At 44.7% G+C, this 72,089-nt stretch overlaps 1 protein-coding gene across 2 annotated transcripts; it reads left to right on the top strand.

Moving 5' to 3' along the window:
* Positions 1-26,845: 26,845 nt before the first annotated feature.
* Positions 26,846-67,780, top strand: LOC119181466 (gamma-secretase subunit Aph-1). Of its 2 annotated transcripts, XM_075884169.1 has the most exons (7): positions 26,846-27,186; positions 28,401-28,491; positions 32,378-32,521; positions 36,877-36,962; positions 43,329-43,451; positions 52,207-52,334; positions 60,147-67,780. In XM_075884169.1, exons 2-7 carry the CDS (start codon positions 28,448-28,450, stop codon positions 60,321-60,323), a joined length of 702 nt encoding a protein of 233 aa, XP_075740284.1. In that variant the 5' UTR covers positions 26,846-27,186; positions 28,401-28,447; the 3' UTR covers positions 60,324-67,780. The 2 variants fall into 2 exon arrangements, with proteins under 2 accessions (XP_075740284.1, XP_037288617.1); XM_037432720.2 differs by lacking the exon at positions 28,401-28,491 and having other exon boundaries at positions 26,848-27,186.
* Positions 67,781-72,089: the final 4,309 nt, after the last annotated feature.

The following is a 72,089-nucleotide window of genomic DNA, read 5'->3' as shown; positions in this document are numbered from 1 at the left end:
ACAACGAGTGTGAAAACACTCTTATGCGCATGTTTGGCGTCACGTAGCACGTGAACTTATTATGAGCGGGCAGCTGATTAATTGTCCCTCTTATACAACCTAAACACACCAAGTCTGCCAGTACGAGACCCTCGTTCAATGAAATAAGGGAAAGAAGTGTATACCTAAGGGCTCGTTTTCCGTGTTTTTAACACAATAATAATGAGATATAACAGACAGTAATGCCAAGGAATGTACAGGGGAAGTTATTAACATTAATGGAATGTAAATAAGAAGAAAGAAAAGTGGATGAAAAAATTACCAACTGTAAGCAGGAATCGAACCTACGACCTTCGAATTACGCGTTCGATGCTCTAACCACTGAGCTATTACAGCGGCACTCGCTCCATCCACTTTTTTGGGTTTATCTGTGAATTTAGAAGTAGGAGCGACAGTCAGCGCCATCTATAAGCCAAACAACGAGTGTGAAAACACTCTTATGCGCATGTTTGGCGTCACGTAGCACGTGAACTTATTATGAGCGGGCAGCTGATTAATTGTCCCTCTTATACAACCTAAACACACCAAGTCTGCCAGTACGAGACCCTCGTTCAATGAAATAAGGGAAAGAAGTGTATACCTAAGGGCTCGTTTTCCGTGTTTTTAACACAATAATAATGAGATATAACAGACAGTAATGCCAAGGAATGTACAGGGGAAGTTATTAACATTAATGGAATGTAAATAAGAAGAAAGAAAAGTGGATGAAAAAATTACCAACTGTAAGCAGGAATCGAACCTACGACCTTCGAATTACGCGTTCGATGCTCTAACCACTGAGCTATTACAGCGGCACTCCCTCCATCCACTTTTTTGGGTTTATCTGTGAATTTAGAAGTAGGAGCGACAGTCAGCGCCATCTATAAGCCAAACAACGAGTGTGAAAACACTCTTATGCGCATGTTTGGCGTCCCGTAGCACGTGAACTTATTATGAGCGGGCAGCTGATTAATTGTCCCTCTTATACAACCTAAACACACCAAGTCTGCCAGTACGAGACCCTCGTTCAATGAAATAAGGGAAAGAAGTGTATACCTAAGGGCTCGTTTTCCGTGTTTTTAACACAATAATAATGAGATATAACAGACAGTAATGCCAAGGAATGTACAGGGGAAGTTATTAACATTAATGGAATGTAAATAAGAAGAAAGAAAAGTGGATGAAAAAATTACCAACTGTAAGCAGGAATCGAACCTACGACCTTCGAATTACGCGTTCGATGCTCTAACCACTGAGCTATTACAGCGGCACTCCCTCCATCCACTTTTTTGGGTTTATCTGTGAATTTAGAAGTAGGAGCGACAGTCAGCGCCATCTATAAGCCAAACAACGAGTGTGAAAACACTCTTATGCGCATGTTTGGCGTCACGTAGCACGTGAACTTATTATGAGCGGGCAGCTGATTAATTGTCCCTCTTATACAACCTAAACACACCAAGTCTGCCAGTACGAGACCCTCGTTCAATGAAATAAGGGAAAGAAGTGTATACCTAAGGGCTCGTTTTCCGTGTTTTTAACACAATAATAATGAGATATAACAGACAGTAATGCCAAGGAATGTACAGGGGAAGTTATTAACATTAATGGAATGTAAATAAGAAGAAAGAAAAGTGGATGAAAAAATTACCAACTGTAAGCAGGAATCGAACCTACGACCTTCGAATTACGCGTTCGATGCTCTAACCACTGAGCTATTACAGCGGCACTCGCTCCATCCACTTTTTTGGGTTTATCTGTGAATTTAGAAGTAGGAGCGACAGTCAGCGCCATCTATAAGCCAAACAACGAGTGTGAAAACACTCTTATGCGCATGTTTGGCGTCACGTAGCACGTGAACTTATTATGAGCGGGCAGCTGATTAATTGTCCCTCTTATACAACCTAAACACACCAAGTCTGCCAGTACGAGACCCTCGTTCAATGAAATAAGGGAAAGAAGTGTATACCTAAGGGCTCGTTTTCCGTGTTTTTAACACAATAATAATGAGATATAACAGACAGTAATGCCAAGGAATGTACAGGGGAAGTTATTAACATTAATGGAATGTAAATAAGAAGAAAGAAAAGTGGATGAAAAAATTACCAACTGTAAGCAGGAATCGAACCTACGACCTTCGAATTACGCGTTCGATGCTCTAACCACTGAGCTATTACAGCGGCACTCCCTCCATCCACTTTTTTGGGTTTATCTGTGAATTTAGAAGTAGGAGCGACAGTCAGCGCCATCTATAAGCCAAACAACGAGTGTGAAAACACTCTTATGCGCATGTTTGGCGTCCCGTAGCACGTGAACTTATTATGAGCGGGCAGCTGATTAATTGTCCCTCTTATACAACCTAAACACACCAAGTCTGCCAGTACGAGACCCTCGTTCAATGAAATAAGGGAAAGAAGTGTATACCTAAGGGCTCGTTTTCCGTGTTTTTAACACAATAATAATGAGATATAACAGACAGTAATGCCAAGGAATGTACAGGGGAAGTTATTAACATTAATGGAATGTAAATAAGAAGAAAGAAAAGTGGATGAAAAAATTACCAACTGTAAGCAGGAATCGAACCTACGACCTTCGAATTACGCGTTCGATGCTCTAACCACTGAGCTATTACAGCGGCACTCCCTCCATCCACTTTTTTGGGTTTATCTGTGAATTTAGAAGTAGGAGCGACAGTCAGCGCCATCTATAAGCCAAACAACGAGTGTGAAAACACTCTTATGCGCATGTTTGGCGTCACGTAGCACGTGAACTTATTATGAGCGGGCAGCTGATTAATTGTCCCTCTTATACAACCTAAACACACCAAGTCTGCCAGTACGAGACCCTCGTTCAATGAAATAAGGGAAAGAAGTGTATACCTAAGGGCTCGTTTTCCGTGTTTTTAACACAATAATAATGAGATATAACAGACAGTAATGCCAAGGAATGTACAGGGGGAGTTATTAACATTAATGGAATGTAAATAAGAAGAAAGAAAAGTGGATGAAAAAATTACCAACTGTAAGCAGGAATCGAACCTACGACCTTCGAATTACGCGTTCGATGCTCTAACCACTGAGCTATTACAGCGGCACTCCCTCCATCCACTTTTTTGGGTTTATCTGTGAATTTAGAAGTAGGAGCGACAGTCAGCGCCATCTATAAGCCAAACAACGAGTGTGAAAACACTCTTATGCGCATGTTTGGCGTCACGTAGCACGTGAACTTATATATATACGTGTGTGTATACGAACATGCACGCCCCGCTGTCTCAAAAACAAAAGAATGATTAAAAGGCGGATTTTTGAAGTACTAAACAATGAGGCCCCGCAGGCATTCATAATTTTTTCATTCGTGCAAACCGGCATTAAGGTTTGCTACCGAACATTCATTCGCTACTTCGCGGCATATATTGCAACTGACTGATGTGATGAATGTACGGCCATGTTCGGAAGCTTCTCGTGGAAATGTCGAGCAGTGTTCGATATATGCACCGTTCTGTATGCTGTAAAAGGTACTTTGCTTCCCTCAGGTTACTTTCTACACAAAGCGTGGTTTCGTATGTACATTCAGGAACTAAGGCGAGTTAACGCCCAAGTATCCTCCAGCTTTAGGAAGGAATATCATGAATTTGTTCTCGCCCTGACGATTGTGTCAATTAGTGCACGCCTCAAACACGCATCAGCAACAATAGTTAAATTGCCGTGTGTGACATGAAGAAGGTAAATAGAATATCTATTAGTCACTCTTAGTTGATATTTATTTATTAACATTATATCAACAAACCTAAATGTCCGCCACTCTTCAGAGCTTACTTTTTATAAAATTATATCGAATAAAAAAGTTCAGATTCAAACAGACTAGAATTTTTCGGATGAAAAACAGTCTTATTTTGTCGAAGTTAAGAAGGCTTTATTATACTTTTTTGCTCCGTGTTACAACCGAATTTTGATGAAGTGTTCCGCTGTCTTTTTTGATACAACAAAAAATTCTTGCATTTTTTTTAGTTTTCAAAGCGAAAATGTTTTATGTCACGACCCAGCACAGCTCCACTGACGTAATTTCGTCACGGATATGACGTTTTAAATATAAACTAACAGACTGCAAAGAAAAAGAGTAGAGAAAGTTGTATCGCTGGGTGTCGAATCTTTGTGAAATTCGCTCCGCAGCTGAAAAACACATGCCCACAGTGGGTACGCTCTTCAACATACTAAGGATGATCGTTGTACACCAGAAAACTTGCCCCCTCATTTACCAGCTCCTAAATTTGAAACTGAAAGTACGTTCTCAAGTTTGTCTATTTTTCAGTGGTTAGGAAAGCCTCTATTTAGTTTTTTTCAGATAAAAGAAACGTGCACTACATTAAAAAGAATCTCTCATTATTTTCATGTTGCCCAAAATAATGCTGATTTAAATATATTTTGCCAAATAAGCAAAGAAAAGTGTAGAAATTGAGCGGGCTTTCTTCTAAAGCTCTTCTAGCCCACCGATGCCATCACGGCACATTGGCAAGCGAAACCCGACGTCATCAAGGGTCTATTCATACTGCAGGCTCGTGTCACGACTTACGCTCTACAACAGCGCTGGGTAATCGGGACGGCATTTATGCTCTCCCATAGTACAGTACGATGTACTCTAAATGGTTAAACACTTTTTCTAAACACACTGCAGGCTATTCCTCTTAGGGATGGCTTTCAGCTCTCCCATGTTAGAGTACCGAGTACTCTAAATCGTTAACCACTTTTTCTAAACACACATACATCGAATAACGTTGGCGATCCCCAGAGCTCAGCGACTCCAGTGCGATTTCGTCTTCAATATAGAGAGGGCGCAAAAGGCGCAAGACGTGCGCTTTAAAGGCGTCGCCCCGCCCGTTGCGATGCGCCCGCGCCTCCACAGGGCGTGGTCACTCGTGCGCACGTGCTTTTCTTGCGATTGGGTTTCTTGGGTCTTGTGCTTCCATCGCAAGTTCGCTTTGAAGCTACAGTGGTTTAAGGGTGCACGTAAGGTCACTTCGCTCGCTGTCGCGGCTGCGTTTTAGGAAGGTGCGCGTTGCCCCCACAATAAGTAGCAGTTGCGACAGTTCATGCTCCTCCTGTGTATTCGGTCCATTCCAGTGACGCAGGCGGCGTCATGCGGTTGTGCTGCGAAGCTGTCACACGGTGATAATCTGGCGACGCAATTCGGTCGCTCAGTATAGTCATGAACCATTGAACGCGTCAATTATGTGTCAATTATGGTGTCAATTATGGCGTATGGAATTAAACGTTAGAAAATGCAAAAGTATGAGGATTTCCAGTGCTGAAGTGACTTCCCCTACTTACACACTTAATAACATCCCACTAGAATGCGTAACATCGTACAAATACTTGGGTGTCCATATTACCAATAACCTTTCATGGAAAACTCATATTGATTACATAGCCACCAAGGCCACTAGCACATTAGGATATTTTCGCCGGAAGTTTCCTCAAGCGCCATCTTCATTAAAACTACTACTGTACACAACTTTCATTCGTCCGAAGCTTGAGTATGCATCGTCAGTATGGGACACCGGATATCAGAACCACATAAAATTACTAGAAAAAATACAAAATCGCTCAGTCCGTTTCATTTTAAACAATTACCAAAGAACTGCGAGTGTTACTAACATGAAAGACATTCTACACCTTCCATTGCTATCACATCGCCGAAAACTATCTCGACTCTATCTTTTCCATAAAATCTACTACCACAATTCATATTTACATTCTATGCTTCTTCAGCCACCGCCGTACATTTCATCCCGCATCGACCATCGCCAAAAGGTAAACATTCCACACAGCAACACCGTCGGCTTTTCACACTCATTTCTCCCCACAACGACCAGAGACTGGAACAATCTGCCTGCATCACTCACAAGCATAACTAACACCAATAATTTCAAAATCGCACTTCGAAGTTTCATTTCGAGTTAACATCGTTCAGTGTTTGTTTCATACCTTTAATTTTTTTCTTTTTTTATATGTTTCCCTTTTGTTGCTATGCTTCTCGTATTCTAGTTTTGCGAGTGGCTACTTTTTGTACATTATGTTTTTTTTTTTTTTTTTTTTTTCATTATATCTCTTTTGGCAGTGCATCCAATGATAAAATCTTGTAATTCTTCCAGGACAGTCCAGTGTTTTGATTCCTGTGTTATTCATTTTGGTTCATTGGCCTTTGTTCTTGTAACTGATATTTGTTTAAAGTGTCATCGTGATAATTCATTTCTGTATTTTTAAAACTATAACCAAGTTATTATTACGTGTTAACTTTCTTTGCCCCTCCCCTCTTCAATGTACGTTTGTACCCTGAGGGTATTTGAAATAAATAAATAAATAAATAAAACGCGTCTTCACGCTCTGCGACGCTGACGAGCACGCTCGCGACATCACCGTCCCGTCGACCATTTCGACGTACCGTTGCGCCGCCTATAGTTGCTGGAATGGTCGAATGCTCGGGAGTTTGTTTTGTGCGTCCTGCTGTTTGCTCGAGCAGCGGGCTTAATGGCCAACTCTGGTGATTTTTTTACCATGCCAAGGTTATGGCGTTTCTAGGTTCCAAAGACACTCTTTTCTCGTACGAGCCCAATAGCTGAAATGCTCAGAAAATCTGAAAATAAATTTTAATCAGCAAAAATGTGCAAAACTGAAACCCAATCGAGCACCCTGCCTACGTATGACGTACTATTTGGTAGAGCTGGAGGCCGTATACTGGTTCCGCCCGCACAGAGTATGAAAACTGTGAAAGCCAGTCCAGCGGAGCACCCACCAGACACCACGGAGGAAGGAATAAAGCGTTACCGTGCTATACTCATGCCAAACACCGCCGCCGTCGCCTCGTGGAAAGCACAAATAAACGCTGTAGCGGTCAAAGTATCGATGCCATCGGCTGCGTCACTTTCGTTGACATGCCAAACATGACGTCACACAGACAGTGCTGCCAATAATTCTGGCAATTGAGGTGAGCTTTTCGAGGCAATCTTTAAAATTCATTTGCAAACGATCAGTGCATCACTCAAACCTGTGATTTGTCATTAAGGACTGAAATATGCAAAGGAACATACCTAGCGTACTTCATTGAGAATTATTGACCTCAAAAAATCGCCGGAGTTGGCCTTTAAGTGTTGTGCTATGTCACTGTCGTTGTCCTTTGTAGGCTCCCTTCGTGCGTCCGTTCTGATTCAAGTGCGCGCTGACAGTTTCGAGCTGCTTGCCATTATTCACGTCACATTACAATTCCATTCTATACCTTTAATTCATTCGCCCTTTTTGGCAAAACAATGCCCGGCAAACGCACAACCACCTCTGTGAAGACTCGTTTCTCTTTCGTGTAAAACCGATTCCAGTGACAGAAAGATCCGCCATGTTTTTTTTTTCTACTTCTGCATGAAAATTTCCACAAATTCCTTGCAAGTGTGTAGCGGATAGCACGCTTCTCCGAAGAATGACGAATAATAGCATAGTTAATTCCGACCTACTACAAAAGAAATTATGATTATTTTAACATAGTAGGCACCTTCCAAGGGTGATTTCAGCAGTTACCCAAACGGTATTACCCAAAAAAAGGAACTGAAAGGTCGCTCTTCCAACTTTTAATGTGACTCTGCTGCGCGTTCTGCGCAGGCCTGTTGGTTTTTCAGTAATTTATTACATATAATTTTAATTTTTATCCAATCACACTTATTTAGTTAAGTGCATTGGCTGAAGCTTCTTTCATGTTTGTACAGAAGTTATGATTTCTTAATAAGAGGAATAACAGTTTGGGCTGTCCGCGTAAGGACCACATTAATAAAAATTTATATGAAAAATAAGTACTAGTACTTGCGTAATGTTAACGAATAATCTGTCATCATTATCTTTTTTTTACATTTTTCACCCTACATCTGGCCTCATACCTTAAGCGAGAGTACTGAAGCTCAGTCATGAGAGAGCGTGCCTACTTTGTGCAGATAAGAGCGGCCTTGAAAAGCGTTGAATGCAACAGCCCATTACAACAACTTCGGGCATAATTCTTCATCGTCGTCGGCCACAGCGTGAACAATGTACATTTGATGCCGTAAAAGTGTGTAGCGGGTAAAACCCTTCGCTGGAAAAGGACAAAAATTGGCATTATCGATACTTCCCCACTACAGAAAAGGCTTGATCAGTTATGGTGTGGTGAGTACACTGCAAGTGTCTTATAAAAGAAATCACTCAAAGAGTGTTTGAAAATGGCTCCAGAAAGGCCGCTCTTTTGGCTTTTGTCTTGAATAGTGCTGCTCGAAATGCGATTTTTGTCGTTTCGCTTCTTTTTTTTTCGCACGTGGCTTCTCATCGCGTGACCCGTTGGCACGATCTTCGGGCACGCGGCTGGAGCTAGGGCTGGGCATTTTTCTCGTGTTAAAATCTGTCTGCGGAATCCAGCTACCAGAGCCAGCGCTCCCGTGCTTTCGAGTATTTCAAGAGGCCGTGGTCTGCTTGAAGCAATGTCACCCGCTGCTGTTTCAAAGCACCGCAGGAACGGGAAGTTCAAACAAAAGCCGCCGTTCAGTGGGACAGAGATGGTCGCGCGTTTCACGACGGATGAGAAAGAGGACAAAGACGAACGACGCTGCGACGTGGCTGAAATCCCCAGCGCTGCTTCAAAAGGTGAGCCCCTTGCGAAGCCAGTCATGCTAACAAATGTCCAATGCAAGGACGAGTCACCGTCTAATAGGAGTCGACCTGAGGCAAACACGGGTGAAATTCAGAAGGAAACTGCCTTCACCGGAGATAAAGGCGTTCTTGCCCGCGAAACGCAAACATCGGAGGTTCTCACAGAGCAGGATGCTATGATTGTTGCTATGCAGCTGCGAGCCACCCTGCAAGAAAGAGGCCCCTCACACGAGAACGACCTGCTAGAAACACTGCTCCCTTCTCAGTCTCAGCGAATTCTCGCAGCACACGGCACGCTTTTTGCGTTCTTGAATCATCAACCAGGATTTCAAGTACAGCATGCAATTCCACACTCGCTTGTTTACTACCACAATCACGACAGCAGTGATGAGTCCATTCCGGTCGGAGCCAGTCTTCATCCAACGCCATCGTCTTCTATTGACAATGAACATCGGTGTTCTGATGACCTTGAACTGAGCGATGCTGGAAATGAGCGCACCATGAGAAAAGACGATGACTGGCAAGAAAAGTGCCGAATGAAGGACCGCTCAATCCAGGTGACCTCACCACCCGGCCGCAAAACACGAGGACTGCAGAAGGCAGAGCAGATGACCAATTCTGGTGAGCAGACTCAAATATCGGACACCTGCCGGTTGGCACAGCTGCAAGCTATGCTTTGGAGTTGTGACACTGAAATCGCGGCTCTCGAGAAGAAGATAGAAACCACTCTAAAGAGCAACGCCATAGAAATTCAGCTGCTTGAAATGAAAATCGCGACTCTGCCTAAAAAGTCTTCCACAGTCCCACCAACAAGTACGGCGCAAGTTATTAACTGCCATACCAAGGAGCCCACCTGCAAAGATGAGTCAGGCGCGCAGATAAGCCCGGGTCCATCGCAGACACTGCAACCACGGCTCCGGAAATCCCTGTCTCTTCGTGCCACTCAGCCCGAAGTAGAGCCACGCTTGCCTCCCGTCGTCGCAATAGACCAGGCTGACAAGAAGTCCACAAAACGAGGAAAGCGGCGGCCAGGCCCTCTGTTCCGTGATGTTCCGGGCAGAGTGATGAAAATGGATGTTCCATTCCTTAATGCAGAGTGTAAGAAAACTCGCCAGCCGGATCAAACGAAGCAGATTGCTGGTCCAGTCCGCAACGTGGAGTCTACGCAACTTCGCCTGACGGATCGCACGAATCAGACTGCTGCTCCAGTCCGCAACGTGGAGTCTACGCAGTCTCGCCTGCTGGACCACAAGAAGCAGATTTCTGCTACATCACGTGACGTCAAGTCTGCGCAGTCTCCCGTGTCAGTCCACCAGAAGCAGAAAGCTGCTTCACGCCCCGACCATCAGCCTCTGCACTCTGACCAATTAGGTTCACGTTCTAAGTGTGACATGGAGCGCAAACTCTCAAGAATTGTAGAGATGGTGAGAAAGAAGCATCCGGAGCACACCGAGGAAGACACCAGGAGGAGCATGCACAACGTGCGCCGTTCTATTGGTGGATTCTCTCGAATGACTTTCAACGCCATTGTGGCGTTGGTTCACAGCGACCTCGAAGCTTCTCGGAAGAAAAATCGCTGAAGGCATGTGGAGGAGCCGCAAGGCCCTCTTTTCCTCCTTCAACTATTTCCACACGCTGGGAATACGCTGTTATATCGTTTACCGGCTGTGCTTTTTCTCCTTCACTTTTTTTCTTATGAAAACATGGGCGGTGAACATTGAAGGTTGCTTGCGCTTTCTTTTTTTTCCCTTTTGCCTGTATATTTGTGTGATATGTTAGTATTTTCGTAATATGTTGTATTTCCGTAAACTATGTAGCTGGTGTCTTGAAAGTAACAGAATCATTATTCATAAATCATCTCAACGAGTGATATTGCGATAATCATATGAAATCCCTGTATGAGCGGACGCTTGCACAACAAACCTCTAAGCTAGCCGTTGACCGACTGACAAGGAGAAATGACATTGACATTCCAGTAAATTCGTCCACAAGTGTCATCGTGGAAACAGGTGCATTCATGGCGCTGATGTGTGTTTGCGGTGTTTTGTGTCAGCGAAACGTAATTTCGGCTGCTGCTCATGTTCCATTCCACCCACTTAGTCAACAGGACGTATAGGTATACCGTTCGAATAGCTTCTTCGTAAAGCACTAATTCATTTGACCAGACATATGTAGCGATGCTCCCTCTGGGTTGAGGACTCGTAAATATGGGGGAACCTGCGTTAGCGCAGCCTTGATGCGCCGACACGACTTTCGTCGTCAGAAATGAACCGCGGTTTCCAGTGACGAGACATCACTGTATCGTCGCCGTGGAAGTCATTGCTCATGGGGGTTAAGTACGTCCAGTCGAGGTAAACATTATTCAGGGGCGACGTCCTCATCCCTTCGCGCAGACTCGTATTTCTTCCCCGCATGAGTGATGGAGTGGGCGGCCTAAAACATTCCTGGTGAAGTGGGCCCCACGAGCGCTACTCTAATAGCTGAAATATTGTATGGCATACTTACTGCCTTCGTGAATAATGTATGCGGTTGACCAAGACGTAATTTCACTTTCATCGCGATGACATCCACACTAAAGAAATGATCATATGAGGCCGCTCCACAGGATTGACTCCCCCGATTCATTGCAGCGCAAACCATTTGTGCCGCTTTTGTTCTGATGAACGTGATGTGGGACTTGCTGTGGATACTTCTACGTGGCAACAATAACGAGGCACGGGGGTGTGTGGGGATGTCAGGGTGTGCTGTAAGAGTAAAGTGATACAAACTTCCTGCATCACTTGTGTCATTAAACATAGAGTATCGTGATAAAGCACAGTCACGAGACGGCTCCTACTTATAGCCTCGGCCAACCATGACTGTGGTTAAGACGACGCGTAAACTCTAGGGTTGCTCAAAGCAAATGCTGCCGGCCGAATTTGAAGTCGTCGACGACGCGGCTGCATTCTAACGCGCCCTATAGCTCAGTTTTCGGCTGTATTCGCGCCGTTTAAAGTACAATGAAAACTTGTGAAAGGGAATCGCGAAGCACTTCTCGTTCTGGGCAACCAACCCATTTCAAATGTCGTTCACGGCTATTCGATCGACGCGCTCGCAGGGCGTCTGCTATTGGCTGATTAAAGAAAACGCAAGCCAATGGTGCGCGGAACATTGTTTTGTCACCGTTATGTACGCTTCAGTTAGAGTTGGGGTTGTTTGTCTGAAAGTCGATTTTAAAAGCACCATTTCCAACATCTATTACGAAAACTTCGGATGCTTAAAGTTCCCTGATGCACGTCACCGTCAAACAGTGTAGCACGTAGTACGGCAAGCCTGAAGTTCATGGGCTAAATTATATATAGCACGACATGTCACTAAACTGTTTCCAGGGATACACATACGTCATCCCAGTTCTCTTCGTAAAGCTTTTTGAGAATTACATGTGCTGCCACCGAGAGAAAACAAAAGCCAGAAAATGAGGAACTATACCAGGAAATTCCACCATTTTAGAGCCTAATGTAATCAAACCAGCGCTGGTCTAGTGGCCAATGTACTCGGCTGCTGACCCGCAGGCCGCGGGATCGAATCCCGGCTGCGGCCACTGCACTTTCGACGGAGGCGTTTATGCTGTAGGCCTGTGTGCTCAGATTTGGGTGCACGTTAAAGAACCTCTGGTGGTCGATATTTTCGGAGCCCTCCACTACGGCCATATGGTGCTTTTGGGACGTTAAACCCAATTATCAATCGATTTTATTTCTCGACTGTTGTAACGTGTTTCGCGTACTTTTGCAGTTTCTAAAGGGGCCTTACAACACTTTTGAAGCACCTATTTTTTGTGTAGTTTGCGTAGACCGATGGCCAGGGTTAATTTTAGCATAGGTCCAAGCGCCGTTATCAAATCATTTATTATTTCAATCGTACCATAAAGTCACCTCATTGCTGCCGACCGCGTCTGCGGACAGTGGCGCTCGCTAGAACTACGCGGGCGCAAATGACGACGAGCGCAGCCTATCACCGGACGCGTAAAGCCTCGCTCCGAAGCTAAAGGACCTGCTCGAGTTCTGACAAGTCGGGGAGGCTCATTTCTACCAGCCTCACCCAGCTGTTAGACCGCGTAAACAAAACGGCGTGCTCAGGCACCACGTTGCCTGTTGTGATAGTAACAGCGTCATAAACACATTTGACTGAACAGGCTACAATGGTGTACGAACTTCCTTTACGTAAGAGCTTGCAGCCCATGTCATTGGACGCCCCCTGCAGAGTGAAATGTGGTCATGTCTCCCCGGAAAATTCGAGTTTAGAGTAGGCATTTTTTCTTGTATTCTGAATTTTTTTTAATCAAATAACTTCGTTCTGCGTGCCGCTATCGCTGCCGTTCTTGCTGCACTATTTTTTCCGTTCATCAGTCTATGCAGTCCACGAGTAAAAAATGGGGGGAGGGGGGGGGGGGGTTGAAAAGTGTTAGAGGGCCTCTTTAAAAGGGTTCACCAGCTCCAAAGCAACTTGAATTTGAACTTTTTGCGTTCATACATGGCAGCACTTACACATAAAAAAAAAGCGGGAAGTTCGAGCACGCTCTAGAAGTCTAAATCTCACAAGGACACTGAAATTTCACTCCACGTGTGAAAGTAGTGCTGCTGAAAACTTGCCCGGGACTATAATGATAGCGCGGTTACCACTTTGAAAACATTCCAAGTTTTTCTGCCTGAACCGTGCCGAATGATACCGTGGGGTCAAAACTATTTACGGCCTAGCGATGCTCCAACTTCTCGACTTTGTCACACCACACCTGTAGCTTCACCAATGCTAATTATGTGCCTTGACATCCGTCTGCTGCTTATTGTGAGAGGCTGTCGCACATTTTCAGCAGCCCTTTATACAAGATGCAAGAAGGTGCCATTTGCTTCCTCGGGCTATGGGTCACAGCAGCCTTCAGTTGTGGTATGCAGAATGCATGGTGGACAAGGTCACACTGCTTGTAACACCCTCCGTTCTGCTAATTCCCCCCGTCGGGGGACTGGTACTTCTTGTTGAACAGCCAGAGCAGTATTGTAAACACAAAGCGATTTATTCTACCGGTAAAGTTTTGTTTACACTCGAATTGATGGAAGACGACCGGCGCGGCTTTCTGAAGTACGCTGAGCTAGCAGTGCGTGGTCAGAGTTCAGTGTCATGCGAAAATTAGTATCTGTACAAAGCACTAAAATAACCAGAGTTCCTTCCTGTTTTCAGCTGTGCTGGTCGATCTAGGTACTGGGTGATACACGCCTGAGAGTTTACTACAGTCCATTAGACTTCCGTTTTGTTTTTTGTTTTTGTTTTTGCACTAAAATAAGCTATATACAGTGTGGTGTGGAGCCAACTTACACATTTCAAATTTTTGACAGAATCTTGATGGCGATGGTAAATGACACAATCGGTCAAATTAATAGACACCAATGTTTTTTCTGCCTCCATATATATAATATATACCTACTTAAAATGTTACTTCAATGAAAACTAACAGGTGAAGGCAAGGAATATAGAATGGGCTCGAATTGTAGAGCTTTCTCTGTATTGTAGTCATCGCGATCCATATGTGAAAACAGTAAACTGGATGACGGAATAAATGAATAAACTTATTCGAAAATTCGTCTGGCTGTTTTCTACGAAAGGAAAACTTTTTAATGGTGTTTTCGTACATATATACTTTTTTACGTATATATTGCAATTACTACATCGCAGTTAAAACAGTATGGTTTACGTCCTCTGTATCTTCCATGGCTTATTAACCGTTGGTTTTCAATAATGTCGTATAAATGAAAGAAATCCAATATATGTTACTTGACTACGTACGTACCATCCCGTATTTAGGCTGATGCTGTTATTCTGTATCATAGAGGATGCCCCATCGGAAGGTGTGTACACAGATGTCGAGTGTCTGTTCTACGGTGACATATTTTGTCTATTTGAGCAGTGCCAATGAAAATTCACGGAGGCTAGCAGAGGCGACAAGGATGTATAGCAAATATACTTTATGGGAAACAACTCAATCCTCTCTCTTAGGATAAATGTAGCCAGTCTGATTCCCTGTCCTGTTTTCTTTTCTTTTTCTTCCTCGTCCTCAGTCCCACCAGAAACATTTCGTTATGCAAAAGTACTTTGCCACGAACAGGACGATGTCGTCTGCTAGCGTCCCAATCAAAACGCCGAAAATCAAGACGCCGAATTATTAGAAGGCCGAACGTCAGAACGACAAAAGAGTTGAAATGTCGAAAACTCAAGATGCCGAAAATTTAAAATGCCGAAAAATAAAAACACCGACACGTTAAAATGCCGAAACATGAAGATGCCATCGCCTAGCTATGGTGGAAAATAAAGTACATTTGCAACATCAAGGTACTGAGACGTCCCCTGCTACGCCACCGATTACCAAAGAGAGGGAAGACCACTCAACCCCTTGTCTATCCGGTTCCCTCTTGGCTACGTGTCTCAATCATTTCTCACATACAGGGATTCGTGCTGGGGCCGGGAAGTAAGAGACGCTACGACCTGTTTCTGTTTACTGATTCATTTAATTTAATACTAACTGCAAACATCGTATACCCGCGTACATCAACTACTACACAAAATTATAACACATGATTTAGACACTCGCGACGTTCGACACATGGCAGGCACATAAAGAAACTGCTACAATACAAGGGTATGCATATAAAAAAACACACGACGACACAAATGATAAAGTCATTAATTAATAAAAGCACGCAATGTCTCAATATGCCGCATCCCTTCCCGCAAAGCTCGTTTAAGTAAGGGAGATGAAGTTCGTCTCACAGAATGTCCATGTAGTTGGGGCCTCGGAGTTGGCTGCTCAAATCGGGGCCGAAGGTTGGTTCTTGGCGTCGAGGTCTGATCTGTCCAATTCGTCAGCGTCTTCATCGTCTTCGTCACCGTCGCCTACGTCATGCCTCTCAGTGATTTCCACATTAGCCCTCTTTCATAACGCTCCATTCACTCGCCTCCCATCCCTAACTTCCATTCCTCATCGTACCGTCCTTGCCCCAGTCATCATGTCATAGCCTCTCATTGCTATCTCTTCGCACCGTTATGTTTCTTCTCCATTCTGCCTCTCTACCCTCTCGAGCTCATCGCATCGTATCTGTGACTCTCGCATCATATCTCTGACTCTCTCGTATCGTCTCGTAGTCCCTTTTTGTAGGACCCGACTGCGCCCAACCGGGGCGCCAAACAAGTCGCCACTCCACGCGGCATATATTTTCTTCTCAGTCCGAGTGTATCACCTTCGGCGGCCACCCCCATGGCCTACACCAGTATAAAACCCTCTCCCAAACAAAGCCGAGCAAGTAAAAATGTATAAACTCAAGCCTCAGGGAGAGTGATGGGCGAGCCGTCCCAAGACACTTTAATTACGGGCGAACAATGGTCCCGATGCTTCCGGTACTTGGTGAGCCGATGTCCAGACCAAGTCTCAACGTTTCCGTGCAGCTCGGTGTCTCCCGCGAAATTCTCCGTAGCCGCCGCTTCTTCGTCGTTCACCGCCGCGGGCGGCCATCCGCGCAGAACGCAGTAATGAGCCCTGGAGCCACGGAGGCTGACGGAAAGTCATACTGGACCCGGCACAGGTGCTGCGGCAGCGTCGCATTTTCCGAACCAACAAAAGGTGTTCTGCTGCTCCCCCATGCCACAAATCTGAAGGGTGCGCGCGGATTATCTCCACCGTACACTGTCACATTGTCCGTAGACGACAAGGCGCCGCCATGTCTTCGTGTTTGCGTGGGGGAGCCCGCGAGAATAGTAGAAATAATCCTTCCGGTACTCCACTCCGGAATGCCCATTCTTTACACCGAAGGTTCTCTTTTCCTTTTTTTTCATGCGTGGGTTTGAGAAACGAGCGTACACATCTTGAAAGGAGTGGGGTTCAGTCCGTGTTTGCGGGGACGTCATAGTACCATCACCCTCTTTTCCAATAACCATATTCTCTTGGTGATTAATCTTCGCAGAAGTGACGAATCATTAGTTGTCCAAGGTCGTCTGGCAGCTGCGCCGCCCAATTGGGACATCGTGGACGTTCTAAATTTCCATTCTCAAAGCCGACAGCACAACACTGCCTCTTCACAGCTGCCTGGTCAGCACGACCAGTGTTACTAACACCGATGCTTCGGGGACAGAGCCCGACAATGTCGATCACCCTGCTCCGCACAGCACGAAGGAAGCGCCAGAGGCAGCTCCTAGACACGGCTGCGTGCTGCTAACCTGGGGGCCGTCGCATCTTCTTCACCAACCAAATCACAAATCAGGGATTCCTTGTCGATGGCGGCTTCGACATCTGCTGCTACCCACGAGACGATCTTCAAAGTCCTAGCCCGCCGACATCTTTCGGGCTCAGCGCGGCAAACCAGTCCACAATCAAGATGTACGGCTCACTGCGCCAGCACATCCAGCTCAAGAAGCTAGGCCGCGACCTTCATTGGAATGTTGTCATCACCGACTTCGCTGAACCAATCGCCGGCTCGCACTTTCTGGCACATACAACCTCCTCCCGTACTGCCACCACGACCTTCTCGTCGACGCCCCAACGGGACATTTCACACCAGGCCAGCCAAAAACCGCCCAACAGCCAAGCATTAAGGTATACACTCAGTGTTGCTAATCATTCGCCGTACCACGCCATCCTTTCCAGCCACCCTACAACGGACACTACCTAATCGTCCATCACGACGACAAGAACTTCACTTTTGCACAGGCGGGAACGTTCAGCGTCTCGATTGACCGTCTCAAGCCCGCATTCTTCGCTGCGAACGAACCGGGGCAGTGCCGCTCCTTCCACAGGAATCTATCCACAGCCGCCGACGTCGCAGCCCGCTCCTTTTTTCTTCGACATGCTCTGGACGTCTGATGCGCCTCCCATATTTCTACAGACCCTGCGAGCTCTGCAATCCGTGGAAGGTGATGTGGCGACCACTGCGCAAAAGCTTGCGCAACATCCGTCTCGTCACTATCTAGCCCAGCGTGACACAGTTACTTGCTGCAACACGCTGGATGGATGGATGGATGTGGCTGTACCCTTTAGATTGGGCGGCGTCTAGCGCCACCTAGCGGTAATACTTAGTGAACTAACCACTAGATTTATCTTTTTTTTCCCTTTAATTAGTGAAGTTGAGGACTGGTACTTTGCAGTGAAAGGTTGAATTTTCACTCGTGCCTTGACTTTAGCCACCAATCAGATAACCTTCTTCTAGTTAATTCTACCCTCTTAAAGTATATTTTGCCCTCCCTGTCGCTAAACCCTGGTTTGAAAAACTTTGCGCCATCATCCTGAACTATAGGGTGAAGCCATTTACAGAACATTATCAAGTGTGCGGCAGTTTCCTCCTCCTCTCCACATACAATGCCTACCGTACATACCCCTTCGTATTTGCCCCGATATGTCTTGGTTCGCAATACTACTGTCCTGGCCTCAAAACAGTAGAGAACTACCCCGAGTATTATCATATATTCTTTCCTTGGCAATTTCCTGCTTAAATGTTTGATAGATCTCTAGTGCGGAATTCTTAATCATGTCAATTTTCCACATGTCAGTCTCCGTTTCCTTCACTTTCTTTTACACCGATAGTTCTTTGTGGTTTGGCCACCTGCTGTGTTTTAAGGATTTACCAGTCAATTTCCTAGTTCGCTTCCTCTATTTTGTATCGACATTCTTCGTGTACAAGCAGCTGAAAACCTTCCTAGCACAACGCTCTTCCTCCATTTCTCTCAATCGCTTCTCAAATTTTATCTTGCTGCTAGCTTCCCTGCCCTCAAATGATGTCCATCCCATATAACATTGTACTCCTTGATTTGGTGTATTCCCGTGAGCTCCTAAAGCAAGCCTACCTATTCCACGTTGCTTAATTTCTAATCTTGCTTGAACTTCTGATCTCATGCACAAGACCGCATTGCCGAACGTTAGACCAGGAACCATGACCCCTTTCCGTATTCCTCTCACAACATCATACCTATTGTAATTCCACAGTGCCCTATTTTTCATCACTGCTGCATTTCTGTTACCTTTAGTGTTCACGTATATTTCGTGTTCCCTTAGGTACTCGGCCCTATTGCTTATCCGCACGCCCAGATATTTGTATTTATCTGTTACCTCTAGCGTGACTTCTTGTATCCTAAGCACACAACCTTCATTATCATTAAAAATCATGACTGCTGATTTTTCTTTACTGAATCTGAAACCTAACCCAACTCCCTCATTACCGCAGAGTTCCATCAATCTCTCCAAATCTTCCTTATTGTTGGCCGTTAGCACTATATCATCTGCGTACATTAATGCTGGTAGTGCCTTATCAATGAGTTTTCCTTGTTTGACGAAAGAGAGGTTGAAGCCAAGTCCACTTCCATTTAATTTGGTCTCTAATCCTTGTAGGTACGTCATGAATAACAAGGGTGACAAAGGACACCCCTGCCTAAGCCCCCGTTTCACATCTGTGGGCTTGGATACCTGATTTTCCCACTTTACAACTACCTTGTTACTTTTATCGATTTCCTTTAAAAGATTAGTGACTCCATCTTCCACACTTAGCGTGCCCGGTATTCCCACAAGTCCTCTTGAAGCACGCTATCGTACGCTCCCTTGATATTGAAAAACGCTAGCCACAGGGGCCTGTGTTCCTTGTCTGCTATTTCGATGCACTGCGTCAGTGAGAACAGATTGTCTTCCAACCTCCTGTGTTTCAGAAACCCATTCTGCAGTTCCCCCAGCACCCCCTCATCCTCTATCCATGCCTGCCGTCTTTCCTTTATTATCTGCATCGCCAGCCTGTAGACCACTGATGTCACTGCTATAGGACGGTAGTTGTTTATGTCAGCTTTGTCCCCTTTTCCTTTATAGATCATGCTCATCCTGCTAAGTTTCCATCCATCGGGAACTTCACCATCGATTATTAGTTTGCTCACTGCCTCTCTCAAAGCCTGCCTAGACTTCGGACCTAATGTCTTTATCAGCATAATTGGAATGCCATCTGGGCCTGTGGATGTGCTACTAGGAACCCTTTTCTCAGCCCTTTCCCACTCTCGTTGCGAAAATTGAGCCGTTGCACCACTTAATTCATCCTTGTCTATTGTGGTACATAAAGCACTTCTTCGTTGAAATTTTTCTCTCACCCTTGTTCTTATATATTCAATAGCTTCGTCCCTTCTAGCCTAGTACCTTGGGCTGTAGTTATAAACCTCTGCTCTAGGCTCGTCTCATTTCTTAGGGAGTTTAGATGGTTCCAAAATTTCGCAGCGGCCTTTCTGTCCTTTTTATGTACTTCTGCCAGCCACTGAGCACCCTTTCTTCTAATCTTTTCCTTGATCAGGATGGATGCCTCCCTTCTGGAACTTAGAAAGATGTCCCATCTTCTTTCAACATCATCTGTAAGTTCACCCCGCTGCTTAGCATGTCTGTGTTCCCTAGAGGCTTCCTGACGTTTTGCTATGGCTCTCTTAACTTCCTCATCCCACCAACTCTTGGGCTTGTGTCTTCTTTTCCGTGGTGACTTCTCACGTGCCTTAGCAAGCTCTAGCCCAAACAGTCTAATTAGATTCGTGTATGTCCACACTGTTTCATTATCCTCAGTGATTACTTTCTCAATTTGTTTAGTAGCTATTTGTATTCGCCTTTCTGAATAAAAATTTTCCTGTAGTTGCTCATCTTGTCTCCTTCCCACTTTCGCTGCTCTTCCAAAACTTAGCTTCATACGTTTGTGATCACTAGCCAGACTGCTGTAGCTACCTTCATCTATGTGCATTCTCCTGAGCTTATCATACATTCTATGAGACATCAGTGCGTAATCTATCGTCGACTGCAGCCTTCCTACCTCCCATGTTATTTGCCCTTCACACTTCTCGGTACGATTGCAAATGATCAAATCAAGCCTTTCCATGATCATTTTTATATCCATGATCATTTTGCCTGTCGGGGCGGTACACCCATCTATATCTTCTATGTGCGCATTCATATCTCCTAGTATAATTATCTCGCACTCTCTTCCTGATTCCTCAGCGTCCTTTGATATACACTCGACCATTGCCTGGTTTTACTCTTTGGCCTTTGCTCCCGTCCACAAGTACACCAAACCAAGGAGTGTCATTTGCCCTGCCACTTTCTCTTTTAGCCATAAATGTTCTTTGCACTCCTACTTGACCCTTTGCCAGTCTGTACTTTTATGAATGAATGCCCCAATACCACCACCCCCCTTCTGCTGCCTTCTGTTCTATTACAATATTCCCATACGTAGTCCGGATTGCAGGGTGGTTGCTCCATGTCCCGAAAATGTGTCTCCACAACCCCATATACCATCAGTTCCTCTTGCCTCAACTGCTCTTCTATCTCTTCCCATTTTAACCCATTCCTGCCACCCTGTATGTTGACATGACCTATGTCTGATTTAGCTCGGTCCTTGTGCTACGTCGATTTCTTCTCCCACGGACTCCGTGTGGCTTGAATATTTGTGCCCCTTTAGAACCGTCTATGGCTACACTGATGGCCTCAGAGCACTGGGGCACCATAAAAGAACTGTGGCTTTACGACTCATCCTATTACCAACCCTCCTGCCCGTAGCACCACTGTAGTGAATGCCATCTTGTGCAAAGGGGTGAGCGCCGGGCTCGTACACGTCATGGTTAACATCCATTACACTGTATCTGAGTTGCCGGCTCATACCCTTGGTCACACAGTTGGCCTCCACTACCCTCCTTTCAATCCCATGAGACTGCCCCCAGACCTCTGGGACTGTGCATATGGTCACATGCACACTCCCAGAGGCTTCTCGGAGCTTACGCATCCCATCCTATAACTGTCTTTGAAGGTTCTAATCCTTGCCCTTCAACACATCATTGAGCCCAGCAAGAATAATGAAGAGATTTTCACCCTCCATGCTGTCTTCTACCACCTCCTGAGCATTGTCTAGTGCATCCACCATGCCCTTCCCTGACTGGGCCTCCACCCTGACTCTCCCATCTTCCTTCACTGTCTTGAAGACGCCATCCCTAAAGCTGGCCACGTTAGAGTCCCCCACCACTAGGACCCTTCTACGCTCCAATCGCTGGCTTCCTGTTTGTGGTGGCGCCCCTGTTTGCTTCACCTGTTTCTCTCTCTGCCGTTTGTCCCGTGTTCCTGCCCTGCTCGAAGACTGTCGCGCCACCGAGCTGTGTGTTCTCGGGGCCTCCGTGCTGTGGCCAGGCACTGCGGCCCTCTGACCTCCCTTCTCGCCTGTTCCTTCCCGCCTGTCGCCTTCTCCGTTACCCATGCCTCCCATGTCTAACCACCTCCGATAAGGGACAGCGCCACCGCAGCGTCATCGGAGGCTTATGTCACCACTGGTGGCTATAAACCCAACCTGCCAAGCTCAGAAGTTATCAGTGTTGCTCTAACCGGTCGAGCACAGCGTCGGCATGCTAGCCACGCCGCTGCTACTACGCTAATAAACAGTTATGTTTTATCTTGGAATGCGTCCTTCTATTGACACGGCATCCCACAATCATATTTAAAACTTACTAGATTTATTATTTGCAGAAGGAATAATCTCACCATGATTAACAACTGAATATGCCCTAAAAAGCAGCTTTTCTAAAAAAAGATAACGTGCGTTTCGGGCACGGCATTGTTTATCTCTGAAACCCTGTGATCTTCTTCGTCACCGTATCGACAACTCACATAGATGGAACGGCTACATTGGGAAACTACCTTTCAATGAAAATTCGAAGATATGAGAGATACGTGCGTTGCTCTTTGCTTACGAAAAACCTAACGTTATTCGATGGCACCAAAAACGGATTCATATAGTAACACTTCCTATATATAGGCTGTCCCGCAACTTGACTCAAGATTTCGAAAATGAAGGGCACTTCAGAGGCGAATTGAACCGAACGTATACTATTCGCACTAGCCTATGTTAATACTCGAACTATTTCCTTATTTCCACCAAAGCTAAATAATTAATTGCCAAAAATTTTAATTATTCGCTGAAACCCCGAAGTATGACCTCTGAGCTGTAGAGCCCTTTCAGAAACCACCAGCTCAATTGTTTCCTGCACAGTACAGGTTACGCTGTTATTTTTCAACGTAGGGAAAAAGCCGACAAAAGCACACTCGCGGTCCGTCTGTCACAAAACGAGCGCTAAAAATGGGCGCGCCGCCAAATTCTTGCAATAACGCGCGGGAGAGACGCCGCGAGGTCAAAAGAAAAAAAAAGAAAACAAACATCCAAGGCTTTCCGGGCGCGCGCTCTCCCCTCGAAAGCGTGGCTTCGCCGACGAACCTCCTCACCCCACATCGGCGGCCGAGCAAGCACTCGAAATTTCTAGAAGGAAAGAGGCGTGGTCGTGTTGGGTTGAGTCATCCGACGCGGAAAGCATGCGAACCGTCTCGCCCTCTCCCCAGCCTTCGCTGCGTATCGCGCCGACGAAATGACGAGAACCTTCTGGAATCTCGCGCGGAAGGTATTTAATCGAGCGGCCGAGACGAGAGAGCAGGAGAAGACGGAAGTTAGCGCCAGAGCGCGTAGGGTATCCCACCGTGTAGTCGGCGAAGGTTTTGTCCGAAGGGACAAAGCAGCAGCAGACGTGAGGTTTTCTGGAAGAGAAACTTCGAAGGAGAAGACGGAAGTTAGCGCCAGAGCGCGTAGGGATTCCGCCGTGTATTTTTGTTTTGTTTCCCTGGGAGGTTGGCTCATACCCACTCAAAGGGATTGGCCAAGAAAGTGTAGTGCAGTTTTTCTGTGAATATTTTAACTATGTGTATTGAATTGGTATTATAATAAGACTAATGTAAACATAAAAACAACATAAAAAGAGCAAACGAAAAAAAAATCAAGTTGAGCAATTTTGAGATTTGAGGTGTTATGATTACCACTCAGCTGCGTTTACTTCACTCTGCCCTGGGGAGTAATAAATAATTTTTTGATTGAAGATCACAAAGGTATACGCTTGGTTGTCGGCGAAGGTTTTGTCCGTAGCGACAAAGCAGGAGAAGAAGAGGATTTCCACCTGAGGGGTGAAGGCTCGAGCTACAGGCAAGAGCGTGTGTCTACCGCTATTGAGCGAAGACGCGTGGCAACAGCTGCGTGTGTGAAGCCGACGTGTTTCCGGCGAAGAAGTTGGAAGCTTGGAGAGAGGCCAACTGAAGACGCGAGGTTTCCTGGAAGAGGAACTTCAGGGGCAGCGGAATGACAACAACGCTGGACTTTGAGTGAGTGATTCTCGGAAGAGTATCATCCAGACTTTTGTTCCAAGAACTTTGGACTGGATAGGTTTTCGATCTCTTTAGTCTTTAAGTGTCTTGGTTGTTCAATGCATGCGACTGCATTGTAGTGCGTATCGTTGTCTGTGTCCGTTGTTTCGAGTGTGGCTGATTGTACTGTGTAGTACGTTGTTTGATTGGTGACATATTGTACTCAACTATTGTGGAGTGTGCATACTTGTGTATTGTTTTCGATCTGCCACTATTGAGAATATAATTTTGTTTGTTTATCAACTTTCGGCTCTGACTTGTTCTTTGGGCCACAGCCGGCGTCCGCTGGCGCGCCAAAAAGGACCACTTCCAAGTTGTCCACGCTTTCGTGGTGCGGTTCGGGGGGCCGATACTTCGGCCTTTGGAATTAGCCCGGCGATCGCCTCCCGAATTAACGGGACCTGTGTGACACTGTCACGCGGATTTTCAGCTTTCTCGAGCCTTCTTTACAAGGCGAAAAAAAATAATAACAGTGTGGCACGTATATCGTACAGAAAACAATTGAGTATGTGGTTTCTGAAAGTGCCCTACAGCTCAGTGGGCATATTTTGGTTTTTCAGTCAATAATTTAAATAATTGGTAACTAAATTTAATTAAGTAATTAGTTTAGGTGGAACCAAAAATCATCTGAGAATCCACATGCTCGTGAGAACAGTATACGTTTATTTAGTTCAATTCGCCTCTGAAGTGCTTTTCATTAGTATCAAAATCCTGGCTCAGGTTATCTGGGGACCCATGTATAAGTTCACACACACACACATGCACGCACACGCACACGCACAAACACACACACACATGCACAAGCACAAACCCACACACACTCGCACACACACAAACGCACACACATGCACAAATACACACACATGCACACGCACAAACCCACACACACACGCACACACACACGCGCGCACGCACAAAAGGCCTGTCATGCGCAGTCAGCACGTCCATTTCTTTTCTCCGCGGCGCACGAGTACATCCGCATAGGTGGTTGGTGGTAGGGTGTAGTATCCAGCTAGAGCCAACGTTTCTAGAAACGTGGGTAGAGCCACGTCGCACTTAATGAATTTGGCGCGATTTTTTATACCCATAGAAAGCACACACAACACTTTCTGAGCCTGCAAAATGCGAACCACCGGACTGATCTGCGTTTATACTATAACACTTAGGAAAAATAAAGGAAGGAAATGTTGCGGAAATAGTTTTATCGTCTTTGGAAGACAACAAAAAAGAGCGAGACTCAGTAAGTACCGTTTTTCTGGATATTTGCCTCTGGTTTGTAAATAAATAAAAGGCTGAGTAGCAAATCTGTCCGGAACATTTCCTCCATTCACTAAAAAGGAATGCAGTGCCGAAAACCTCGTACAAATCTGACCAAATACGGACGAGCTAGAGTTTCAAAAAGTACACATGTATTCTCTGTGGACGCTCGCACCGGTGAGCCCTCTTAATGCATCTGATGACATCAGCTTTATGGAGCGCTCGTTCCTAATAATGGCTGTTTCACATGCCGCGATTGCAGCGAAAAAAAAATTCGTTCCGTTCGCTCCAATTGCCCTGTTCGCAATCATCGCTAATGACGGTTTCGTTTCACATGGCCCGCGAACGGTCCGCGATCTTCGCTCTGCGACTGGAGCGGCGAGCTCTTGCCACTGCTCAATGTGACAGACACGATTGTAATGTAATAATATGTGCATTATGATATCATGAAGTTACCGTGAACGGTAACGAAGGACCCGCTTGTTTCGTCATTTAAGAACACTTTCCAGTCTGAATTCATTTTAAAATGCTCAGCATCGGCTAGTCTTACCAAAACAAACTTGTCGAAGTGTGGCAGCTTGGGCTAGTTGGTATGGCATGACGATAGTTATAGCGCGAGAACAACACGACGACACAGAGACAAGAAGGACACGAAAGACTTGTCTCTGTGTCATCGTGTTGTTCTCGCGCTAACTATAGTCAAACTTGTCGACTCTCTTTCGACGGCTTGGCCGGACCAGCCCTATTTCGACTGGGCCCGACCAAAAATCGCTCCCGCCGCTGCGATCAGAGCGAAAATTTCCAACATGTTGGAAGCTCGCCGCGGACCACTGCAGCGGGAGCGAACTGCCCTTTATTTTCTCTACGAGCGAATTCGCAGCCCAAAAATCGCTACTTTTGGTGTCATGTGAAACGGAAGCATAAAGATGCCTTTCTTGCGTTGAGATATTGTAGGAATGAAATTGGCCTGCCCGGCCATTTCTGGAGTTTGAGTGCGCTAAGTTCCGGTGAGTTGAAAGGAATGGAATTGCGCAAGTTGAGATTCCCCAGAATGGAATTAAAATGGAATTGATTCTGGAGTTGGAGTGGGCTAAGTTCTTTCATTCCGGTGAGTTGAAAGGAATGGAATTGCGGCAAGTTGCGGTTCACCGGAATGGAATTAAAATGGAATTGATGCGCCCATTCCGCAACACTGCTATGATCTAGCCACCCTAACACTAAAGCCCCCCCCCCCCCCCCTATCCCCCCCTACTTTGGCTACTTGAATGCTTTCAAGCATTTCGGTTACGTCTTTCGTATGATTATGCCGTAATGTGTAGAGATTTCAAAAACAAACCTAAAACTCGATCGTAAAATTTTAACGAGGTCTCGCGGAATGAGTTCTTCCTTCTTTGAACCGTGACATGCTAAGAAACTACGATAGTTATAGCGCGAGAACAAAACGACGACACAGAGACAAGAAGGACACGAAAGTGTCGTCGTTTTGTTCTCGCGCTATAACTATCGTAATGCCATACCAACTAGCCCAAGCTGCCACACTTCTATGCTAAGAAACGTCGCATTCGTCGTTTTGGGTCATATTATCAAGATTTATTTGTTTGTGCAGACAGCGGCCAGGATCGCTGCAAGCGGTAGCGATGAAATTGTCAATGTATCTTGTTGTCGATGTCAATGTATCAACTGCGTTCGTTTCGTTTCCGCCTCCCATTCTGTCTTCCTGTGATGAGTGGAGGGGCCAGTTATCGTACAGATTTAATGTGTCTTTAATGTGATTTCAGTTCGCTTGTGTCACCTTCGGACTTGTTACGCTCACCGTATATTTATCGGGCCGCACCACCGTGCGGCCGTGTTCGTGTGCAGCTTTGACGCGCTCTTGCATTGCTGTCGGACTGCCAGTGGAGTCATGACGCTCATGGAGTTCATCGGTTGCGCCCTGATCGGTTTCGGACCGGCGCTATCCATGTTCGCCATCACCATCGCCAGGGACCCGATCCGCATAATCATATTAATCACCGCGTGAGTTCACCCAACTGCTGCTAGCGCTGAAGTGTATGGCTTGCCCATTCGCATGTTTACAGCCTTTTCGTTATGTGTGTGCGTGTGGTCTCCAATGCTGCGCTGTGCTTGCGCATTCTATGATTTCACCGGTCGACTGAGTGTACGTTTAACAAACGTGCTGGGTGCCTCGACCCTGCGCCTGTCTATTGACGGTCATCAATCTTTCGTGGTGTTCTTGGAAGTTTAAGATCGGTTGGGAGAAAGTGGTTCGATCTCTCGTTGATCGTTTATTTCACTCGCTCGGATAGCTGGTTACTCCGTTGACCGATCTCAGCCCCCGTACATTACAAATCTGACTGACAATTTGTGTGTGAGGTGTCTGGCTTGACGATATATGCTGTTTTCTCCTTGTGACCCTTCCTAGAGCAAGCAAGTTGAATGCGAATGCGTGTAGTACGTAAAGCTTGGTTATACCCGTTATTCACGCAACAGCACCCTGCTCCTTCTCAAGCCCCAATTTTTGTCGATGTGGCCTCATCAAGTGTGAGCCCACGGGACGGCTTTTAGCTCTCCCATAGTAGAGTACCAAGTACCCTAAATCGTTAACCACGTTTTCTAAACACACCATCTCCCTTCGCGTAGTTTGTGTCATCTTCGTAATAGCGTACAGCTGTTCCATAGTAGGGTCCATATAGTACCGTCAGTTGTTAACATTTGTCCTAAACACGGGAGTATTACCAGAGCACACCATATGTAGCATATTTTGGCCCCTAGAGGCCCACTGGATGGCTTTATGCTCTCCCATAGTAGAGTACCAAGTACTATAAATCGATGACTATGTTTTCTAAACACAGGTGTGCTTCATTGTGTCAATGCCAGGTGTATTATGCAGTATTTTTGCTTGGCTTGGAACCCTCGACGTGCGAATTTATGGCTGAATGCGTTTGAATGTCTATGTCTCACAATGTTTCATCAATAACGCTTTATTAACTAGGACCCGCTAAGCAAATGCTGACTCAGAGAAACATTCTTTTCTTGTCATTGTGGCCGTGCCTAGGAAGTAGGTGAGTTCACTGCAGTGTTATATTAGTTACGGGGCACAGCCACTGATACAAAAGTCGTGGGTGCGATCCCAGCTGCGGCTGTCACATTTTGCTGGGAAAAGGCTGGAGGTTCATGTACTTTGCTATGTCTATGCAACATGAAGAAAACCAGATTATGTGATTTTACAGAGCCATCTGCCGTGGCATGCCTCATAATTGTAATCTGAGTTTCACACATGAATTTGTCAAGATTATTAGAGCGTCTGAGAGACAGTGCTAGGTAAGTGTGTTAACAAATCCTTTTTTCATTCCTTTGCTTTTTATTCTTTGTGTTGAACACTCTGTTTGGAGGGGTTTCACTTCACCACCATAGGTTATAGACTTCTAGTGGGGCAGTGCAACACATTTTCATTCCCCCGACAATGCTTTTTCGTGCTGCAGAAAAATGTGCAAAAAAAAAAAGGAAAATGTAAATGGAGGATTCAAAATTAAAATTATCCAGGATGCGCATAGTGCTACAGGTGTTCAGCACAGGCAAAAGGTTTGTCTGTGGTAGCGTTGAGCATATATCTACATGTATTGTCTTTTTAACATTCCAAGCATGGATCGTCTCCTGTTGCCTACTTACGTTTGCCTTAATGTAACGTCTTCGCTGTATTTTCTCTTGTTGGTGTTGGCAGGCCTTAAAGGGGCCCTGCAACACTTTTTGCGCATGATCTGAAAACGGTGCAGATCGGTAGTATAGGCTCCGGACAACACACGAGCCAAATAATATAGCACAGCACGCGGCCTGAAATTCACAATAACTTGTCAAAGTCAGCTAAAGATTGCTTTCTCTCCTCTCAACAAATCACGTTTTGTGCCCGAAAAGCACACGTAAACGACCCATCTAACAGCCATTGGCTGATTTGAACATGGCATGCTCGCTCGTTACAGAGATGGCCACAGGAGGCCGCTAATTGTCCACGTGTGCGTGTGCGATCACACTGAAAAAGCCACTTATTCGAAGGAAAAAAAAAGAAAAAGTGCTCAAGGTCACAAAGCGCGCCTGTCATTTTTTTGTGGCCTTGCATTCCTCCCTGCTTAGCTTCCAGCGCTTTCGTCGGTACAAGAGATGAGAGAGTGCATCGCAGCATGCGACAAACCTTTGTAACTTCACTCGCACTGGACGGATTCTTAAAATTATTGTGGCGTTGAATTCATGAGGCAATAAGCTCTTCCAGTAAATTCATTCCAAGGTTACTTGAAGAAGTGTTTCAGGGCCCCTTTAACATTCACATTCTAGAACAACCCTTCACTCTGCTTTCCTTACTTGACTCAAGAAAGTCGATTGCAGTGTCGCTTCTCAGCAGAAGTGGTCGCTTCGTACCAGCAAAACTTGGCAAGAATTCTTCAAATGTACATTATCATTTTCACTTGAGCAGCAGCAGTGTTTTCGACTAGGTTGAATGAAAGATGACCTTCTTGAGCCAAAGCTTGTGTAATAACATGACGATCGATCCCCTATTGCTCTAGTGGAGGCATCATGGGGGTCCTTGATCAGAAGATTCCAGGTTCGAATCCTGGCAGGCTCGCCACTATTTTGTCGTGGTCTCTATAGATGTTCAACGAGACAGGAACAGCAAGGAACACGAAAAACTGTTTATGATAATGAAACTGAATGGAAAACCTAATTTACAAAATACATACTACATACAGACTAGATAGTCATATTTACAGAGTCCAAAGTGCGTAGCCTTGAATTAACTCTGGCGTCGAGTCGTATGGCTCGTCCCGTCTACGAAGCTCGTTGCATGGCTGGTCCCAGCCCTAAGCTGCACCGTCAGGTTCCTACGGCATCTGTCCCCGCAGCGTCGGGTCCCAACAGCAGCTGTACCGCTTGTTCTTGGTGCGCTGTCTACAGAGTGTCGTGGCAGGCCATCTGGCGCATCACAATAAGGCTGCGGTCACTTGGCCGAACTGTCAGCGGTGGGCCTGCGCCCCACCGCTGACAGGGCATTGCTGCGAAGGCTGGGGCACGTCCTTCCTAGGAGCTGTGCTCGTGGGGTTTTGGCAAATGCCTTGCCGCTTCGACCCCTCGTCTGCGTTCCAAGCACCCGCGCCTCCGTCTGTCTCGGCCACGTCCTCGCTCGTGCCCTTCCTTTCTTCCTCGTCTTCCTATTTTTTCTATTTTCTCTTCTACTGATATTTCTCTTTTCTCTCGTTTCTTCTTCCTCCTCTTCTCACTCTTCTATCACCAGTTGACATGTTCATGACACTGACGTTTCGAGACAAATTTTATCCCTTCCTCAAGGGTTGCATTTTGCGTTACTTCAAATTTCACTAGCATAATGCAATAACACAAGCTTATTCAGGCTATAATGAACTTCTTTGACTTGTATGGAAGAGAGAAGGCTGGGAGGCTTACTGTGGCTTCTGTAAGATACTGTTACACATTGTTAACTTTTAGCAGGAGTCGTGTTTCAAAGCTCTTGTTGCTAATTCTTCTACGTTTTTTCATTAGCAGGTCAACTGCTACACTGAACACCCTCGTAATTTATGCGCTGGAGAAAAGGGTGGTATTGTAACATAAGAAGACCTTGAACACCGGCTTCTGATTGCGTAGTGACTCAAGGCTAGTGTCCTCTATAAAGAGTCACGCTTTGCTGTTGCTGACTATAGGGCAAAGCATTGCAGGCAAGATCGAGGAAAATGTAAAAAATAGGCTTTGTAGGGACCTCAAATCTGACAGGATGCAGGTTTCCCTACAAGACAGCCACATCTTTTTTTTTGGGGGGGGGGGGGGGGGACGAGAACTACTATAGAAAACTAGCTACAACCTGATTTTAGAAAAAAATAATTCGTTACTAGTACTGATTTACATTAAATCCGATTTATTACAAGTAAAATGGGTATAAGTGGCACCGGTGTGCCTACACATTGAAACAGGAGTTCATAAGAAAATGCACATGTGGTATCCTGCTTAAAAAGACATCTCTTATAAAAGAAAAGAATTGGTCCCAACTGCATGTCTTTTACAAAGGGGTCTAACTGCAATGCATTACGTGTAACTTTGTATGTGTGTAACTATGTAAAAGAGAATCTGTACAGCCACCCAAATGTCTAACCAGCGTGTGCGAGTGGTGACTTCTGTGTGCGCCAGTGCTGTATGATGGGGCCAGGTTGCAAGCAGGGTGAGGGAAAGTGCATGCCGATGAAGCACTGTCTGCTGAGCCCGCCGCCCGCTAGGCTGTTGCTTAAGGACGTCACCACACGTTAGTGCACTTCAGATGAACAGGCAGCGTGTGAAGGGATTTTGTTTGTGTATTATGTTCCGAAAATGAATGTTGTGGCAAGTACATAAGCCAATACAGTTAAAAATATGGCACACGCCCCTACTTATGAGATAAGCCATGGGTATGGCGAGTGGAATAAGATAAGCCATGAGTGGGAGTGAAATAACTAAATAAGGTTGGGGTGCAGTACATTCATCAACCATTCTCAAATCAGAAATGGTAGTCTGCCACTAAATGCCAAGAGAAAAGTGTACTGTAGTAGCTGCATTACAGAAACCTGGGGGCTTAAAGTGAAGATGACGCGGAGAGCAATGAAAAGGAAAATGATAGGGGTAGCCTTGAGAGACAAGAGCAGAGTGGGTCAGGGAACAAACTAGGGTTAAGGATATTATAGTTGAAATCAAAAAGACATGGGCCGGGCACTTAGTACATAGGCAGGATAACCCCTGGTCATTAAGGCTGACTGGATTCCAGGAGAATACAAACCATAGTATGACAGGCCCGTCACCAGGAAATATTTTCAGGGGAAGCTCACCTGTTGAAGACCTTGAATAACGCCCATTTTCATAAATTATTCTCTGTGAAACACAGAGAATAATCCATCCAGACTTCAACAAAGGGGGGTAGGGTCCCTCTCGTGATCTCTGGCCTGTGGTTTTCAAGAAAAGACTGATTAGCTAATGATGGGCCCAGCTGAGCGTGCTCTGTTGGTGTGTGCTGACCCCGGTCATGTCCGCTACCTGGCTCTGTTGTCAGGTACTGACGCACACGTCTCCACTCGCCGGCACCCTGACTGCACTCTTGATTTTCACATCATTGCTTGGCTTTGTGCAGAGCTTTTCGACTTACTCGCCGCGTGTTGCATTAATGAAGAAACAACAAAACACGCAGGGCGTTCTTCTGGCTCCTGTCGCTGCTGCTGTCGTCTATTGTTTGGTTTGCGGTGGTGCCACTACGGAAGCAGTTGGCCTTTGGAGTCGTCTGCTCGGTGGCTTTCCAGGAAGCCGGCCGCTTTCTGTTTTACCGAGTGCTCAGGTGTGTACGGAGCCATGCGTTCATTTCATTCTCTTTCTTTCTATGGCTCTATGTCTATCAAATGTCACTTAAGGTTGCTGTCTGATAGCCCACTTCTTTCATATCTCACAAATGGTCCGTTTATGAAGGGGATTTGACATCATTTTCCGAGAAAAAAGCTGATGCCGGTACTGTTTGAAATCTGCTCACCGATTCTGAAATGTAAGAGTTTTTGTGCCACAGTGATGTTTAATCTCGTAGTGACTGCATAAGGTGCTTCATAAAAAAAGTAATGCTTGAGACCCGTGCCCACTTTGTAGCTTACCCGAACAGAGCGCTATTAATCGCAGTAGGCTACAATTCCTTGGATAGCCGTGGGGCCACCCGTGAAAGGTGCGCAGGCTGCTCGTTTCAGATCCCTAAGCTTGTGCATAATACTTGATGGTCATTGTACAAGAGGGTGTATGTTGAGAGGCAACAATAGTAGTATATTTTGGTGAATCATTGTGATACAAAATGTAAAAATAAAGAAAGAAAGAAAATTGAGCCCATTGTGAGCTGTTTGTCAGAACGCGTGGCCTGCAGTGAATTGTGAACACGGAACACCCTCTTTTTTCAGGTTGCGTGCTAGACACAAAACTATGACCTACTGTGCTCCTGACCTGCTCAAATAGTAGAGTTCCTATGGGAATGCGTGTCCCCGCTCTCGTTTAACCGCTCACTATTGGTGGCGCTACCTATAAACTGTTCGCCTGCTGCATTACAGTTGTTTTGACGGCGCTTGAAGAAGAAGCCCTGCATTCTGTGGTGAACTGCCGGCATATATGTGACTATTTCTTCGCTTAGATTGCTGGTCAAGCAAGCTGTGGAGTGTGCTTAAATATTTGTAGCACACTGGTTGACAAATGTGGGAACCCGTAGATTTACATTATGTAGGACAGCCTATGTGTTGTCATATCCATTTGATTGCAAAAAAAAAAAAAAAAACTGAATGACCTAATATATTTACTTCTGAATAATTTTAAATTGTGCATAATAAATACGCACTATGAGCGCTTTGTTAGTCGAAATTTGATGACAAACAGGGAAGGTGATGTCAGTGTACAGGTGCTGAATAGCGCCACGCCGCTCATAGGTTACGGCCCCAGCGGCAGAATGTATGAACTAGAACGTGGGCGCTGAAGAGGAGCTCTCTGGGCAGGTCAGGAGTAGAGTAGGTCGTGCACAAAACTACCTAAACTTTATTCTTGTATTCTGGTACGTCAAATCCAAGCGCTCAAGAACGGCGAACACTTCAGTGACGTTACATACCTCATGGTGAAGCATTGGTGAGCGCCTCACAGACCAATGAAAGAGCCCCACGAAAACAAATTTGTGGGCTTGTACAAATAGTGAATTTCAGATATGAAGTGATTTTGAAGCAAATAGTGATTGTGGTCGAATGATTTTGAATCGATGTTCTAATAGTATACATCTCACATCATAAAGAAAAATGGGGGCATTTTTTATGAACGAACTAACCTGCTCAATTTTTTTTTTAATTGAGACAAGGCTTGTGGGGATGCTAACTTTTGGTTGTTGTTGTTCAAAGGAAGTGTAAACAATTTGAAAAGTAACAGGACTGTTGATAGGATGCAAGTGGTAACCTCTAAGACATGTTACGTCTCGAAGTTCACTATAATTGAAGCATATGGACTGGTATAACAATCTTATCAAATAAAAAATGGTGAATCGGTGTGACAGTGATATGTTTATTTAACCTTGAAGTGGGGCTTTCCGTTAGTGTGGATTTCTTTTGAATGGGTGTTTTCACGGCTTAGCATCACTTCACAGCAGTGAAACCACCTTTATGAAAAGTTACAAGCAGGTTATTATTACTGAACTAGGTGCTTTCATGTCTTAGCACCCCTCTACTGCACTGAAACCAACGTTATAGGGGCTTAGATGTGCATTGATATACTCCTATGCATACATCTCGAATAGTTTAAAGTTCTCAATTATTTTAAATCGAATCAAAGCGAATTTGAGTGCTGTGATATTCATTCGAATATTCGCACAAACCTGCGAATTTTCGTATTGACACCGCAGTGTATTTATAGGCAACTCATGCCCACTTCGGGGTGGCCTAACACAGGGTGCCGTGACATCTGTACCTTCCTCCCACACCAACTCGCACACTTCTGAAAGCAGGCACCTATGATTGTGCAATCTCCTAAGGATACGAAACAACTGATCCTAATTTCTCTTTCAGGATAGCAGCCTCGTAAGTATGTTTGGTTGTTGTGTATTGCAAACCCAACGAAACAGCTGAAGTCACACTTTTTTTCTTTAGGATGAAGGTTGCGTAAGTACTAAAGACTGTTTTTTGTCATTGTCGCAAGGGCTGTCTTAAATTTATAAATTTTAAGCACAGATAATGCGCTCTGTGAAGCCAATTTATTTGCTACAGTTCTCGTGCTTAAGCTTGGGCGGTGCCTGGAGAATGAATCGTTCTGCCAGCATTTTGCGGTCTTGTCGCCAGCCATCTCGCTGCATATATGTATAGGCAGGATGTCTCACATAGCGAGAACCGAAGATTTTAAAAAAGAGTGGTTAACCACAGCCGATTGAAAGCAATGATCCGTGGTTTGCCCATGTCTGGTGCCTGTCAGGGTATTTTGTGTATTGCACTTGCTTAGTTAATTAACTAAGGTGACTTATGTGGAAGCTTTAATCACTTTAGAGCCAAGGGCATTTGGTTACATTGTAGGAGGTATTCTAAAATGACCAATGCAGCTTTTTATGGCAACGTACACGCTACATGGTGATTTTGTGTAGTGTTTAAATAAAGCCCACAAAATACGAAACCAAACCATGTCGTTTTGCTTATGCACTAGCAGTAATATAGTATTGTCAACCACGCTTCAAGCTAAAAAAACTGGCTTGCAGACCGTGGTGACATGAGCAGACTCAGCTCTAGACATTAGCGTCAGCATGTTTGACGGGGGCATGCGGCAGGGAAGTTTTTTCGCGCCTCATAAGCGAGACGCTCATTGTCTACATGCACGGTTGTTGCGCTCAAACATGGTTTAGAGCATTGCAATACAATTTCACTTGAGTGCAGTGACACTTTCATTTTATATTTCGCGGGCTTACTTTAAATGGTAGAAACTCTACTGAGGTTTTATTTTATTCATTTAATTTAGCCAAAAGACCCCAGCGGGGAGTGTCAATTAGGGCAAAAATTCCAGTGATAGGAACGAAAATTCCAGTGATTGGCCACAAAAAAGTCAATTCTTCGGTGAAGGCAGGTGAGGTGAGGATAAAAGCGATCTGGTAGAGAAGGGCGTTTCAGCCTTTGGCTGTGCAATGGAAAAATGGCGATGAGCAAGCGACAGTACGCACACTTGGGCAGAGAACATCGCATTAATGACCCGTGCACAGTGAAATGTGTGAGAGACGTAAAATGCAAGGTGCGTGGTGAAGTGAACTGCTATAGAACCTACGACATAATATATTAAGCTCGCAATACAATGGTGATGTGCCAGTGAGTCGAAATCGGAATCTGGTGTTTTAATGACGAGATGCTGTTGGTGTATAAAAACGACGATTGAATATACCTTATGATGCAATTTTTAATGTAATAGGGAGCATTTTAACTTATAATTCTCAGTTTTTTTTAAATTTATTCAGCTTACCTGTCTTTTTGCTGTAGTTATTGGAAAGGTTAAGATATGTTAATATTAAGTTGAGAAGTAACACTGGTATTCTCTACAGAGCATTGAAAAATATTCTACAGATCTATTTGATCATTAATTTCAAAATGAAAAGGCCTTCTATTTATGAGACCCCGAAAGGCAACATTATTTTAGTTGTATCTGTAAATCACTTTCTACTATACCTAATAAACCACCCTCCTGGGCTAAAAAACACTTTGCAAGTCAAAAGATAGGAGAAAAATAAAAGGAAACAAGCATGTCGGCTCATCATCATGACCGAAATCATGAAGTTCCAGCTGCCACCATGATGACTTTTTATCAGTAAAGACTTAATCAAATTATATGAGTGTTATGGAGTGAACGTAAAGCTTCTCGAATTTTTATGGCAGTCAATTTATTATTGAATGCATTCAGGTCCTTGATGTACTATGTCATGTTGAAACTTGGGTCTCACTGCAAAACTAAAAACCAACTCTGTAACCTTGATTCCCCTCTTTTTTTTTTGCTTCTAGTAATTGACCTATTACCCCAAATTTTTTCGGTTATAGAGTTTCAAAAGAACACATAATCAGTCATAACTGACCTTTGCCGTCTTCCTAAAGTGCACCTTTAAAATATGTGTACCGTATTCTGCGAAGTATTTTCTATGGCCGCCGCTCAGGAAAGGATGTCTTGCAGGAAAGCCGAGTTGGGTCTGAAGAAGGTGACTGAGGTTGGCGCAGATGGCGCTGTTGTGTCCAGTTCTCGCACAACGCTTTCCTACGGTGAGTGGCATAACTCTTTAACTCATTGAGGTGGTCAGTTAGCTGTATTAGATGGTCAGTTAACTTTATTAATTTTATTGCAGTTTTCGAATGCATGACATGTCGAAAGTCAAGAAAAAAATACAAAAGAAAGTGAAAAACTTTTTTTTTTTGTGTATGTGTGTCGACAATACTGAGAGCTGTAAATCGTTGCGGAGGGTTTCAGGGTGTGGTATCCTTCGAAACACGAGTCTACGCACAGGGATTTATTGCTGTCTGCACCCATAACACGTGTCTCTGTTTTCATCTTGGAGTGACGAGTTGGGCTGGCAAACACGCGGCATCGTCTCTGCATGTGGCCACCTTGGACAGAGTTAACTAGGTGATCAAAGACAATAAGAGTGTTTTGCTAATGTATTAAAAAAATAAACTTTATTAGCATAGGTGATGTTATTAGCATAGGTGACAAACAGGCTAAGAGCACTGTCAATAAATATGTCAATCAATTTTGTCAAGGGAATACTGATAAAGAACACAAAATAAAGGTTCATACACCTCTGTTGCTGCAATTATGGGGCGCAACCGAAACCGCATAGGGGCCTCGCTCATCAGCATGGCTGCACAATGCAGCGACGCTAGCAATCAGTTCTGTTTATCTCCGCATAAAGAGTAGCACCATCATTCCCATGTCTTGTAAGTTCTGAGTGGCAGCAGCACCTCCGAGTGAGCATACATTGTCTTCACTCTGCAAAACTTTAATCAGAGGATTTAAAATGCACCCATATGACAAAGACGCGGTGCGATGAAAAACTGCCGCCGTACATGTATAGCAAAAACACTCAAATGGTTAAAGGGGCTCTGCGGCGTTTTTTCAGCTCAGTTAGAAAATGCTGGTGTTCTGTAGTAAAGGCTCCCGAGAACGTGCCAGCCAATCGTCAGAGCACAGCGCGCAGCCTGGAATTTGCAGTCAATTCTCAGGGTAAGCTGGCAACCACTTGCTCTTCTTTCGACAAATGATGCTATCAACCCAAATGACTGTGTCATAAACACAAAAGTCCACAGTCACTGCTTGATTTAAGCATCACAAAAAGAGAGAAAATGCTTGAAGTACGCGGCAAAATCATGTAAGTCCGCTCGTACTTCTTAAAATCTTTGCAGTAGTTGATTATTGAGGCTTTCGACATTAATGAAAGCATTCAAAGATTACTTGGAAAAGTGTTGCAGAGCTTCTTTAAGTGTCAGAACTCGGTAGCCAATTAGTAACTGCACTTGGTAGCCGATTCTCATTAAAAAGGTGTCAATGTTGGGTTAAAAAAATCGGGAGCAACATACCCCCTGTTTCTCAAACGTGCCAATTGTTACATTCTTATTGACTTTCTTGAAACTTCCACATTCTTGAAACTTCCTTTTGTTTTAAGCATCTTGCATTTAAAGGAGTACTGACATGATTTTGAGGCACTTCATGAGGAACATGTTTCGTTTCCGCGATGTGCAATATTAACAGTCTTCGTACGCAGATGCCAGAGAAAAAGAGTAAAATGTTTTACTTTTAAGTTTAAATATTCTGTCAACGAGGAGCTTCAAGTTGGCGCCCACCATAATGGACATTATTACACTTAGTCAACACAGATGACTGGGTTTGCGAAGTCAACATCTTGCAAGCGGCCTAAATTACAGAAATTGTTGTCAATTTCACTGGACAACAATTTACTCATCGCTGTTTACGTGAAACCACGTGCGACGAGAAATGACGGAGCTGGTGCTTGTATGGCGCGAGTTGCAGTTTCCCTGTGATTCAGGCTTGTGCTGACATGTCACTGCAGAGCTCCACTTCGATACCGAAACCGAAAGTGGTTTTTCAAGGTAGCCGTATTAAAAATATCTTCCATGCATTCCCACTGTATTTAGGGTTCTAGAGAGCTGTGTTTTTATTTGAAACAACTAGCCGAAAATGTTTAAATTTTGTGTCAGTACTTCCTTGTTTGTTTGTTTTGTTAACTTTTTCTGTCTGCCGATGCTATATTGCAAATATAATGTATCGATTACTATATTCTGAAGTTACACTCAAACCTCGATATATCGAACCCAGATATAGAAAAATATCGGTTGTAACAAAGTAAATGAAGAACAGTCTTGCAATAGATATAGTGCTAGGAATATACCTTTATAACCAATTTTCAGATATAACGAACTTATCCTTCTGGACAATGCAACTTTGTTTTAATGAGGTTTGAGTGTACAGTCTGCACTCGTTATGATGCACAAGGAGCTTTCAGATACAACGAACCATTATTCAGCCTTAGTTTGGTCTGTGTATTAAATAACTGGAGCGAAGTTCGCTTTGAATGGACTGCGATACAACGGACTATCGGCTACAGTGAACTAAATTAGCAGCATTTCTTTATTCAAAATTGCATGCATATAGCAGACTTTTGCCGCGTTGACACGTTCTGATAACAGATTTGACCACGCCGCTTTCTGCGAGCTAAAGCCACGGTAATTTTTAATTGCAGCTAGCAACATTGGTGGCTTTCGGCCAAGCCAAGCTTCCAGACAAGCAAGTCTGAGAGCACGTTGGCGAGGTTATGCACGGACGTAGCTAGTTGACGCCATTTTGTCGTTGTGTTTCTGTGCTTGACTGTTCTGTCTATTTGCTCATTTCGACATAATGGCCTTCTGAAAGCGGAAGCAAATTTCGTTGAATGACAAGCTCAAGATAGTGAATGCGGTTGCGTGCGGCGAGAAACAGGCGGACATCACAAAAATGATGGGACTGTCCTAGCAGACTATGAGTTCAATTGTGAATAATAAGAGAATTGCTGGCAAGCAAGTGTCAGGGGAAATTAATCCCAAGTGCTTCAGACTCCGTGAGGCAACATACCTGGACGTTAAGTCTGCACTACACGTGTGGCTGCATGATGCCCAATCCCGCGATATTCTGGAGAATGAATTCTTACTGAGGAAACAAGCCGAACAGCTAGCTGTGGTCCTTCGACACGACGGCGTCACTTTCAGCAACGAATGGCTGGAGTGCTTTAAGGCAAGGCACGGCGTCACATTCATGCAAGTTTGTGATGAACGCAATAGCGTGAGTGTCAACGCCATCACCGAATGGCAAACCAACAAGCTACCAGAGCTTCGTGCCAGATACAGTCATAAGGACGTATTTAATGCAGATGAAAATGGTTTCTTTTATAAGGCCAAGCCGAACAGGACCTACACGGCTTCCGGCAGTCACTGTCACCGTGGTAAGCGCTCCAAGGATAGTTTGTCCGTGTTATTTTGTTGTGACATGACTGGCACCGAGAAGAGAAAACTGTGTGTAATAGGGAAAGCCAAGCAGCCTCGCGCCTTGCAGCACGTAAAGTACATGCCAGTTGAGTGGACTGCTAATCAAAGGCATAGATGACGAAGGACATCTTCAACACCTGGCTATTGCAGTTCGACCGGGAGATGATAAAGCAGAAAAGAATAGTGCTGCTCATTCTGGACAACTGGTCCAGCCACATGAAGCCACCCCAGATGGAAGCAATTGAGCTGGCCTACTTTCCGCCAAATGCGACCTCGGTACTCCAGCCAATTGACCAAAGAGTCGTGCATTCTGTGAAGGCTGCCTACCGTACTCGCCTTGTCTAACGCCTACTCGATAACATGCAGAACAATTGGGCGTCGAATATAGACGTCAGACTTCCTGTGGAAGTGTTGGTGAGTGTTTGGCAGCAAGTCAAATTGGGCGTCGAATATACACGTCAGACTTCCTGTGGAAGTGTTGGCGAGCGTTTGTAGCAAGTCAGAGGTACAGTAATTAAAAATTGCTTCAGGAAGGCTGGTTTTCAACAAAATGATGGCAGCACTGACGACAGTGCAGATGAAGAGTCGTGTGTCCCAGATGAAACATCATCCCCGTCTGTGTGGCCTCAAGTCAGGGAGGCATTCGGGGCAAACAGCTCATCTGACTTCGTCACATTTGACAACAGCATCATCGACAATGAGGTCTGACTGATGAGGAGGTGAGAGCGACGATCGAAGTCCGTTCTGAGCTGTCATTAGATGACAGCAAGCAAGAAGACGAGTCCCTTGCAGTAAAGCTGACTTCACAGCAGGTGATTGACTGCATTAATGAATTGAAGGCATACTTTCAGCTGCAGCAAGACGACTGCAGTCTTGAAGTGTTGCAGCTGAGTGAAATAGGGTGCAAAGTGATAACATTATCGCTCAAGGATGCTCGCCAATCATTGATCACTAACTTTTTTCAAAGTAGTTGTTAATAAAAAGTTTTTGTGCTTTGCATTAAATGTTTTTCGCTCATTGCAGTAACGTTGTTAGGCACTGCGACCATGATTTGAAAGCAAGATGTTCCGGTGCTTCGAGCAGGCGAGTACCGCTGTAAAATCGCTTCCGGCAATAAGCGGCCTTACTTCAGCAGATATGTCTTCGCATCTGCGCAAACGAGAAATAATTCGAAGCCGATGTACAGGAACCGATGAAAAAGCATTTTATTAGTGGACTAAGCTTTGCTGCTGTGCAGGAGCCACATGGCATTCCTGCATTGTAACGGCACTGCACTGCAATTTTGTTAATAGCCGCTGCTAGTAATTGAAGTCTTGTGTAACCATGCTGGCGAATGCAACCAGCAGACCTAGCCTGTCCCATAACGCTGATCAGAATCGTCACACAGTGCACGCACGCATGCCCCTCCCTCTCACCACGAAGTATGGATATTAGACTTCAGATAGAACGCACTTATTTCGCCAAATTATCATGGTCCATTGTATTGAGAGTAGACTATTCTAGTGGGAGGTCTTGCTTACAGTTCTGCAATTTTTAGGACCTGCTTCTGTTTTAAGATGACCACGAATAAAATAAAGCTGCTGTCAATTTGCATCCACAGTTTAACTCCTTTACAAGAGATATGCACAGAGGGGCAATTTTCTTCTTTTTTTATCTGGAGTCTTTAATAAGGAGGGTGCCACGGCTGCATTTTCCTATCAACCCCTGTTTCAGTGTAGGCCCACTGGTGTCTGTTACATCAGTGTCTCCTATAAAGGGGTTTGACTGTATTTAGCATGTGATGTGGTTGTCGTTTGTGCAACAGATTGACAGGTGAATGTACGAAGATTTTACGATATATTTTACCCTGTAATGCCCAGGAACTATTATGCCTTCATAAAAATTGTGAGAAAATGCTGACTCTTTTTACTCTTCTTGTACAGTTCATAAAAGAAATGTAAATGAAATTTGGTTTGAGGCATAACCTACTTAGTACTCATTGGAAATAATTAATTATCATATAATATATAAGTCACTGTACCTTCTTCATAACATGTCAAATCTGCAATAGCTACTTATTGTGACACCTATAGTAGCTTTTAGTAGCCTCATTGAGGTATCATAGTCAATGTATCAATTATGATACAGGGTTAAATTTGGCAGCCTTTGTGAAATTAAAGGAGGGCTCCGGTGGAGAGTGCACAAATCGATGGCAGTGTGTGTAGACAATAGCTACTTATTGTGACACCTATAGTAGCTTTTAGTAGCCTCATTGAGGTATCATATTCAATGTATTAAATATGATACAGGGTTAAATTTGGCAGCCTTTGTGAAATTAAAGGAGGGCTCCGGTGGAGAGTGCACAAATCGATGGCAGTGTGTGTAGACAAGTTTTTTACTGTCCGCAGTTGGAAAATCACACTATATTGCATTGTCTGTTTCAGTATTTTGTCTTTACTGTGTATTTTTGGTTGCTTGGCTAGCGTTTTAGTCGTGCAAGAGAGCTGTATCAAGCTGGATTTTTTTTCACAGAGGAGCTCATGTACCAAGTCTTTCATGCATGTTGAGGAGCCACTGGTTGCCGAACCTTATTCGTTATCCTCCTCTAGGGCATCTTTCACAGCCCATGCATTGTTGCCACATTATGTTAAGGCTCACGAATCGGTCGACTAATCAAAGCCATAGTTCTGGAATCGTATCATTTTTAAAACTGCATTTTGAAACCAAATGCCCATAAGTGATTCTGCGGGGACCTACAGATTTTTGCACCATCTGGGAGAAGAAATGCAAAACACCAGATAGCGGCGGCACTGCCCTGTGTGCGCTTCTTGCAAGCTGCTCAGTGTCGCATGCAGTGCTGGCGTCGTCACACGTGTTTATTAATTTGTTCTTTTTTTTTTAGTAGACGACAGGACGATCAGTAGACCCCCACAATTTAAGCCAATGGCGTGTTTGGATTTTGATATGTGAGGCCTTGGGAGGGGGAATAGGCATCTTGTATGATTGAAGAACTCTGGGTCAAAGCCGGTGTCAAATCATTACTCTGTGATGCACATCCATTGCTTTCCGACTGCCGCTGGTCATCGATGTCACTCATTTACTCCTGTGTGTCTGCAGTGTCCGGCCTTGGCTTTGGGGTGATGAGTGGCGTGTTCTCGCTGCTCAACGTGCTGGCTGATGCCATTGGTCCCGGCACAGTGGGACTGAACGGCGGGTCATCCTGTTTCTTTCTCACGTCAGGTAGCAACCTCCTTTTTTTCTCACTTCCTCTCTTTCTACAGCATTAGCCGAGACAGCTAAGAAAATGTGAAAAGTACTGAAGTCAGTGTCGAACTTCGGATGTGGATGTGGCTGTTTGACAAGGGATGAACGAATAGTAAATTTGAGGTTTCGAATCAGTGTTGAGCAAATAGTGGTTTGGTCAAATAATTTCTCATCGAGGAGTTTGGATAATGAATCGCATATAATTTTTTAAAAATGAGCATTTTTGTCATGACCCAACTAAAAAAAGAACTGGAAAAAGGCATGTGCGAAGTCACTTTTCTTGGTTTGAAGCGGAAACAAAATCAAATAATGGCAGACTCTGAATTTTTCAGAAGGTGCAAGTTATAATAAAGTAAAACTTGGTGGGCTTTAAAACTTGCAAAACTTACAACATGCTTTTCAACTTCGAAAAGTAATGAATCGAGACCCGGGATAATCTACATTTAACTTGAGTGTGGCTTCATGGCAGTGCACATATCCCCAAGATGAGTGCTTTCACAGCATAACAGCCTCGTGTGAAACCACTTTTCGACGAGGTGTGTTATCTGAAAAGACCGCCTCACTGTCGGAGGGCATGAACATGCAGACGGGGTAGAACCAAACCTAACAAATGTGTACATTCATTTAACTACATTTGCAGCGACAATATCGCCAGCCAAATCAAATACGTCACTAGTGACCAGCTAAACAAACTTGTTCAACATTCCCAATACAACCCTCAAGCAACATATCAAGCTGCTGCAAATGCAGGGTTGCCGACAGTCAACTTACCATAAGGAGTCCGCCCACAACCTGCGCAAGCACAGCGCCACCTTTCACTTGGCGGCTGTTAACCCTAAATACGGCCTGTCCACGAGACACTTGTGAGCCACGAGGTGCAAACTACGACACAGGGGGTGATAGCACCTTTACATTGGTTACATGTAGTCAGATGCATTTTTGTTCATTCATTTTATATCATTTCAGTTTGTAGTGATATCGTGATATTCGTTCGAATATTTGCCCATGCTAATGCATGACCACGTCAGATGGCTAACCGCCTACTTGTGTTCTGACGGTGAGCAAGACCTTGTCTTGTTGAAAATATGAATAAATACAGTCGCTGACCGATTTTTTGGACCTGGCGGGGACCGAAAAAGAGTTCGAAAAATCTAACAGTCAGAAAAATTTGTTTTTGTTAGAAATATGAACATTACTAAATCAGGCAGGCTTTTTAAAAAGTCCATGATTCTGCCTTGCCTCATACTACGCTTGGAAGCAATTTGGTTCGCCTGTATTTGCGCCTAGGTGGCATCTCACCGTAAGTGCTCGACAAAAGCGTCACCGCGGTGGGGATCTCCGCCGCCGACAGCTGCGGGTGGTCATCGTCATCATCATCCGAACCGTTCTCTGGCTGCGGCACAACCTGGAAAAGAATTTCGTCTGTGGGCTCCGCGCACAAAATTGTTATTGTCCACACGAGAGGAGTCTTTAAATAGGGAGCTTTAGAATACGTTTGCAGGTGCTGCGGGCGTTACTGGTATTCGCAACTGTCAGCTATGGTGACGCCGCCATACAGCAACTGGCGAAAGCTGTGATAGAATGAAAACTTCCCTAGCGACAACGCACCATCCGTACTTCGTCATCGTTCTGTCAGACAACTTCTTGTGCACGTGGGAAATGTACAATAAATTTTGTTAGTGCAAGGTTGTAGAACCTTTCAACTTCTATAATGGGCAAATAATACAACAGCAATCGCATGTGCTGCGGACTGCAATGGTCAAACTACACCGTGAAAAGCGTCATAAGTGTGTTTGGTTTTCTTTTCGGATGGGGACGGAAAAGCCGCGGGCTATCGAGCTGCACATCTTGAAACTTGTCACAATAACATTGTGGCCACTTCTGGGACGCAACACAACTGCTTAGATTTTGTTTACAAAAACTACAATATGATGAGTGATGAGATGGTGTATTAAGGACTTCGAGATTCATTTCGACCACTTGGGGTGCTTTAAAGTGCTCTTAAATTTCAGCACCTGTTCGTTCTTTTGTATTTAACCCTATCGAAATTCCACCACCGTGGCTGACAATCTAGCCCGTGCCACCGAACTCTGCAGCACTGCACTTAGCGTGCTGTGCTATACGATGGTGCGTAATCCTGACGCAATAGGCGAGTGCCTTCTTTATTTTTTATTGACGGGAAGTGGGGAGGAGAGTTACAACAACACGCTAAATACAAATATGCTTTCACGAGTGATAAACACGTAACAGCTCGCCACAACTGGCACATGCGAGCAGCTTGTGTCGGTTGCGCAGCATGTTGGGCAGACATCGCCACAGTCTGCGATCGAGCGCGAGCCTGTTTAGGGTGCTCAAATTTCATCAGGGTGATTGACATTTCTAGTCTTATGCCTGTGTCGAGACATGCAAGCACTTTTCTCCACAACATCAATATGAAGATCGCAGCAGAGAATCCGGTTGGGCGAGAGTGCCTGCACTGCCGCATGTTTACCTGCGAAATCTCCAAGCATTGTCACGGTCCCCAAGCTTGCTCGTAGCTTGTAAGCAGGCGCTCTTTCGAATAAGTGACATATTGTAGCACAAGTTTATTGGGTTAAGCATTAGTTTGTGTAATGAAACAATTGTAACCCATCTTCGCTGTCATGAAGCCGGCACCTTCGGTGAATTTGATCAGAGTGGTAAAGAAAGGACCAGTAGCACAAGTGGCCTTATGTCACCAGTCTCCTGTGTTGTTCACCATTGTTGATATATGGCCGCGCGATTGTCGGACTGAGTGGATGGCAAAAATCTGCAGAGTTTGACGCACGCTGGATGCCTGATTCGGCAATGCAGTGTGACGAAACGTCCCCGAACCGAGCTACATGAGCGCGTCGGACGTCGGATGTGATGAAAGATCACCCCGCGTGTCCCACAATTTATGCACTCTAGCATGAGCTGCTTCCTTCATGGCAATTCAAATGCCACGGAAAATTATCCTAGTCGAAAGTGGTGGCGACCACGCAGTGAGAACACCTGTGGCGAAGGCTCCGCGCAGGCAGGGGATCACCGCATCGACAGCCATTTTCGTTTTTTTGTCGCGCCCCCTATAGTCACTGAAAGTTGCGAATAGCGGACGCATTATAAGTTTTAGAATGGCGTTTGCTCCCCTTAGGGAAAAGTCTAGGGACTTTTGCTCCGACCGTAAACTCCAATCCACGGACGGTACGCACAACACTTCACGGGCCGTGATCGCCGCACGCTTTTTTGGATTTTCTGCGGGCAGGCCGCGAACGGCGACTCGCGTTGCGACGCATGCGCAGTAGCAGCGACCGCACCGCAAGGGCTCGCGGTGCGCTGTTCTGAAACTCCCTAATGTCATCGTGGCAGGCACATTCACTTCACCACAGCACAGCTCCGCCTCTTCCCTGTACGATGCGATGACGACAGTGCTGACCACTATGCGTGACCGAAGACGAAAAAAATGGTCGAGTGCTGCGTTTTTTAAAGCAGACACGGCCTCCGAAACTTGAAATATGACGTTTGCTTTCCAATCTCGGAGGCAGAAAAGCCATTTTAATGTTAAACCACTAAGCTTAGTCAAGCCAGCATCCATACGGGTTCGTGGCAGGGCTGAAAACGAGCGATTTAGTCCGAAAAATCCAACTTTCACGAGCGAATTCGTCCGAAAAATTTGTCGAAAAAATTTATTAGCGCTATTGAAAAAAATGGCAAAACTTGTGTTTGGAGAAAAACTACTTTTAATATTAAAATTAAGTTTTTATCGATGAAAGATATTAAATCTGATAAAATTTGTACACCAAAAAGAACTGTCCTTCTTGTTGTGGCCACTGCCACTAAAATATGCCAGCACCGTGAGTTTGTCTCTCTCGGCTTTTTCGAGCCGACTCCTCACAGACATTTCGCTCACAGACAGGGCCATGAAACGCTTGCCAAACTTCTTCTGCTCCATCTGGCAGAGCCTTGCGCCCACTGCAAGCTAGGAAGAAGTTCAACAGGACTGCGAAATCTAAACTAAGTCCAGTGTCAAGTGACACAACAGTGCCGATGCCATCTTGCGGCCACGTTTGTGCCACATACCATTGTACATAATGGCATTGTCGTCCCCGCTAAGTTCCCTCACTGTGAGCTCCTTCGACCTCGCAAGATAGGCACTGACGTCGTCCCTTGCCCCATCACGAACTTTCCCGCTCATGGCGGTGAATCACTTTTCATTGGCTTTTGGCATTGGCTTTTGCTTTGGATTGGCATTGGCTTTTGCAAGCCAACAACTGCCACAAATCGAACCAGCTGCTCGTAGCCTATTCCTAAAGAGCGCACCGCACAATGGCTTTCACGCGTGAGCAATGGCTTTTTTCATTCATAATGCAGATAAATACACGAGAAAAGCATTGTTCAGTTGCGCTGCTTGACAAGACATAGACCCCGCAAATAGGCATCACAGCACATACAGGCGCGCAGTGGCCAATGGCAGTCCCCGATCTGTACCACGTGATAAGCCATTCGCGGCGCTTGAAAAATGCGCAGAAGCGTGCTTCTTTTTATTATTTTTTACGCTGCTTCAGGAGGGAAACTGTCGTTATTTGAAGAGTGAGGCTCTACACTTCCTCATGCGATACAATGGCGAGTGGCGGCGCATCATCGGCTGTAAGGAGCTCGAAGACTGCACACTTAGGGCCTTTTAACAGGCACCTTGTGCTCTTTAGACGCAATTTTAAAGCGTTTCCAGTTAAGCCGTGTCATGTATTTTTTTGTTCATAGCAGTAGAGGTACTAACCTTATCAAAACAGCCGAAAATAGAAAATCGGTAATTTTGAAAAAAACTAGCGTCGACCCACATCTCCCCTTAACCAAAGAGGTTAAAAATAAAAGAAAGACGTGCATACACCAGCAGGAATTCACTTTTATTGAGCAAGACGGAAGTAGCTGGTTTAATTCATGCTACACTTTATTTTTCTCAACGCGTAAGGGAGTAAATTCTTTTTAAAAAATCTAACTGATCTCGCTTGCTATAAATCGGTAAAACACGAAAGTGAGACATGTCTTCAGAGAGGTAGTTGAGTGTTTATATTGCAATGTTTCGCCACAAGGCCGAAGGAATCAATGCTACAGCAACAAATTGCAAATTCACTCAAAGAACAGCAAGCAGCAGCAGCTCAGAACTTGCAGCGTGCACCTTGAGCACAAATCATGTTCGGAGCGCGGGCTAACAATTGTCACAGCTCAACACTTAAAGTGCGCAGTATAAACAGAAGGAAAGGTGTACGAAACAAATGCACAAGTATACATAGGACAAGCGCGAACAACTGTCACAATGCTCGCTTCTTTGGGTGTGTGCAGCATGCACCTTTCATAAATGCGACCGCGGCTGCGAGCGAAGTGACCTTCATGCTCTCTCGAAACAAGAGTCTAATAAGCACGCGCGCAATGCAGGCCACGCTTCGTGGAGACAACGCTCTCCGAAACACGATAGGAGATGGCGGGCCCAACGTGTGCTCGTGGGCCTCATCTTGATACTGATGATGAAAATAGGCTGAATCTGAGGAGCTCTGAGGACCGCCAAATGGTATATGGTCTATATACATGGCTTGCGGTTAGCACTCTTGACTACATGCGCACTGTGGCGTAGTAGTTAGCGCCACAAGCTACTGTTCAAGAGGTCGCTGGTTCGACACCCTGTGGCCGAGCTATTGATTATCGTTTTTTTTTTTCGTTGCAATCTGTTGCATATATTTTACTACGTCATATTCATAATGGAAGGAAGTCAGAAAAGACGAGGTGGACCCCAGCATAAACCACTTTCATGTTGAAAGTAAAAAACAGATGCTGAAGTTAGCTGTGCATTCACAACAAAGCTACGAAGTGTGTTCGAGTGCATAGCTTGCTGTTGGTAGCAATCTTTTCGCTGCCAAACTAACGCTGATGTGTCCTCTGCGATTATGCAATGTGCGAATTGCGACTTGTTTTGTATAAACGTGGCTTAAGCTTGTGTATTTAAGAATGAATGTAGGATTTCTTGATATGTTGGTCAAGACCTGTTTTTGGGATAGTACTATTCATTTTTTTCGCAAAAATGTGATCATATTAAATGCATGACAGTGCATAATTTCCAAGGGACATTGGCCTAAAGTAAGTTAAGGGAGAAGTTTTCACTAGCTGTGTAAAAGTGGTGAGCATGGACAGGACTTGTTGATCTTACGGGCTCAACGTGGCTTTCTTGACTTGAGCTAGGTCCTTCCTTGGTGTAGACAAAGTAGAGTCGATCCACAGCCTGTCACAGACTATGCGAGAATGTCCAAAGTATAGCACCAGAACTTAAGTGCAAAGTGGGCTGTGGCAGCCCTTCTAGAAACGAAGACCTGTCGCTCATACTCGCCTTGTGCCGTACCGGGAAACTCAATGCAGTGGGGGCACGGGCTGTTCGTGTCAGTGGGCGGGACTGATGAGCATTGGCACAATGGGTCTTTTTAAGTCGATCTTCTAGAGCTTTGGTCTTTTAAAAAAAATTGCCGCATCATATGAACAAAGTTCCACTGTACTTGTTAGCTGCTTCAGTGACATTTTCTTAGCTGCCCTCTTCAATGGAACATACCATATTTACATGTTTGTAGATTGATCTATTTTTTCTTAATTTGAAAGCCGAAGGATAGGGGTCGACCCAGAATCAAGATCTAGTTTTAATTGTAAAATCTTTCAAAAAATGATCTTAACGTTTTCCTGTAAGGCTAGCTTTTCTGCACAGCTTTGAAGCACTGCCGTGAATTTACGTTGCTACACCGGAATTCAACTTCCTAGGAATTGTAAATAAATTTTATTCATGAAATGTGCTCGTGCTCCTTTTTTTTTTTGGCTGTGGGATTATAAGGGTAGTCAACCTACATTGTAGTCAACTCACAATCTTGTAAATTTGGTGGTTTTTTTTTTTGTTCCTTTCAGATTCCATATGTAGAGTCTGCTGTAGTGGGCAAACATACTCTTATGCGTCGCAACTATATGACGTGCACTTGCAACAGTGGCTATTTTTCATTTGCAGTAATACTTTTAATGTATCTTTTAAGTGCTAGTTTAAAGGGACACTAAAGTCAAATAATAGTTTACGTGAGAGTGAAAGCTCAATGTATATTACTGTGGTGTGTTTCGGTCTCGGTTTGATGCAAAGTATTTTCGCCCTTAAAGGGCACTACCCTGTGAATATTTGCACGATATTGTATATAATAAATCAGTTTGTGCTTGGCTATCGGCTGTTGTATACTTTTTGGCGGCTCGCGCTTCGTGCCGTGCCCCGTGTTCTCCGTGCGTCATGTTCGACGCACGATACTACAATTACAATGTCTAAAGAGAATATTATCAACAGCAGTGCCTTACTTACAGAGAAAGTCATTTACAAAAAAGTTTCAGCTTACAATTAGTCACTAGTAATTGAACTAGCTGCACTAAATAAAGGATTTTCCGTGCATTAAGATACGTATAATAACATGCTGCTTGGTTGATTCTGTTTCATTCATGAAAAAAATAACTGCCAAACGTTACTATGGTGAATGATGAAAGTGGTTCAAAAGTTCAATTTTCACCTGGTTAAACTGGGCAGGCCATGCCATCTAGCGGGGCCCAGTTGAACCAAGCACGTCTGCCATCTCGGAGCCAATGGCAGGAAATTATTCAATGGCCGTTGTTGCTGCAGTGGCTCCGGCTGCTTTCGTTCTTCTGCTACTAGTGTCGGTGGCTGCACAGTAAAGCCAGGCAACATTGTGCACGGCAACAGTGACGTGAGACGTCTTGCTTGAGGCGGGTAATTTGAATTGCGCTAACCCGATGTGGACCACTAAAACGTGATTTCATTTAAAAATAAGCACTTCCTTGGCCCAAAGTACTATGTGGTTTCCGGACCGCTATTTCAACAAGGAACATCGATTTAATACTTGCCTTTAGTGTCCCTTTAATGTATTTAAAGCTGATTTTGTCAGAGTATATTTTCTGCACAGTTTGTTTATTTATTTATTTACAGCTTCTGCAGGCTTATACTTTGGCCTAGCAGGAGGGGCAACAACTACAAAAAATAGAAAGTTGTACACTGTCACATCACATAATCGGATGACTTATAGGGCTCTTAGCCAGCAGTGTTACGGCAGGTAAACAGTGAACATACGCACCAAAAGTCTATAAATAATTCACTCAGCCACTGCCAACACGTCATATTCATACATAATTCAAAACTAAACTAGACAAAAAAGCTTCAAGTTGTTTTTCAATATCTTCGGATTGAAAATCACTTATTGGTAAAGAGTTTCAGTCGGCAATAGTCCTAGAAACTATTTTTGAAAGCAGTAGTACGAGCAAAAACAGGCGCCAGTGAATATGTATGGTTATGTCTTGTTCTTTCTAGAACATAGACGTTTCGCACAGTTGGGCAAACTTATTGTAACTTTACGAGAAAGAATTTTCTGTAGAAACGTTAACCGGTTAATTTTCCTTTGAGATTCCAATGTCTTGATGTCATTAAGTTGCATAATTTGTATTGTCAAACCATGTCTTTTATATTTGCTAAAAATAAATTCGACCTTCAGTCAAGTTGGTGTTCAGTCAAGTGGCTTTACTTGAGTGCATGAGTGAAGCATGATGATCACCAGCATTTGTGACGGTGACAAGCTCACTCTGCAAGTACACTTACATAGTATGCAAGAAGTGGCTAATCACTTGTGCTGAAGTGAACTGTGGTGCATATTTGCATGTGCAGCATTGACGACAAGCGCGTTCGTGCTTCTGCACACCTTCTGGGGGGTGGTGTCCTTCCACGCCTTGGACCATGGCCGCTGGCCCCTGGTGGCCTTCGTCGGCATCGCACATCTAGTCGCCTCGTGCCTGGTAAGTGCTTCCTACCGACGTGCATGAAGATGGAAGTTATACGAGGGGCTTCTCTTGAGCCATCCGAGTTGATTTTCTCAGATTCCCTTAATCTTCAAGCTTATGGGGTACTGACGATGTTGACCTTGAATTGCCTGAAAATCCCATAAGAAAATTTGTGTACTCTTTTAGTTGTATTCCCCTAAGCTCTAGAGCTGAGAGTGTGTTCCTATGTTTGCCATGACATTGAAGTGCGCACAGGTCCTTGAAATTCTCGAATAACCTTGAAAATCGAAAATCTGCTTTCAAGGCCCTTAAAAACATTGAATATTGAACCAGTCCTTCAAACACCTCAACTTTCCTGAATGCTAAATTTGAATTGGTATTTGTCATCATGAAAATTGTTTTAGTTGCTAAACTTTTTTTTTGTTTGATCTATGAAATGTGCTCAACAAACCATACCAATTTTAATACCTATTTAGCCGACTCTCGTTAGATAGCTGGCAACATTATACTTGATGCGAGTCTCGGAGGCAGCGTTCATCGCGCACATGCAGATTGTACACACCGTGTCAGTGGCTGAAAACATTATTACCAGTGCTAGCAAAAGTAGTATCAGCTGGGAGTGCAGTCACTCTCACTTTATTGCTATCACATGTCCATTGGCGCTCTAAGAACTCCAAAGGAACATGCTCAAATGCACTCCAGTGCGACGGTTTCGAAGCATAGCTTAAGAGTGATTGCTGCCGACTGCTTTTGGGAGCATCAAAGTGTTAAATGGCTAATGTTACGTTGCTTTCACAGTGGGAATGAGTGAGGAAGGATAGTGTACTTCATCAAAGCAGAGAGCCGGAATTACGTCAATCTTCCAGAAGCCGTTGCAGGGGCAAGCTCTCGTGTAGAGTGTAGACTGTCGTACACAGTCTCAGAATAGTATCAGAATAGATTAGATGTAGGCTGTCCAGTGGGCCAAGGAAGCCCCCAGCATTCAGGGACTCCTGGCCGTAACATAGGCGGGGCCATTGGCCCACCCCACCAACTCGCCGGAATCGGAATGAAGTTCTTCCCCTCCTCCTCAAATGTAGGCTGAACGAAACAGCGAAGACAAAGTTCACAAACAGAAAACATTTATTAAACATGAAGATGAAACCAAGCAATTGATTCATGATGCAAATAACTTGATGAACATATTGCCGCGACACCTGTTGTGTGTGTGTTTTTTGTCATCGTTTTTTTCGCGCTGTTTCTAGTTATTTGCATCACAAAAATGCTGCGCTTGCCCATGCCATGCTCATTCAAAGTCACCGGCACTGCGTCCCCCGTCGCTGTCTTCAAACAGTGCGCAATCCTCGATTTTATGAAGCAAATTGAATATGCCGGACTTCTTAAAAGAGCGCACAATCAGAGTTCCTGGGATGTTCTATCACGCTGCAGCCTCTGCAGCGGCACACATTTTTTTTCATCCACTCCAAAGTCCCGCCTGGTTTGAACATTGGACGATGACTCCGCGACTAGACTAGGACAACTTTTCTTTTATATATATATATGTGGGGTTTAACGTCCCAAAACCACTATATGATTATGAGAGACGCTGTAGTGGAGGGATCCGGAAATTTAGACCACCTGGGGTTCTTTAACATGCACCCAAATCTGAGCACACGGGCCTACAACATTTCCGCCTCCATCGGAAATGCAGCCCCCGCAGCCAGGATTCGAACCCGCGCCCTGCGGGTCAGCAGCCGAGTACCTTAGCCACTAGACCATCGCGGCGGGACAACTTTTCTTTTATAAGGAACACTATAATCACGCTTTTTTTTTTTACAAGGCTGAGTGTCGCTGCCTGTATTTTAGTTTTTCGATTACCGTATTTACTCGCATAATAGGTGCACTTTTTTTTCAGAAAATCCGGCTCGAAATTAGGGGTGCGCCAATTACGCGGGGTAAAATTTTCGAAAATTTTTTCAACTCAGTTCTCGCGCTTTAAATCTGCACACTTGTCAAGTAAAAGGCGACTTTATCGTTTACCAATTAATTCAGCATAAAACAAACATACCTACGTACCTTTTAATGAACAAGCGAGAGCCGTCAACTGCACACACACACATAAAATTTATTTACACAAAAGTCGTAGCTGTTCCTCCTTTTCCCTATTCGGAGTCCGAGTCGGAGATCACACATTCGTCACACAGTCGGAGATCACACATTCATGGTGGAACCAAAGTTCAATACACGACCACAACATACGCACACCGCTTGCAAAATGGCGTTTCTTTCTTTTTCTCTGATGGTGGTGATGGCGATCGAGCCCCCGGCGTTGTACACGTGACCTCTAAAAAGCGCGGCGATTTGGGGGGTATCAGTAATTGATGGAACAGCCGTTTTTTTTTTTTTTTGCTCATGGACGCTTTTTTTTTCAAGTTTTATTTCGACAAACTCGTTGGTTAGGTCGTTGCACTTCGAATTTTTTTTATTTGCTCGTCGATTTGCCTTCTTTTTTTCTTCAGGCCACGGGGACCGCGTTCCAACTGTACCGCTGGGGGGTAGAATCGTTTCTGATCACGGCCAAGTTCGGAGTGCGCCTATTATAAGCGGAATTAAAAAAAATCGAATTTTCCGCGACCAAACTAGGGGTGCGCCTATTATGCGAGTGCGCCGATTATGCGAGTGCGCCGATTATGCGAGTAAATACGGTATATGCTGCCGGACGATTTGTTTTGTGTTGTCCCCTGAAAGTCGTCTAATCGGGGTTCGTTTACTATTTAGTATACCTAAGGGGATCTTCGCGTGAAATTTAATGCCTTATGACAAGGAGAAAACGATGTTTCGCAAATGTTTGTGACAACTCAAAATGCAATGACGAGACACCGCACTGTAAAAAGTAACATGAAATTGGGCACATATTTAAAGAAAAAAGTACTATGGATTTGAACACATATCTACAGAATCTCAGCGCTCACATTGCTAGGAATCACTTCTGCAGCATTCTGTGGTGTAGAACCGGTTGAAAAAAATGGTGGCGGTTAGCGGAGGGGGCACCTGTTTGTTCATTGGTGCATATTCCAAATCTCCGGAAGAGGGGTAGGGGGCACTTGGCTGGGATTTTATGGTAAATGCAGAAGCCCAGCGTATCACCGCCCTTGGCAAAATTGCCGCTGCAGTTGCCTCATCAATCTGCCGGCTTTTGCAGCGAATGGGCTAATAATCTCAATGGGTGCCTCAGCAAGCAGAAGCTGGTAAAACTTGAGTGCAATTGGGACATTAGAAAACTTCTATATTACTAATTACTATGCTTGTGTGAATATTCGAATGCTTCGAATATTTTAACGAATAGTCGGGTATTCGAACTCGCTTCGATTCGAATTTAAGTTATTGAAAATTTGGAAGTATAAAAATAGTTCTGAATGTACCGCTTGTAAAGGTGGTTTCACTGCTGTGTAGGGGTGCTAAACCGTGAAGGCGCCTATTTAGCAGAAATCTGTTTTGCTGCAAAGCCCTCCTTCAAATTTAAAGGGGCCCTGCAACACTTTTTGAGCATTGTAAGAAAACGCTGCCGATCGGTAGTCGAGGCTACCAAAGACACGCAAGCCAGACATTATAGTGCAGCACGTGGCATGTAATTCACAACAGATTCTCAAGGTCAGCTGACAATTGCACTCTTCTCTCGGCAAATGACTCCTCAAGCTCAGAAAGCACGCGTGACGTATTTTCTTTTCTCGTGCTATCCCTCCCGGCTTAGCATCCAGCGCTTTCGTTGGGACGAGAACAAAGAATTCACTTGCAGTGTGTGACAAATCTTTCCAGCTTCGTGCATACTGGAAGGATTCAAAAAATTTTGGGGGCGGTGAATTCAACAGGCAATAAGCTTCTTTAGTGAATCCATTCCATGGCTCCTTGAAAAAGTGTCGCACGGCCTCTTTAAATAGAAATATTACCCCTAAAAGAATTTATTTTATTAAGCTATGTTATGACGGCTTAAGCATTGTGCACATTAATTGGGTCATAATAAATATGCCCGTTTTTTTTCATATGTCATATGTACTATTCGAATTCGATTCGAAATTATTCGACCAAAATCACTATTCGCTACGAATTCACTTCGAGCCTAAAGTTCACTGTTTGCACTAGCTTACAAATTACTGTCACTATTTTGTGTCGCACATTTTGTCGGTAAAGGACTCTAGGAGGACCGACGCAAGGTAAGTCATGCATTGTCGATGCACAAAGCATATAGAGGGTTTCGTCTTCACACGCATCTCTCAGCAGTCCTCCTGGGGTGTATTTCAGCTTGTATTGTTTCAGTTGCACGAATGAACTAATTGTGGCTGTAATGCAACGACATGCTGACACTCTTAATATGCTTGGTAAGTAAAAACAGTGCAAAAAGAAAATTGGGGGATCCTTAAGCTTCGCCTTCAAGAGTAGAATGCCATAGTAATATTCTGTTCCTAGTGCGTACTTCGAAGACTTAGTGTATAAAACCTATTCGAACTTGCTGTGCACCCACTACGTGGCCCTGATAGTGCAGTAGCGTTTGTGCCTTTTGTTGTGAGTGAATGGCTTTAAACTATGAAATAATTATGGTAATCTTGTGTTTTGACGTCCCATGGCAATGTACGCTTGTTCCGCGCAATATTAGGGCAATATTTTATGTTGTATTGTGAAGTACGTGTATTTTTTTATTTATTTATTTATTTATTTATACCCTCGGGGCCCAAAGGCGTTACAAAGGGGAGTGGGTAATACACAAATACAGTGAGTTAAGTTAGAGGCAATATAGAGCACTAAACATTTCCTAATTATACAATGTTTGCTACGTAACAAAGCAAATAAGTACAGTGAACAGTAATTAGAGGCAGGTAAGTAATAATCATAATTCACAATATTAGCTAAGGTGTTTTTGAACAATACTTGGTTTTGTATACAGGTAGTAGAGTCGGGAAGGTGGTTCCAGTCTGTGGCTGTCTGCGGGAAAAATGACTGTGAGAAGGCGTTAGTCCGTGCATGGGGTATCCTGACTTTATTTGAGTGGTCTGAACGAGCAGAAATGTAATGAGGTGCTTGAATGAATTCACTGTGTAGTTCAGAGTGATAGAATATTTTATGGAAGAGACACAGATGAAGAACTTTACGGCGAGACGCTGGAGATAGTAGGTTAAGCCTCAATTTCATGTGTGTGACACTGGAGATACGGTTATAATCGGATAGTATGTAACGGGCCGCGTTATTCTGAGCTAATTCAACTTTTTGTGTCAGGTTGACTTGGCTTCGATCCCAGAGTGATGTCGCATATTCAAGCTTCAGACAAACCAGCATCTTGTAAAGTAGTAGTTTTAGTGACCACTAAGTGGTTCTTAAGAGAGAAAGGAAGAGAAAAGTGAGCCCCGTAACTGTCTGCTTCAGCGAGCGACACCTCAACAGTAGCTCACAAGGGATGGAGGTCAGGAGGGATTAAAAGGGCAGGAGTAAAGCTGTAGAAAAGAGGAATAGACGTGAGATGGTAAGCCAAAGAGAGCGACGACAAATCGAGGGGATAGGGGAGATAGGAAAGATGGAAACACGGTCACAGGAGTCCGAGGACGGGGCACCACTTGCGAGAGCTCTTGTCGGCGTCAGGAGATGGCGTAGAGCAAGTCCAGTCGGTCAGAGCTACACTGTCGTCGGAGGTCGGCGTCAGGAGATGACGTAGGGCGAGCCCAGTCGGCCAGAGCTACGCTCACGTCGGAGATCGCGAGGGCACAACCGGTCGGCACAGAATCCAGCAAGCGAGTCCAGTTTTAGTAAATAGTAGTAGTTTTAGTTTTTAGGACACATGTGTTTGTAAACCATGTAAGTTACTTTCCCTGCATTTCCAAACAGGGGAAGTTATTTTCACTGTGCTTGTTCACCAGCAGAGGCCTGGCTGTGTGGTAGAACACCCGCTTGCCGACAGCGACCTGGGTTTGATCCCTAATGGCAGCCAGAATTTTTTATTTGCATCTTTCTCGATTTCTGGGTCACGCAAAGATGATGATTTTTTGCTCAAAACCAATGACGCCAACACCGACGCCGATGCCTGAATTTCAGCGAAACAAGATCTGTAACGTTAGCGCGTTAAATATAGACATGGACTGTGGGAGACATGACATTTTTGCGCTGTTTTTACTTCCCAAACATAAAACACCAACTAGCCCAACTTTTACGTCTTAATATGCCATTGGATGCCAGAGTGTACAAGGCAAAAAATGTATTCATCATAGTGCTCAAATTATTTCCCAGTGAAAACAATACACCAACGGCCTCACATGTTTTGACACTACCCCAACCACGCTAAAATACTGAAAGTATATGAACGAGCAAAGCTTACAAAACTATCTCAATTTCAAATTTTGTGCTCAAAGTGATACATAACAACAACTTTACCGACACTTACGATACTGCCTAAGGTGAATTCTGAGTGCAGCTTCATGTTGGAGCAGCACCGTCTGTGCTCCAAATATTGGCTATCCACAGTTGTAGCAATCTAACATTAATTACATATTGCCACAGGAAGTGCCAGCGGCTGCACACACCACTGTGTGCATGGCAGCCCTCAGAAACCAATTGAAACGCCGACAGCCCAGTTACGACAAGCAAAGCCAACCGCAGTGTGCGTGCCAGCCCTTACACGAGTATGAGCTCCGACCAAGGGGCCAGCTGGTATGAAATTAGAAGAAAGCGAAGTTCGAGGCCAGTGCCTCGTTATCTTGAGAGACTCCGCATTCGCTCTATCAATTGTGCTAGCGCTGGGCAGCAACAGTGATGCCATTCAACGCAGGACGCTGAAGAACTGCACCTTAATATCGAAAGAAATGACATCGAAATTCTGCCCGGAACTTGGGATTATTTTGGTAAACAGAGTGTATTTGAGGTATTTTTTTACTGTACACTCAAACCTTGATACAACAAGCCCAGATATAACAAAGTATCGGTTATAACAAAGTAAATTAATAATAGTCTTGCAATAGATATACCTTCATAGCAAATTTTAGGATATAACAAACTGAAAATTTTTCATAAAATTCAAATTGGTTATATAATGAAGTTTCAGTGTATTATTGGAGGGGTGTGAGCACAGCGGCTGCATGCCAGCATTAACAGGGGCGTCGCTTGCTCCCGTAGCGAATATAGGGTGCATCTGTTCCTGCCCTGCTACTTTCCTTTCTCGACCTCTCTTTCACATTTACGTTCTCCCCCTTCTGCAAACTCACTTAGACGAGCCTCGCCCTTTAGGGGTTGTCCGATCTGGGAGCAGTGTTTCCAGGGGTGGATAATGTCACCAAACGTGACCTCCTGTAGTTTACAGCATGGGCGCTAAATGCAGCAGTTGATGAAAAACACACTAAATTTGCTTTATAAACTCTGGAGTTGCTCCGCATTACACAGTGACAGCAAAAATACTAAAAAATGGTGGGACGCATTTTTACGCAGTCGTACATTAGAGGGACAATTATGGGCAGTCCAACTGGCCTGTGAAGCAGCTGAAGGCTAGGTCTTTCGGTCCTAATGTGGGAGTGGCCCAGTTTAGGCTAGGACACTAGCGCTACATAATGGACATTATTATAATAAAGTTCTTTCATTCGTCCATTAAGGTTGTTTCTCCCGATATTAGCATTCAATCTTTCAGTCTGACTGAAAATTTTGGTGGCAAAACTTTTGTTCAGTATCATTTTCTATTGTAATGGCACCTCAGTTTCAATTGTGCGCATAATCATAACCTCTCCTCTGCTGTCAGATACAATGATAAACTGTTGCGTCTTTTTCTATGTCCACGTAATGACCCTCTTTAACTGCAACCACTGAACATCTCTTGTGCAGACGCTGCTGAACCCTGCCGGCTACTACGTTGCCTCCCTGGTGCCTATCTACCTCTTGCTGTTGGTGTCTGGCATTCTGGCATTCCATGCAGCGGGTGGACGGGTTCATGCGTTGGTGCGCTTCAAGGGACAAAGCCTGCCACAGCAGCAACAGCAGCAGCAGGCTTCGCCCCACTGAACAGCACTCCGTCCACACCGTGGCACCAACTCGCATCGTGTCAGCGGGACTGACTGACAGACTGATATGTTCTTCGTTTCCGAGCGCTCATTTCTTTTATGAATAATGTATTCTTAAAATGATGTCATCCCAGAACAATTTGATATACTATGTGCGATAACAATTGAAAGAGGTCTCATTTTTTGTCGTGAAGACATCTCTGTAGGTGGGGCGCATCGGCTGCATCGTGGAGATGGCACAACCTCGCCGAGTGACCTGCTGTAAAGAAATACCTAAGATGCAAATGGTGTTTAGCCAATTTTTTGGATGTGAGGAAAGTATGTTATGTGAAGATTTTGTTGGCTTTCACATAGACAGTGTAGACGACCAATCCATGTAACGTGAACAGGGGCCCATTCAGTCAAGTCTAATGTCTGCACTTGCCGTCGACGCCAGGTGTTCAGTTCAAATAGAGCTCAACAGGTTGAATTGACGGATTAGTACATGCACGTTCATCAGAAAGCCTACAGTTAATGAACAGACACAAAGAGGTGATAGGACAATGCACATACATGGCCTGTTAGAATAGCATGGATGACTTGTAGCTTTCCATCAGGTCACAGAACTGAATCAGAGTTGCAGCGGCTGCGTTTCAATAGGCACAACATGCTAAAGCGCATGTTATTTCGGCATTGAGTGTACTTCAGAACATTCGAGTTGGTCAAAACCAATTCCCTTCTTGCATGCTTCATAGCCAGGTACAATTTCAATGCGTAAAGCTGTATAACTTTTAATCGAAGGAAAGCATGGCGTTTTCGTCTTATGAAAGTGTCCGATTCGTGTCAAGTTTATTACAGGTAGAGCAAGCATTCTTTGATAGGTTGATTTGGAAGACTTGATTTTACCAATTACTCAAGAAGCAAGTGGTATTCCTGGGGACTGAGACATCCCTGCAAGGGTCAGTGTAATAAAGACCTGCACAGCCAATGCCATAAAAAGAATGTTTGAAGAATCGTGTGACATGACTCCGCTTGCTCCACTTGTGCTATCATCGCTTATTATTGTGTGAATTTTTAATGCACTGTCTCATGTTCAATCTGAAAAGTTGCTCGGTCACTTGAAGTTTAAAGAATAGTTTGCCTGAGGACTCTTACCCAGGAGCACTGTAAACTAGACTCACACTTGAAAGGCCCCATAGCGTTTTGAATGCTATGGTGCATTTTCATTGCCATGATGACACTGCAGAATTCAGGAGAAAGCCTATAGAATGCCAGCTTTCGTAAGCTCGCAAAAATTTGCACTGAGGATGAATGTGGTGATTGGTTGAGAATGACGGTGATAAAATGTGCCCAGGTTTGGCAAGTAGTTCCTGCTGAATAGGCGAAGACTACATGCAGCAAATGGTTGTGTGTCTGCAAGTTGCAGTTAAAATGTCTACTTTCATGTGATTATATTTATTTCACTGCTGTTTCTGTAGCAGTTTTGATGTCATGGATATTTTAGTAGACCAAAAGTAGCAGATTGGGTACAGTACTTAATATACCAAGCTGACATGGCAATGGGAGGTACGGTGATACCTCCTGTGTACTGTACAATGTCAGTGCGTGTGCCAGACGGTCGAAATTTCTGGAGCCCTCTACTATGGCGTGCCTCGTAATCTTATTATTACAGTTATGCAATGTAAGGAGAAGCATCTTATTGGCTTAATGAAGCATCCCAGTGGACCCTAGTTCTGTCAGTACCGGTGCTGCCAAAATGGTAAGAACTGCAAAGTGGCACGACCAAAGTTACCAGACCCCTTGGAGACGTGCCAACCAGTCACAGTCACAAAACCGCCACACTTATGCAACTCCTGGTGAACCCTTGCCTTTCATTTACTATTTACGTTTCTGCGTAGATCATATGACTGCGAGTTTTTTATGTGTGGATGAACTTTCCTGCATGATAATGCTTCCTTGGAGTGCATTTAGACTGATCAAAGGTGCCTGCTTCCGATGGACGCTTTGTGGCTGTTTTGAGGCATGCGATTATATGAAGATACGATAATGCCGACAGCTGCATAAAAAAAATCTATACGGCCACAAAGAGTGCAGTGTTTATGCGTTATCGTTTATATGTTATGTGGGTCGTTTATGTTATGAATCTTGTGCAGCACCGACCCTTAGATCAAGAAAGTTGGGAGTGGGGTTAAGGCAGGACGAGTTGAACTGAGATGGTGTGTCGGTATAAATAAGAGGTCAACGGTAGGCTTCGTCATGGGGATGGTGGCTTGTACTTAACATATGTGTTATCAGTTGAAATACGTTTCGTCTTCTGAAATAGATATGATGAAAGCGCTCATTCAGGGCGCTTTGTTGATGTTTTGTTGTCAGGATGTTTTGTTGAATAAGCACACTTTCTAACAGTGTCGCCCGTGCAGAGCAGGCCTGCATGTCTGTAAGGCCGTGCGTGTTCCTGTGCACATGGCGTCACAACTCGCAATGGCCGCAAGGTGTCGCACCGCAGAGTGATACGTGGCTGCAGCTGTACATACAAGGTCACTGTAAAAGTCCAGTCGTGCGAATAGCCCCTGTTCTATTTGTATATGTGTTAATCGTGTCGCACGTGCATATGCTTTATTCCAACATCTGGGATCTTGGAGTGGGCCTTTGCTGGTTGGCTAAATACCAGGTAGTCTTCCTGTTCTTTAGGATTTAGGGCTTTTTTTTTTTTTTTCACTTGAAGCTGGACCAGCTTCTTTTTTCTTGTTTGGCTGTATTTGAAGGTGCACTGGTGTTCAGGAATTCTCCTGGTCAGGACCGTTCCCCGTGGACGGCCTCTCTGCAGCATGGTGACCTTCCTTTTGACGTGTTTCTCCGCAGTGATGTGAGCAGCATTCCCGTCGCTCTGGTTGGTCACTTCATTAAATTGAATTATCCCAAGGCCATTCAAGAACACCTGCATGCAGTGTTCCCAAACTACCTGAGCATAAGTGATGTGTGGCATTTGGTCGCAGTAGGATAGTATGCAGATCGCCAGACCAGGACTATGTAAGAGATTTTCTGAAATGTTCATTCTTTGTAATGATTCCACCTCATCCGGCTTGCACTGAAGGCATCGTAGGAGGTGTAAACACGCAACTGAGGCCAGCTGAAACTCTTGAGAAGCTTTCTGTGGCAGGCGTGGTGGCGGTTTATCGATGCAATCGAGTTGTGAATGACAAGCGCATCCTGACAGAGTCAGTGATTGCGACATTTTCTGGCACTTCCTGTCCTTCTGGGAATAAAGCGTGGCCATTAGTGTTTAGAGCAGATCAGCGGGTGTCTCGTCTATTACAACGCAAGAACTGCTGGAAATTCGGTCGTAGTGTTGGTGGCCGCAAGTTGGAGGGGCGATGTAGCAGATGTGGGGAAAATCAAGCAAATTGCGAATGTACGGCACAGGATGACGTGTTGTTTGTATGGTGGACAAAATGTTGCCGACTATTGAGATTGTCCAATCAGACAACAATAAATGCAAGTTCTGGAAGTCATTGACAAAAAGAGATGCTCTAGGACGGAGGCGATGGCAATAATTAGGGAAAGAGCGTATATGGTTATGCTGGCATTACACCACGTCAAACGTTCATGGAGACGATCATTGCACAGGCAGTCGAGGTAGATATAGAAATAACTATGGCCAGGGTGATGGATCAACTTGTTGACGGCATTTCCGAGTGTATTGCTCAAGTTGTAAGTAATCAAATTGCTAAGCTTACAACACCAAAACCAACCGGTCCTCTCAAGTCGGATAAGCTGCCAATGGCCAGTGTAGTAAATACGATAGGTGATAAGGTGCACGCCTCTGATAACAACCGTGGCTTCTTCGAATGTTCGTTGGCGTGCTTCACTTCAACATTTTTACTGATGTGGGAATTGATTCCTGTGCTCAGAAACGTAGCCAGTCCCCCCTCAACCATGTTAACTGACACGGCGTCCTCACAGGCTAAATCAAAAAAGAGTCCGGCCAGTACGCGCCTGGAAAAGAAAGTCATGGCGGCCGTTAGGCTAATACAAAGAGTATCCAATATCCAATAAACGAAGGGGCATTAAAGAAAGAAGCGTTATACGACTCGTCCAGGCCTTCGCGATCAGCCATGTCGCATACGTAGCGGCGTTCGTCCACTGGAACAAAGCAGAGAAAGACAAAGTTGACGCGCTGATTAGAAAAGCGTACAGAGCTGCGCTGGGTCTGCCGCAATACACAAAGAACGAAAGGCTGCTACAACTCGGGAGTACATAACACGCTGGACGAGATCGCTGAAGCACAAAGGATAGCGCAACTCGAACGGTTGTCTGGAACCATGGCGGGTAGACAAATCATGGAAAAGATCTCCATTATTTACCACGGAATGAAAGGTCCCAAGGCGCAGATTCACCCGGATGTCCGATCCGCGATAATTACGGAAAACATCCCCAAAAATCTGCACCCTGCACACAACGTTGAGAGACGAAAAAGCCGCACAAAAATGATCCTTAAAAACCACGGCATGCGGGAGGGTGTGCTTTTTGTAGACGCCGCCCGGTATTCCCGAAATAATAATATCAATAATAGGGTTGCGCATGGCTCCTTCTTCGCAATGGCGGTCATAGACACAAAAGGGAAGACCTTGACCGCGGGCTCCGTAAGGAGCAGATCGTCGGAGGCAGCGGAAGAAATGGCCATTGCACTGGCCGTAGTCAATGGTCGAAAACACGAAAGATTAATAATCAGTGACTCCAAGATGGCCATTAGGAATTTCACAAAGGGGTGGGTCTCCACCGAAGCAGCCAAAATCCTGAACCGCAGAGCAGAAGACTTCCACAACGGCAAAATTGTACCCAAATACCTCAAGTGGATCCCGGCGCACATAGGGGAATTAAACATCGAAGACACAACCATCCCTCAAAACCTCAACGAACCGTGCGAGAACTAACCCACCGGCCCACCGAACCGTGCGAGAACTAACCCACCACGACTCGGATAGCGACGGACCGGCCCCCCGCACCCACCACAGAAGGGGGGACAACTCCGGTGGAGGCGATGGGGACGATGGAGGTGATGACAATGATGAATATGCGATACAATACGACAGAGACAGACTGGTCACGTATCATGACATATTGGCACATTATAAGTGACAACGAGAAGAATATCCGTCACCACACAAACAGCTAGACAGATCAAAAGAAACAGATTGGCAAAGATTGCAAACCAGAACCTTTTCAAATCCAGTACACCTGAACTGAGTAAATTCCAGACAATACCCGCAAACAAGCTGTACCCTCTGTAAGCACGAACACGCAGATATGGCACATATTCTATGGCAATGCACGCAGGTCACAGTAATATACCGAGAGGACAATATAAAACCGGACCTTCTCGAGGAGCGTTGGCTGAGTGCGCTGACTAGCTCAGATCTGCACGACCAACTGTGGGCAATCCAGCGGGCCCGGACAGCGGTGGAAAGGCTACGCCTCACCGTACAAAACGTCGGGGTGGCCTGAGCCCGGGCCGGTAACCCTGCAGGGTTTAATTTTTTTTTAAATAAAGTTTTTCGTCCGTCCGTCCGGCCAGTAAATCTTTGAAGGAGAATATTCTGGAGAAAGCTGTCTCTGGAACGATTACTTCATCGAAATAGCATCTCAGAGTTTTGCAGTGGAATTGTCGTTCGATATTTGCTGCAATTACTAATTTACACGGCCTCAGTTCTCAGCTAAATCATAATCTAATTTTGTTGCAAAAATCTTGGCTTAATCGAGATAACAATTTTTATATCAAGAATTACCATACCATTAGCTTAGACCACTCTTCGAGAGGTCGTGGAGTAATTACACTGTTATCAAATCGATTTTGTCATAAAGCAAAGGTAAACTGCTGTCCCTGGATTATGAAACATTAGTTATAAAGATAACTCTGCCTTCCTGTCAGATATTTTCAATAACTAATGCTTTAGGTGTACATGACACCCGGCCATCGGACACCCTAATCGGCACGTGTAGAAGAAATATTTCATTAGCAAGAGATTTCAATACCCATCATGTCACACGGGGGTTTAAAAAACTGATGCATGCGGCAAACATTTGTGTAACTGGTCCCAAGATGGTAATCTTTTACGTGTTTGAATTCAGGTTGCCCAACGCACCTGAGAGGCCAAACATATTTTTCTCTGGATCTGACATTTGCAAGCTCCAGACTCAACATCTCGGGTTTGTTCGTGGTTAACTGTGCAACAAATGGCCATCACATGCCGATTACTTATTAAATAATAAGTCTGCTAGTCGCAGTGGTTTACAGTGCACGTACATGTATAAGTTATACTAAATGTAGAGTGTTTGCTTTCGTTACTAACTTCTCTATCAGATACAAGCACAAAGGCAAAACTTATGAGCATCTGTTCAGTTCTAAAGAATTCCCTCAAAAATCTGAATTTATGATCTATCCATAAAGCAGAACGGTAATACACCGTGGTAGAATGATGAATGTTCCAGGGACTACAGGTGTAGAAAGGTGGCCTAGAAAAAAACTGTTACACAATCAGTGCCCTCAAAACTGAAAGGACTACCAGATTTATGCTGGAGCTTTTAAAAGAACAGTTTCGCCAGAAAAAGAAAATTGGGACATTTGGACATCTAAATCAAACAATATCTATCTAAATCAAACAATAAACGCTCACTTTACAGATTTCTTCGTGAAAAGAAAATGATATTGTGAGCCATGAGCGCAGAGTGTATTATATTGGCTCTTGGAGAAATAAAATATTCGTTATATATCATTGGAAGGGGGGTTATATTGGCTCTGGGAGAAATAAAATATTCGTTATATATCATTGGTAGGGGGGTTAGAGCAGCGCTTTGCTTCCCAGTTATTCTCGCTGCCAAAGCATGCCCCAAGTGACGACCTCGTAGAAATTTCCAAGTCAGAATTAACAGAAGTAGTAGATAGCATTCCATCAGTGGCTCTGGGTCTGACGGAGTCATGTCGGCCATGTTGAAAATGCTAAATTTAGGAATCTCAAGAGTTTTTATTAGATGTTATCGCCTACTCAATAAGATGGGCATGGCTCTCTCCAGCTTTGAAAATAGCCAAGGCGATAGCTTTGCTTAAAAATCTGGATAAAGAGTATGAACTGGACAACACTTGGCCCATTGCGCTAACCGCTAGTTTTCTGAAATCGATTGTACAAGCTTTAAACATTGGTATCATAAATTTTTTATTGAGAAAAAAATTCTTAACCCGTGTCAAATTGGCTTCAGATCAGGGTGCTCAATATGGCAAGCCCATATAGATTTTGAGTCGCATTCAATTAGCTTGGCAGGAAAGAAAGTATGCCGCATTAGTAACGTTGGACATAGCAAAAGCCTATGACAGCGTTGAGCATGTAGCTTTAGTTAATCAGCTGTTCAACATGAACTTTCCAAAGCACATTCAGGCATGGATTGTGGAATGCTCGCGAAATAAAACGTTCTATTGTTACCAAAGTGGCGTTTCTTCATCTACACATGCCCAAATGAAGGGTTCCTCAAGGGGCAGTCCTCTCTCCAGTTTTATTTAATGTACTAATGAGTTCTATCCCATACATATGTTTATGCAGATGACATCGCTTTTTTTCTGCAGCCGACAATATTCAGTCTATACCAGGTACTACAGTCATACTTCACAGCTTCAGAAGGGTGGCTTGATCAAATACACCTGCACCTAAATGTCAGCAAATGCTCTGTACTTTTATTTCCTTTGAGAGACCCCTTCATGTTTCGGTTTGCCGTCATCTTCAAAATATTTCGCGAGTAGAGCAGATAAAATACCTTGGTGTGCTATACGACCGCTCTACGTCTGGAACGCACACATTGAATACATAGCATCAAAGGGCGTTCGGCCGGTTGGATTGCTACGCAAGATTAGTCATGGTCGCTTTGGTATGCGAAGGCGAACGCTTTTGTCAATATACTGCATGTACGTTCGACTGGTCCTTGAATCATCGGGTTTCAGTATCGATAGCATTGACTTTGTTCGTAAGTTTAAGCACAGTTGCACTGCAGGAAAAAAAAAAGAAAGAACAGTGATTCTGGCTGCATGTATAGTTAAAAAAAGAAGATACTGCATCTTCTGTGGGCAAGGATGTCTGCTCTCGAAACAGCGGGAAACACCTGAGGGCATTGACACAGCACAGGCGGCTGGCGACTGTCCCACAGGCGACCTGTGAGTGTCGTAGACTTGCGTGTTGTTAAGCCTAGTCATGTGAATTTGGAGACTGGCGCTATATACATCGATTCTGGCAGCATATATAGTTAAAAAGAAAAAAAAGTGCTGCATCATCTGTGGCCAAGGATATGTGCTGTCTAATTCGGCTAGTAAACAAGGTAAGCGCATGTTACGATTAGAAGTTTAGATTTTATATAGTCTCTTTTGGAACGTTTTTTTTCGGTGTTCAGAAAGACCTGAAAGGTGACGTATTAATGTTATAGCTGCAGTATTCGAGCTTTCAGGCTCGCCGGTAATCATCCAAATATATCCTGCGATTCGTCGTCATCGACGGGTTCAGAACAGTGATTGGGGTGTACCTTTCTGCTGCCGTTTAACTCAATTATGAGTAATGTATTAATATCCTATAGAATCCCCTATATATCACAAAACTTCTATTTATGTTTTTTTCTAGACATGTTGCGTTTACATAGAATATGGACTTCTATTGCTTGACTTGGATAAAAGAACGACTGCCAAGACTTTCCTGCTGTGAAGTTTCAAAGGTGCTGAGGCAATATGTCACATAAACTGAACCAAATTATTGTTCCACGCCAATGTATTGCAGCATTCTCTGCTCATTTCCGTGCATTGACATTTATTCTTTGAATTACAAAGCGCGCAGTTTTAAGGCATCGCGCAGGAAGTTTCCTGCACGTAAATATGCAAAAGCACTGCGTGCTACCACCTAATATTAGTCGTCCGTGATGCTGTTACCGTTCTTCTTTGCCATTGATGTCATCGTTCTTAATTGTTAAAATGATACGAAGTGCGCATCTAGATGGGCTAGTGGCGCGACGCTTGCGGTTTCCTTTGTGCATTCACTTACTACTATTCTGAGATTTTTCTTGGCATCAGCACTTTAGATGCAGATTATTACACTCCCGTAGGGCCCTGCGGCCGAGCTACTGCGCTGCTTTATGCGCCACGAGTGGCTGGTCGGACCTGGCAATGTCTTTTGCATAAATAAAGCAACAAAACTTTTTTTCTGATACTTGAATTTGAACCTGTATCAGCATGCTCCGAAAGCGAGTGTCTATCACCAGGCTACACACCCAGGCTTCCCCAAAAGACATACACGTACAGCACATCTAAATGACAGGAATGTGTACCCTTTGTGCAAAATAAATGCAGAAAAACAACACTTGTTCGCCAGACTTTACAGATTGTTGTAGTAAAACATTAAAAGTCCTCAGCGGGACACGTTGCAGAGCGGATGTGGAAAATTGCACAACCCAGTTTCTTTGCAAAAATTTGGTGCCAAGCTTATTAGGTTATGATTGACCTCCTGAGGCGGCTATTATAAGCCGTGACAGAAGAGTAGGAGCGAGCATGGGCGTGCCATCTAGCGGTTGGTCAGATCCTATCTTGCTGGGCCGCGAAAAGGTTCTAGTGGGATGGGAGCCGAAAGATGGAAACAGCGTAGTGGGATAATCATAAGACGAACAGTGGGAGTGCCTCAGACTGGGTGGCCGACGTTTCGATAGGAGGACCTATCTCTTTCAAAGACGCCGTGTCATCCTAAGCGTGTTAGTTTTTAATTAAAGAGGTCAGTGGTGACGTCAACTGCTGGTGGTGGCGCGTGTCTGTTGATAATCGCAGTCTGAAAAGCAAAAAACAAAAAAAACTATAAAGCAGCTGAGGAGTTCTGTCCTCGCTTCCCTTCAAGTCAGGTGGTAGTGATTTAAAATTTGGTCTCGGAGAGTGGAAAAAGAAGAAAGAAAAACGCAAAGTTGAAGCGGTATGCTGCAAAAGTGGTGGCCGCGTCAGACGCGAAGAAATAAAAGAGCTAAGCTTCGGAGAGAGCGAGAAGCGATTCTCAAGAGTGAAAGGAAGAGAAAAGTGAGCCCCGTAACTGTCTGCTTCAGTGAGCGACACCTCAACAGTAGCTCACAAGGGATGGGGGTGAGGAGGGATAAAAGGGTAGGAGTAAAGGTGTAGAAAAGAGGAAGAGGCGTGGGGTGGTAAGCCAAAGAGAGCGACGACAAATCGAGGGGATAGGAAAGATGGGAGCACTGTCACTGGAGTCCGAGGACACGGCACACCTGCGAGAGCTCTTGTCGGCGTCGGTAGATGGCGTAGAGCAAGTCCAGTCGGTCAGAGCTACACTGTCGTCGAAGGTCGTCGGCGTCAGGAGGTGACGTAGGGCGAGCCCAGTCGGCCAGAGATACGCTGACGCCGGAGATCGCAAGTGCGCGCACACAACCGGTCGGCACGGAATCCAACAAGCGAGTGAGCTTCGGAGCCTGCAGACGGTCGACACATTCCCCTCCACATTCCAGCGAAGGTGTTGGTAGCCCATTCTAGCCACCCGAGTGTTGGAGCACCACGAATGCTTTACTGCAGGAATGTCACGGCTCATTGCATATGCCAGCCCCCACCCCACCCCACCCCTTTCTTGCAACGAAAGGCAGGAAGCAATACTTTTTTGCAGACTAGTTGGTTCATACTTGAAAAATTGAGTTGATGCACAAACTTGAAGAAAAAAACAAGGGAGACAGAAAAAAAAATGCGCTCTTTCATGTCTCCCTTGTTTTTTTTTTTTCTTCAAGTTTGTACAGCAATTCAATTGTTCAAGAAATGCAGTAGTTTATGGGGGAAAAATAGTTCCCCTGCAAGCAGATCTGTGGTCGACTAGGCTCTCTTGTGAAAACTTGCTCGCACATGCGCAAAACTGCGCCTTTTCCACGATGCCCCGCCGCATGCGCCCTTCTCCTAGCGCCAAACCACGTCTCGGTCTCGGAGGAGGAAGAAAGTTTAAGCGGAAAAATAGGGAAGTTATCCAGTTCTTAGACCGGCTGGCTACCCTGTGCTAGGGGAAAGGGTGAGGGGAATAAAAGATGTTAAATAGAAATGTTGCGAAGAGATAGAGAAATCACAAGAAAAAATTGTGACAGAGGCAAGGCAACTTCAAAGAGTATAAGACACTAAAGTCTGTATCGGAGGCCAGTTGTTCGCAAAAAGCGCAGCAAGGATATCAAAGCCTTCTCGGCTGAGGATGGGCTTGGCCAATGACCCAGAATCGGAGCTTTCGTTCAAGCGATACCGGCTGTCCTGGCCCCACCAAGTTCATTGATTGATTGATATGTGGTGTTTAACGATCCCAAAACCACCGTATGATTATGAGAGACGCCGTTGCGGAGGGCTCCGGAAATTTCGAACAACTGGGGTTCTTTAACATGCACCCAAATCTGAGCACACGGGCCTACAACATTTCCACCTCCATCGGAAATGCAGCCGCCGCAGCCGGGATTCGATCCCGTGACCTGCGGGTCAGCAGCCGAGTACCTTCGCCACTAGACCACCGCGGCGGAGTGTAACAGACTCGAGGAAAAGCAGGGCCGACAAAGTGGTAACTACGCGAGCAGCGAGATGCATAATCATTGTTGGCATTACAGTAATTTACAGAATACATAAATATATAGTGGTTTGAAAACACTCGAATTCTTGCAATATAATTCATAAGGAAGCGGGTTCACGCATTGTAATCACATGGATATATTGTGTGATGTTTATATCAACTGCTTAGGGACGATGCAATGGCGTCTG

This window comes from Rhipicephalus microplus, unplaced genomic scaffold, assembly GCF_043290135.1.
Source record: "Rhipicephalus microplus isolate Deutch F79 unplaced genomic scaffold, USDA_Rmic scaffold_24, whole genome shotgun sequence".
Classification (NCBI taxonomy): domain Eukaryota; kingdom Metazoa; phylum Arthropoda; class Arachnida; order Ixodida; family Ixodidae; genus Rhipicephalus; species Rhipicephalus microplus.
The sequence above is the reverse complement of the archived record's forward strand: the minus strand, read 5'-3'. Positions and strand labels throughout refer to the sequence as shown.

Excerpts from the sequence above, each read along its gene's own strand:
- LOC119181466 (XM_037432720.2), top strand. The coding sequence starts at position 27,074 with ATGACGCTCATGGAGTTCATCGGTTGCGCCCTGATCGGTTTCGGACCG. Across the intron at positions 32,522-36,876 it reads CTGTTTTACCGAGTGCTCAG|GAAAGCCGAGTTGGGTCTGA; the intron begins GTGTGTACGGAG and ends GATGTCTTGCAG. Across the intron at positions 52,335-60,146 it reads ATCTAGTCGCCTCGTGCCTG|ACGCTGCTGAACCCTGCCGG; the intron begins GTAAGTGCTTCC and ends TCTCTTGTGCAG.